The sequence below is a fragment of the Pelophylax lessonae genome, assembly GCF_965119305.1.
Source record: "Pelophylax lessonae genome assembly, chromosome: 7".
NCBI lineage: Eukaryota > Metazoa > Chordata > Amphibia > Anura > Ranidae > Pelophylax > Pelophylax lessonae.
In genome coordinates this window covers 87388199-87460287 of record NC_138774.1, presented here as the reverse complement: position 1 = coordinate 87460287, position 72089 = coordinate 87388199, and the positions used below count along the sequence as shown (strand labels likewise).

Sequence of the window (72089 nt, the reverse complement as noted above, 5' to 3'; positions counted from 1 at the left end):
GCCCCCCTGGAGTTTGCCAAAAGGCACCTGAAGGACTTTCAGACAATGAGAAACAGAATTCTCTAGTCTGATGAAACAAAGATTGAACTCTTTGGACTGAATGGCAAGCGCAAGCATCACATCTAGAGGAAACCAGGCACTGCTCATCACCTGGCCACTACCAGCCCTACAATGAAGCATGGTGGTTGCAGCATCATGCTGTGGGGATGTTTTTTCAGTGGCAGGAACTGGGAGACTAGTCAGGATTGAGGGAAAGATGAATGCAGCAATTCACAGAGACATCCTTTATGAAAACCTGCTCCAGAGCACTCTGGGCCTCAGAATGGGGCGAAGATTAATTTTCCAACAGGGCAAGGACCATAAGCACACAGCCAAGATAACAAAGATTGGCTACTGGACAACTCTGTAAATGTCCTTGAGTGGCCCAGTCAGAGCCCCGACTTGAACCTGATTGAACATCTCTGGAGAGATCTGAAAATGGCTGTGCACCAATGCTCCCCATCCAATCTGATGGAGCTTGAGAGGTCCTGCAAAGAAGAATGGGAGAAACTGCCCAAAATTGGTGTGCCAAGCTTGCAGCATCATACACAAAAATACTTTAGGCTGTAATTGGTGCCAACGGCGCTTCAACAAAGCATTGAGCAAAAGCTGTGAATACTTATGTACATGGGATTTTCTTTTTTTTGCATTTAATTTTTAACAAATTTGCAAAGATTTCACACAAACTTCTTTCACATTGTCATTATGGGATATTGTTTGTAGAATTGTTAGGGAAAAAATGTTTTTAATCCACTTTGGAATAAGGCTGTAATAAAACAAAATGTGGAAAAAAATTAAGCGCTGTGAATACTTTCAGGATGCACTGTATTCCAGATTACATTTGAGGTGTAACAGGATTTGAGAAAGGGGTATCACTCAAAAACATCATTATCTATTTCCACTTTCACCTAAATAAAATACAGCATTAAATCATAAGAAAAGAGCAAATTAGTGTTCTTTCTGCATGCCCTTTGATTCTATTGTATTGCATATGCATCTGTACTCTTTTTGATGCTTGTGCTATCCAGCATCCTTAAATTTGTAAGCTTTGCATATACCCAGATAACAAGCAATTGTGCTGCAAGTTTAAAAAAACTTGCTAAGCTATTGCTAGACTTGCCAGGCTTTACACGTTTGTTGCACAATTGCAGCAAGTCTGCATTGCATGACTCCAGATCAACTTTCTTTGCAAACATTCTGCAAGTCTGCTGCAAGTTCTGGTTCAGTTATGTTATGCAATAGTCATCCCACCACAGGGGTCACTGTGGCTGAATTTTCATGCTGTAGACTTGCATAGTTCTTGCTGTAGACTCACCACTGCTACTTTGCTCTTGCTAGAGGCTTGCCACACAAATTTGCTCACAAATTGGAAAAGTGTCAACTAGAACTTGTGCTTCAAGTGCTCTGCAAGTGTACAACTTGCCAGTGAGAATGTGTAGCAAGTTAACAGACTTAGGATTCAACATTGCCACAAATTTGTGGCAAGTAATCCTCGCTATCTGGGTAGCTATCCGGATGGAGCACTTGTTCTGTAGTTTAATAAAACACAGTATTCAACTACAGGAAAAGAGCATATTGGTCTGCTAGCCTGTTTATCTAATTCCTGATAGTGAGACTTCCATTAGTACTATTATTACCAAAAGTAATGGGATGCCTGCACATGAATGGGTTCAATATTGAGTTGGCCCACTCTTTGCAGCTATAACAGCTTCAACTCTTCTGGGTAGGCAGTCCACAAGGTTTAGGAGTGTTTCTATGGGAATGTTTGACCATTCTTCCAGAAGTGCATTTGTGAGGTCAGGCACTGATGTTGGACGAGAAGGCCTGGCTCACAGTCTCTGCTTTAATTCATCCCAAAAGTGTTCTATTGGGTTGAGGTCAGGACTGTGCAGGCCAGTCAAGTTCCTCAGACAAATATTTCAGCCAAGCGTTCACTCCAAAGGGGAAGACTGGCGTTCTGCTCTCCTCAGGCAGGGAACTCCAAAACGGGTGCATAAAAGAAAGGAAAAGGAGGCGCAAACACCTAGTGCATTACCCGTGGTACTGTATAAAATGTTTTAATAAAATGCTGAATGCATACTCACAAACATGAAGAATTGAAATCGCATTGCAAATTCCCATCACACGTGTGTTAGAACATGTCCTGGAAAATGCGACCGCTAACGCGTTTCGGGAGTCAAGCTCCCTTCTTCAGAGCTGGTCATGACATTACAGATTGAAATATATATATATAGAGAGTAGCTCAATGTTCCTCCACCTTTTCCCCTCCCTTTCCTCTCCCTCCCCCCAGAGGGAGGGGGCGGGACTGTTCAGTGTCAACAAACCCACTCCTAATCAGCCTATAAGCCTTAGCCCTCATTCTCTTTGTGGCCACTGGTTTTATGTTTCATGGAACAGCTCAAATAAAAACTGCCCTCAGATCTTGTATCAACAACCAGCAAAGGGGTCCGCAAAGTGGGGAATGTGAGCCAGAAACAACACCTGAGTGATTGTGCAGACAAATGATCTGTAATATCATATAATCGTGTGCTCATTCTGGGTATGCTTTTTCTGATGTACAGACTAAGCCTTGAGTGTTATTAATGACTTACCCCTCCCAGAACTCTCTTGCGACTGCTCATGTCCACTTGCATAAGAATTGTGACAGTGCCCCAGTGCTGGCCGCTCGTCTTCTCACTCTCAGGGCCCCTCGCATGCCGGAATGTAGCTGATTGAATGCATTCTAGCTGTACAGAATTCCTTTAGAGGAACGTAAAAGAAACATCCACAAAGGTTTTGACAAACATTCTCTCTCATGCCACTTTCGGGATGTGCATGATAAAAAAATCGGCAGGTCTGAAAGCCTTTGGACTTGAGGCCATTACAGGTTATACAGACGGTGGCCTCAGATTTTAAAGATTGTGCAATAGGGAAACGTATTGGATTCATCTTCTTGGCTCCTAGGGGATTTAATGAGAGTTTGGATATAACAGCTGTCATACGTTGAGTGTAGGGTCAGTCAGCACCATGGTCTTTGTTAGGGACACTTTTAGAGTTATGTGCTGTATGGACTACAAATTAGGGGGGGTTAAGTGTAGGGCAGGGAAGACAAGAAGGGTGAGGTTTTGGGGTCACCATCATAGGTAGGAGGTTTCATCTAACCAGATAGGCCTGTGGACACGAGGCTTAGGGATGAGGACATTGGGTAGACATGGTGCACCATTTTACCATTGTACTATTTGAGTATATTAACTATTGAACATGCCATTGTCAGCAGTTTTGTGAAATAAGCGTATAGCAGATTTATTATTTAATGTTTTTAAAGGATGTATTTTATCAGGATTTTAGCCATATACAGGCTATTTTAATCATTTTATATCATTGTATACTATCACTGTACATGTTTTTAGAGATGATCACAGTATTGATTAGCAACAGGTTCCTACACCATATGACACACTGGAAATTCCGCACTCCAGTTGGTCCAACAGGGAGGCAGGGGGTTATTGTCCAGCGTGCAACAGCACCCATTTAGGTGAGCAGTCTTATGTCCACTTTCTTAAAATCATTTAATTGTACATATACTGTATGCATATTTTGTATATGCATGCAATTTCAATGCATAAAGAGGCAATATGGGGGCCACCCGCCTACACAGGGTCCCCTTCTCAAACATTTGTTGCCTTTTTTGGCACCTTAGATAGTCATGTCAGGGGGGACACAATTGATCCTAGTGACAACGTTGCCTAAGTCTCATAGAGATCTTATGAGTAGTGCAGTTTTTTCTCCAACCACTAGGTGGCAGTGCACTCAACCAGGGATCTAGCTAAGCATAAGAATCAGGGTCATCATTTTCTGTGTAACCAACAACTGTTGGATGTTTATCCACTGTTTAATCACAATTACAAAAAGAAAGAAAATGGACAGGCAGTCCCGACTGAACTAAACGTGTGAAAGGATCCCAAGGCTGCTTTTACATTGATGCGATGCGGTTTACCCACACAGAGGGTGCAGCGCACTGCACCTGTGGCTTTCCCATGGGCTAGCTGCATGTTTCTATAGACTTCTATTATTTCTTACAGGATATAAAAGAAGTTTATGGCTCAGGGCAGCTAACTCGCAGGAAAGAGCAGTGCCACTTGAGAACAGTTTGAAGGCAGCATGATACCCTTTTTTTAAAAGTGGTCATAAATGCCCACTGCAAAACTATGATGCTAAATACATAATATGCCCATGGCTAAACTGCTGACATCAATGGCAGTTAAAAAGGTCCTGTCCCAGGCGGAGTGATACCAAATGCACTGTTCCTGGGACAGGAGCCAGTGCTATAGAGCAAGCATCGGCTTATGCAGCTCCTGCTCCCTCCCCAGCTGCTTGCTTCCTCTGGCACAGACTCCATCCACTCTGATGCTCTAGGATGGTGAGTCAGCAACATGTAATTGGGGATTTGCCTACTCTCCATCCTAGAGCAGTAGGTCACAGGACATATCAGATAGCTACTGGTTGAGCCCCTCTGTCCTAACCGCTCTAAATAGGGAATACCTCCCCCCACCATTTGATGCAGGGAGAATTACTATGCCCCTATAAATCAGGGAGACTTCCCACCACCACTAGTCAAAGGCAGAAGGACCACTACCTCTAGACAAAGATAGACAGACCAAATAAACACAGGGAAATTAATCACCAGTAGAAAAAGAAGATATTTATATTACATGTCTAAACCCTCACTATTTTTCAGTTTCCATTTCTCACTCATGATCCTTACACCAGCTTACTCTTGCAAAGAAAAACCTTTTAAGCCAAAGTATTTAAAGAACAAAAACATGATTCAATACACTAGGGATTTCACATACCAGCAAATCAAGGGATCCTGAGGTCACGGCAAAAAATATATTTAGAAACAATGAAACTAGCTCACCCAACTACTTCTTTCCGTTGACAATGTAAGGTGGGGCACAGGTAAAAAGTTTGCATCTTTACTAGATATGGCAGTATAGTACATACAGTGTGCAGCATAAATAAGTACATTCTTTTTGAAAAGTAAGATTTTAATCATAATCTCTATGAACAACTTTCACAATTTTGACAAAACTGAGTTTTAGCTCATTACATGAAAGTAAGGTTAATAATAAAACTTAGATTACAAATTCTTCAGTTTAAGTCAAATTAGTTGATGCAAAAATGAATACACCCCACAACAAAAACTATACATCTAGTATTTTGTATGACAGCACCAAGTCTTCTAAGCATGGAATGAACAAGTTGGCAACATATTGCAGCATCTATCTTTTTCAATTCTTCAAGAACGACCTCTTGGATCTCGTATTTAGGGATTTTTATCACCTCCAAAACCACAGACCTTGTCAAGAACAATCTAGGCCCCCTTAGACAAAAACTGACAACTGAATTAGAAAGGATAGCTTCCCTGAACCTATCATGGGCAGGCTAGAATCTCAGCGATTAAGATGAACATCTTACCGCAAATTCTCTACTTATTCAGAGCCCTCCCAGTCCCTTTTACCAAAGCACAATTACATACTCTAGTAACCACACTGAGGAAATTCCTGTGGATGGGTAAGAAAGCAAGGGTTGCATATAATATACTAACAAACCACAAATACCTAGGAGGATCGGGCCTACCCGATATCTCCGCCTATTACTGGGACACCAGACTAGATGAGCTTAAACATTGGACCCCCCATGACGAAACACCCCTCTGGTCACAAATTGAAAAACATCTAGTACCTACCTCTAACCTTAATCTAATTCTCCTGAGAGATCTTTGGATCCCATGGAACTTAGCTAAGCTCCCACCTACGGTCAAAGCTTCCCTCCAAGCCTGGAGAACGGTTAATAAAATGGAACCAAGAGTGATACCTTCCGACATTGACAAACTACCTTTATCCATCCTCACGACTATCTATACCAACCTAAACAACTCCAAATTGAAAGACCTGGGACTAACTCAAGTCTCGCAACTCCGGTCACCTTTAGGCCCCAAGAGTAAAGAAGAAGAATTAATGACAGAATTTAAACTACCGCCTGACACATCGCTGTTTCAAAAATACTCTTTCTTATGGGGAAACACTCCTTATCCTCTACCCATGTCAATTTACCTACATGGAACTTCCTGATAACAAACCCCCCAGTTAACAAAGGTATATCTACCTTCTATAATATCCTATCAGGGGATACCTCTTCCCAGAAGACGGTTAATATGCTTAAATGGGAGAAAGACCTGAAAATAACTTTCACTTTTAAACAGTGGCAGACAGCTCTGCGTTCTATATACAAATTTTCGAAGTGCACTAACCACTGGGAAACTACAGTTAAAATTGTTAATAGATGGTATTATACGCCCTACAGGCTGGCCAAGATGGCACCATCAATATCCTCTCTATGTTGGAGGGAATGTGGCAAAATGGGAACCTTACATCATATTCTGTGGGGATGTGCATCACTCACGAGCTTTTGGCACAATATCTTCCGGTGTATTTCCTCCTGCAGAGGAGTACTTTCACCCCCAAATCCAGAATTGGCTATAATGAATATCAACATCGATCTTTACCCTCATAACCAAAGACAAATGGTAACCCACATATTGTTAGCAGCCAAGACCCTCATTCTCCACAATTGGAGATCTATTACTACTCCTAATCGGTCTGAGGTGATTGTACTCGTGAACGATAACTATCTCTTAGAGAAATCTCTAGTAATTAACTCCATCATATATAAAAATTTCAAAAGTCCTGGGAATGCTGGCCTTATCTGAATCAGGCACTAAGGCTCTCTTGAAATAATTGTACCTTCCTAATGACCCGAATGGTGAGGGAGTAGCTCCCTCAAACCGGACCTGGCGACATTGTTCCTTAGGGTTCAAGGTCCGGGGTGGATGGGACTCTCGCTCCCATACTACATCCAAGCACGCATGTATACTTTATCTTTATTATACTACGTTGTGCCACCTTCCTACCATATGACATACCGTTGTATAACCTGTGATGCTTTGAATACTTTCTGATATTCCTGATTGTCTGTTATTGCACCATTCATCTGTTGCTCTTACTATATGAGTGTGTACATGCATTGGAACCTGTTGAATATTTCAATCTTTTGTTTTATCTGTTTTGTCTATATTTTCTTATGTAAAACTCAATAAAAATGTATTGAATGAAAAATAACGACCTCTTTTAGAGCCTGGATGCTGGATGGAGAATAATGAACTTTTCTCTTCAGAATTCCCCATAGGTGTTCGATTCGGTTCAGATCAGGAGACATACTTGGCCACTGAATCACTTTCACTCTGTTCTTCTTCAGGAGTGCAACAGTGGCCTTAGATGGGTGTTTTGGATCATTGTCATGTTGGAAATGTGTACGATGACCAAGAGCATGGAGTGATGGCAGCATCGTGTTTGAATATAAAGCAATCTGTGAATTCAGGATACCAGCAATGAAATTCAGCTCTGACACCAGCAGCATTCATGTTTTACTGTAGGCACCATGTATTTTTCCTTGTACCCCTCACCTTTGCGACATCATAGTGTTTTGAAGCCATCAGATCCAAAAACATTTATCTTGGTCTCATTCCTCCGGAGTACAGAGTCCCAGTAGTCTTCTTCTTTTTCAGCATAGGCCCTGGCAAATTCTAGGCAAGCTTTTTGCGCATTTACGAGAGGCTTCCTTTAATGGATGAGACCCATGGATGCCATTCCTCTGCAGTGTATGCCGAATTTTGTGTCACGGGAAACAATCACCTCAGTTTGGCTTTCCACTTCTTTAGCTAACTGCAGTAAACCGATTTTACAAAGTGATTCAGTGTTAAAAACACTTGCTAATGTCCCAGTCAAATCCAGTATCCTCTAATACACCTCTCTAGTACGTGAGTGCTGGTGTTCTTCAGTGTCAGTCACTTCTAGGTGTGCAAACCGCTCACCTTACTGCTGCAATTTGACTGGGACATTAGTACGTGTTTTTAACACTGAAGCACTTTGTAAAATCGATTTGTCTTAAATAAGAATATATGGACTATAGTTCACCTTGTAATAAATAACACTGTTTAAATTGATTTATTTATTGATCAGCACTAGCACTTTGATTCATTTATGCACTATTAATTTATTGATCGGCATTAGTGCACAGCACCATTTATGCACTTTATATTCATTTAATTACTTCTTTGAAGTTTTGATTATTGCACAGTACATCATTGATTAATTTAATGCACTACTAATTTATGCATTTTATATTAATTTATTAACCTCTTGGAAGTTTTGCATCATTTCACAGTACCACTATTTATGACTACTACATGCACCTTATATTTAATATCTACTTGTTATTGCTCTGACGTCACAGTACACCTTGTTTGTATATATTGAACTATTAATTTCCGGCATCATTTATTGATTTATGCATATACTGAAGGTTCATTTTTACACAGAGTGGTACTGAAAATTTATTTGATCGAATTAATTTATTTATCTATTTATCTTTTGTCTACACATTAGTACTAGTACATAGATCTAATTATATCTAACGAGCAGGGCCCTCTATTTCCTCCTGTTCTGAACTGTATTGTCTTCCCTCAAATTGTAAAGCGCTGCGCAAACTGTTGGCGCTATATAAATCCTGTATAATAATAATAATAATATTGAATATACGTAATATCCTTGAAGTGCAGTATTCCGCCAATTATTTGTTTTGCAAGGAAGAATGGGCAAACATGTCACTCGCTAGCTGTGCAAAGCTGGTAGAGACATTCCCCAAAAAACTTGCAGCTGTAATTGCAGCGAAAGATGGTTTTACAAAGTATTAACTCAAATATTTCTAAACAAATTTGAAAACCATTAACCATTTTTCTTCAACCGCAATTATGTGCCACTTTGTGTTGGTCTATCACATAATATCCCAATAAAATGCATTTACATTTTTGGTTGCAACATGACAAAATGTGGAAAATTTCAAGGGGTATGGACTCCACCATTGTCCGACATTTGTGTTGTATGTACATGCTTTGAAAAAACTAACAGGAAATCACTAATAGATCATCACAGGATAACTGCATATCAGGACAGTTGTACATGCTGATCCATCATATAAACAACGAACTGAAGACTGATACAATTGGCTCAGCTTAGGAGAGGGTCACATGGATGATTTTACCAGGTAGCTACTGACAGATTTAACCACTATTTGTCCACTACAATATTAGGAAGACCCTAATTCCTGTTTATATGTATACTGTGTTAAGGCTGCATTCACATGTCAGCTTATAATCGCGGGCAGAACCGCCGCGGTTCCGCCCGCGATTCGGAGATTTATTGCAAATCGCGGGACGCCTAGCGTTGCCCGTTGATTTGCAATAGCCCCCCAAACGCCGAGCGATGTTGCCGCGATTTACGCCCGCCGAATCGCGGCAACATCGCGCAAACAAAATCGCGGGACGCAATACGCTCCAAAGAAGCTCTTGTACTTTTTTGGAGCGTATTGCGTCCCGCGATTTTGTTTGCGCGATGTTGCCGCGATTCGGCGGGCGTAAATCGCGGCAACATCGCTCGGCGTTTGGGGGGCTATTGCAAATCAACGGGCAATGCTAGGCGTCCCGCGATTTGCAATAAATCTCCGAATCGCGGGCGGAACCGCGGCGGTTCTGCCTGCGATTATAAGCTGACATGTGAATGCAGCCTAAATCTCTCAGACGTAGGATACTAAAGTTTTCGTCCATAGAACTTTCATACGATTTCCGTATAGCGTGTACACAAGTTTCGACAGCCGATTCAGACTTTTTGTATAAAAATTCCCGTAGGGACAAACTCCAAAATTTCTCTCTTGCAGGAACAGAATAAACGTAATGCGTGTAAAATGGTAATGTCTACCGTTTTCGTACGATTTTCATACAAGAAAAATCAGAAAAAAAAAAAGACTGTGCATGATCAGAAATAAACAACAAAAAAGCGCCTTTGTTGTTGGAGAATTTTCGTACTAATTTTGGTTCATTGGTTTCGATTTGCTGTAAAACAATTAGGAAAATCGGATAATTGTTCGCCCGATTTTCTTATAGTGTGTACCCCACTTCAGGCCCCATTCACAATATGATGCACAATGCCAGTTGTTGCGCATATGTACATTTTTTATGCGCCTCGTCACACTACGCGCGTAGGGAAGCACATTCATTTCCATAGGCTGTCCTATGCATGAAAAATGCAGCAGAGTAGCTTGTGCACCTTTTTGAGCTTTCAGCTTCACACATTTTATGGCAGGGCCTTTTTTTTAAACGTTTGCACAGGTTTTTTTTTTATATGGAAAAAAAAAAAAAAAGCACACGCATGCGTGATTTGTGGTGCTGTTTGTTAAGACTCTGGGTTGCCCTGCTAGCACCCTCCAATCTAACACACTTTGACTGAAAAAATCAAAGGAAAAGAGCAGAGATCTAAAGATATAATGGCAAAGAAAGACCCTTATTGCTGAAATACAACATATGCACTGCTTCCCCATCTGTTTGGTGAGTGGGGATACAGGAGGGGAGCATGGAGTGATCTGCACATTACTTGATTAGCAGCACGGGCACTTTATTTAAAGGATTTATTTGTTGATTATCCTGATTTATGGCATGAGCACTTTAATATCACAAGGACTATTTATTTGCTGATTATCAGAGGACAGTTTTTATATACGGTATCTTTTTTATAGATCATCTTTCATTTTTTGTCACATTGCTAATTATGCACTTTTGTTGGTAATTATGTACTGCTAATTTTTGCACTTGGCACTTTATTCGCTATCTAGAGCAGCGCTGATACATCTATTGTTTATTAAAGGGACCACATTGCCTTGTATCAGCTCCAGCCTAGTATTAGGAATCACATATTTGTGCACAGTCACAAGTAGGAGCAGCGCTGATACACATTCCAATTTAGCTGTACAGTGCCTGCATCCAATCAGAAGCAAGCATTGTGCAGGCATTTTGACATCCTCAGTAGACAGTGGGTGGCTGACACCATCTTGACTTCAATTTAGATCTGCAACTGCCATGGTGCTGCACATGTGACCAGCTAGGACACCAGCCATTTGAGGACTTAAAAGTTTGGTTGAGAGCCAACAACATAAGCACATTGCCAATTATGATTGTTCTCTTCATAGGCGTGCCTTAAATGTAGTATGCACTGCACATATGCTAGAAGGTAAAATGAAAATAAAAACACTGCATAAAACACCGGTATATTTAATTAAGCATTACATTTACTGAACATTTCAAACAAGATTTCTTTAGGGAAACAGTTAAATCCGTGGAGTTTTTTTTTCCCACTTTAAGCTCCAGTCAAGTTACTTTGCCATAGGCTAAGATGCTGCGGTCACTCTGCTGCAGGCAGGAGTAACCACTTTCTACCCCGTCCACAGTGATCAGACTATAGTGTAATTCTGCAGGGAGCTACAAGTGAAAGGTTGCAGCAGGGGCTGGTCTGTGTCAGACATTTGTGAATACAACCAAGAACAGAACAGGATTTACATGTGTCATTTCTAAACTAGCATTAGCGGTCCAAGATGCTGGCTAAAACCTGTATACTTATGGCTCTGGCCTTCTAGTTGGAAAAGCAGATGAAGACATTGTTGGGGGAAGTATTGTTATCACTAAGGAGGTAAAAAATACCTGTAACGTCCCGATCAGATATCAAGTTGTGGAAATGAGTGTTTCCACATGTGATTTACAAGCATTTCCGCATGTCACACATAGGGCAACCCACTGGCTTAGGGGTTAGCACTTCTGCCTTGCAGCAATATTGTTGTAGGTTTGAATCCCAATTACGACACTACCTACCTGGATTTACATGTTCTCCAGGTATTCCGGGTTCCACCCACACTTCAAAGGCATGTTACTAGGTTTATTGGCTCTTGTCTAAATTAGCCCTAGTATGTGTATTAATATGAGTTTTCCATAGACCGTAGATTGTAAGCTCGTTGAGGGCAGGGACTGATGTGAATGCACAATTTATATGTAAAGAGCTGCGTAAATTGACGGCGCTATACAAGTACCTGTAATACATACATTTAAAAAAAATTCATTTCAATGGGTTGCCCCATGTGCGTTTGTCTCCCAAAAGAAGTTCCTGCTCCTTTTTGAGTGACAAGCTTAGTCTGTTTTGCCATGCGATTCTGCCACGTGACAATCTCGGCAGAATTGCACCACGCTTGGGTTGCTATTAAGAATAATTGCACCCAAATGTGCATTGCAAGTTTTGCCATGATTCCAAATCAGCTAACGTGAACAACTATTAGGCGATTTACACATTACTTTGCAATTGTGCATTTAAAGCGGAACTAAACCCTGCTATCTTTTCAGCCAAGGAAGCTGCCATCTTGGCCTCCGTTTGATCTGCAACTGCCATGATGCTGCATATGTGATCAGTTATGACACTGGCCATTTGATAGCTTGACAGTTTGGTTGAGAGCACAAGCAAATGTGACAGTATTCCCAGAATGCCCAGGAATGTAACTTTTTTAAAACTGTTAAATTGATGGGTTTAGTTCCACTTTACCATGAAAGCATATCTGATGCTGGGTTTACATTTACAGCTCTTTTTAAACTCTTATGGCCCCACTACTGCTCGATCATATCTCCATGATTATCCCTCCTCTATAACCTGCACATTGTTATCTTTCCTCTGTGTTTCAGTTTAAACTGGAAAAAGGCACAAAAACAATAACAAATGCACATAAAACATGACATAATATACCAATGATATACATTTACATGCCTTAGTGCAATATGACTGTTAATAAAACACAGACTATCAGGAATAGCTATTACATAGGAAAGACACCTTGTTGAATCTTGTAACAGAAAAGTATAGTATAATTTACACACTTACATTGGGAACGGGGAGAATTTTGGGACAAGATTATGTGACGCTTCTAAAGAAGATGTCCAAGAGGATCATTACTTTTTTTCTCTATATGCTTATCAGTACAGTTGTTCTGTGGAGTGCATCAGCAATATTGACTGTGTCTTATTTTCTAAAATGTGTCCTACTAAATTTCATTAATTTTACAGTCCAAGAGCGAGGCTGAGGACGATATATATGCTCGATAGCTGCAAGCAGACAAACACCAGCAGGAATGTAGAGGGGCGTCTGAAGAAGAAAAAAAAGCTGCCAGAAAAATCTTAGGTTAGCCTTTAACACAGCAGGGCTGAAAAAAAAAAGAAAAAAGGGAAGGATGTCCATCCTCCTAGGACACTAGCAAAAAAAACAGGAGTGTTGATATTATCCAGGGCTGGCCTACAGTTTTTCTGTCATTGTCCAATCCTCCTGTAGGTGGCAGTATAACAGGTTTAGACTTCTCATGTCCATCAATGGATGAGAATAAAAGGAAGACAGTACAGTTACAACACAGTTCAATACAAGAGGTTGAGGAGGGCCTTGTTTATGACAGCTTACAACCTTAAGGGAAGGGCAAGAGATACAAAAAGGTAGTAACTGTGTGGGAAAAGTTGTTTGCAAATGAAAATTTCAGTGCTTAGGTGATGGTGGGACAGGCTTCCACGAAGAGATGAGTATTCAGGAATTGCCTAAAGTTAGAAAGAGTAAGAGATAAAAGAGGTTGGTACCGGGGGACTTCACACTGAGTTTTTGGGGAGTGCCATTTTTACATAAAAAATTAGGAGATAGCCATACAGGTTGAGGTAGAGAGTTCCAGAGGATAGGAGAGGCTCTGCAGACGCCCTGAATGTAAGATGGGGTGGCAAGGAAGCTAGAGAGCAAAATGTCTTATTTGAGAAAGTAAATGACAATTGTTAGTCAAGGACGGGTTCACCTGAACAGAAGGGTCTTTAAGAAGGCAATCACCCAAAAAACCAAGGTAACAAATGACAAGGATAAAAAAAAAATAGTTAGAAAAATAACCCTCTCCACTATACCACATTGGTTTTACATGGTCACCTTTTGCATAATCAAGGTGAAGTAACGGTGCCTTTGTAATGGGCCTTCTTGAACCCCTGATGTCCACTCTTCCAGGTCTTCGTAAAGTAAAATGGGAGAGAACCTGGATAACCCACCTCATCCAAAGTACTATAACAATATCAAAATCTCAGGAAACCCATGATAATCACAGAAGTGGATTTTAAAAGGTAGTTCTCTCAGAAAAAGGTTACAAACCGCTTATAAAATAAATTATTTTTTTCCATAGAAATCTTAAAACAAAGGAGGCTATAGCTGCCCCTGTACTTAAAGCGGAGTTCCACCCTCCGAAAGTTTTTTTTAATAAAAATACCCCAGGGACAGTCAGGGCTCGTGCATTCCACAATGGATAGCCTCTGAACTGTCCCGGGTCGCACTTACCTTTAAGAAGAAATACTTACCTTGAAGATGTCTTGTCCAGCGCTGCCATCTCTGGTGTGGGCAGCTGAAGCCAGTGCGTCCTCTTCGTCCCAGAATGCCCTACACCGGCCCCGCTCGTCATGTCCGGTGCAGGCACGTCATTTCTCCACAGCTTCTGGGCATGCCCAGAAGCTGTTTAGCCGAGAATGGCATGCCTGCACCGGAACTGATGTGCGAGGCCGGTGCAGGAGCATTGATTCCTGGGAGTGATGACACTCAGCTCCCAGGAATCAATGCAAGCAGAAAGTGACGGCGTGGGCCACAACCGAAGAGAGAGGAAGAGGAAGTAAGGTGAGTATATTTTCTTCTAAAACAAGGTAAGTAAAGAAAAAAAATGTGTGATTATCCATTTATTTTTCAGGTGACAGAGAGGAAGAAGATGGCAAAAAGTTGTATATTAGGGTGGAACTCCACTTTAAAAACAAGACATACATTAGAGCAGGGCTCAAAATTTCAAGTCATGAGCTACTGGCCAGGCTTTAGAGTATACCATCAGCTATAGAGGCAAATCCCAGTAACCCATAAAGAATATTGACTTACAGTGCGCATTTCATCTGATTCACGTGCTCCCTTCCTCTCCTGGTGGTTGTAGTGGTGGTGCAACAATGTTCTTCCTACATCAGTGTCCTCTGCCCCCCCTGCATATCACATTGCCCCCTTCAATGCAGAGTGCCCACAGCGTTCCCCCTTTCAATGCAGAGTGCCCACAGCGTGCCCCCTTTCAATGCAGAGTGCCCACAGCATACCCCCTTTCAATGCAGAGTAACCACAGTGTGCCCCCTTTTAATGCAGAGTGCCCACAGCGTGCCCCCTTTCAATGCAGAGTGCCCACAGCATGCCCACTTAAATGCAGAGTGCCCACAGCGTGCCCCCTTTCAATGCCAGAGTGCCCACAGCGTGCCCCCTTTCAATGCCAGAGTGACCACTGCGTGCCCCCTTTCAATGCCAGTGCCCACAGCGTGCCCCCTTTAAATGCCAGAGTGACCACTGCGTGCCCCCTTTCAATGCCAGTGACCACAGCGTGCCCCCTTTCAATGCCAGAGTTCCCACAGCATGCCCCCTTTCAATGCCAGAGTGCCCACAGCGTGCCCCCTTTCAATGCCAGAGTGACCACAGCGTGCCCCCTTAAATGCAGAGTGCCCACAGCGTGCCCCCTTTCAATGCCAGAGTGACCACAGCGTGCCCCCTTTCAATGCCAGAGTGACCACAGCGTGCCCCCTTTCAATGCCAGAGTGACCACAGCGTGCCTCCTTTCAATGCCAGAGTGACCACAGCATGCCCCCTTTCAATGCCAGAGTACGCACAGCGTGCCCCCTTTCAATGCCAGAGTACGCACAACGTGCCCCCTTTCAATGCCAGAGTACGCACAGCATGCCCCCTTAAATGAAGAGATAGCACAGCATGCAGAGAGACCAGCGTGCACTTACCTGATGCAGCGGCGGCTTCTCCTCAATCCTCCGCGTCTCCCCAGTCCTCCTCCTTGGCCAATGGCAATTGTTAGCTTTTCGGCCAATGAGGAAACGGGTCTCGGACCCACTTCCTGATTGGCCAGGAGGAGGATCAGTATTCATTCACTACTGTCACACAATGGGTGGGCTCAGGGCACACTGCTCTGGGCCCCGGGTCCACCGTTTTCTGAAGAAGAATGTCAATGCAGGCTGCGCTGTGAGCAGCGGCGGCAGGGGCAGGCATAGGCACTAATACATTCCCTATCCCCATACAGCACAGCCCTTACTCGCCATTCTCATAATTTCACTCGCAAAATGCGAGCAGGCGAGTGGAATTTTTGAGGGCTGCATAAGAGTAGAATTCCATACAGGACATCAACCCATCAATATAAGGCAATATGTAAATCAACAATGCAACACAATTTGCTTGAAGGGGGCCTTTTGTTTTTTGATCTGTAGAGTGAAGACAAATACTATATAGTTGCTTTTACTCTATAGAACCAAAAAATCCCCATCCCCCTAAGGAAGCCTTCTTGGGTGAAACGTGTTGCATTGTTGATTTACACATGTCCTTCTAAATGAGGGGTTGAGGTCTTGTATGGAATTATACTCTAATGCAGGTCTTCTTTTTAAAGTGATACTAAAGTATCTTTTTTTTGGTAAAATTAACAAACATGTTATACCTACCTTCTCTGTGTAGTGGTCCTTCTTCAATGCGCCTTGTCCTTCCCTCCTGCCCCCACAGCAAGCAGCTTGCTATAGAAACACCCGAGCCAAGCCACAGCTCCGTGTGCCCATTCAGACATGGAGCCGCGGCCCGGCCCCATCTCTCTCCTCATTGTCTCACTGACTTTGTCTGACAGGAGCAGAAGCCAATGGCACGGTGCTGTTGTCTCAGTCAATGATGATAGAGTCCCGGACAGCCATGGCTCTCGTGCAACATCGTTGGATCGAGATGGGGCTCAGGTAAGTGTTAGGGGGCTGCTGTTGCACACAGAAGGTTTTTTATCTTAATGCATTAAGATAAAAAAAAAAAACCTTCTCCCCCTGTAGCCACTTTAGGTACAGGGGGAGGTATATCCTCTGTTTAAAGATTTCATGGAATAAAAATGATTTTATAAGTTGTTCGTGACCTTTTTCTGAGAGACCACCCACCTTTATAATACAGTTCTCAAAAATACAGTTACAGATTATCACAGGTTTCCTGAGATTTTAATGTCGGCCTTCCACACACCTCCTGCCTCCATTCCAGCAAATGACAATACCCTGAGCTTCCGAGTATGGGACAGCATGTGACCTCCTCCTATTGACCGTGTTGTAGTTTAGCAGCTAATACCTAGGTGTGAGCACTGTCACATGACCAGGGCAGTAACACCACCACCACTCAACAGTAGGAATTTTAGTGCTGGCTGCAACAAAGGCAGGAGCAGCAAGGATGTGCTGGAAGGTTAGTATCAAGGGTCAAGGGGTGGCTTTTTACAAAGAAATTGTCATTTTGTTCTGCATGGGCATGATAACAGTGTGTCTTTAAACATCTATTCTAAACGCCCCCAAAAAAAACTTTATTGAAACCTCGTTATGTATAGTCGACTATAAAGCCTGTGTGCATTTATGGCGCAGTCAAAGGCCAGGAAACTGCACTCAACTCTGCACATCATACACTATCCCTGGAAATAGGACACATATACTATCCATGGAAATAGGACATATCTCAAAGTTGTTGAGTACAGAAAAAAAGGGATGGCACAAGCACTACAGAGCAACTGCAATGAAAGCGTGTGGCTAAATATATAGTGTTTGCTATAGGGATACTAGAGAGTCCATGGATATCATCTAGTGCATGCAGTACGCTCCACCACAAATCCATAGTTGTACTGAAAGACAAAAAGCAACAGATTGGATGTTAGAACTTCACTCAGTTATAAGGTATGTATGAATAGATCATCTTGCAACCTTGGTTTTACAGGAGCATCAAAACAGCTAATCCTTATCTAGTGTATTTGTACTGATTAAGCTGATGGCCTGGTCATTCCTATTTTGATTTGGTTATAAACAAACAGCATTAAAGTGGAACTTAAGTCCCACAGTCACAAACAGCGAGCAGACAGGTTCTTTATTGCAGAAGAGAGATGCAGTAATAAAATACACCTACCCGTCTGGTCAGTCCTCTCTGGTGTGTAAACTAAGTTGTGCAAGTGCAGCTCAGCTTACATCACTGGCAGGGTCCCTGTGTGCCGGGGTGACTTCCTCCTGTACATGTGCAAGAGTGACATCATACCGTGCCAGCCAATGAATACAGCTGAAGATGCCAACAAGGCACAGGGACCATTGAAGCAAAGGTAAGTTTAGCTCTGCTGGAGCAGTTTAGTGTGTGAGCTGCGGTGTGTTTTAGGCTGCAGTGACTTGCAGCAGGAAGCGGTGTGTTGTGCGTTTTAAAACATCATTCAGGTTCCTTTTTTTTTTTTCTGGAAATTCTTTTGAAAAGTACAAAGGGACTCTTCATACATGTCACTGGCACAGCAGCATGGTGCATTACATTTGCTGTGCGGTGAAATGTGGTGCCATTCAGTAAGATGTGATATTAGGCAGCCTGTCCGTATTTTATCGCCTCTCACTGCATTGCACCTCTGGGCTGTGTTGTAGTAAGAAGAACAGGACACATAAAAAAATAATTGTTTTCTATGTGCTCTAGCTGATCTAGTATGAACAGGACTTAATAGGACACTTTCAAGGGAGGAGAGGAATATAATGTGAATGGAGGGAGGGGGAAGGGGGATGTGCCTGAGAATGGACTCTTCCCAGAGTAGTCAGTTCAAAGGTACATTGCAAGTGAATACAAAAATAATTCACAGAAATAAAAAAAATGCTGCAAGGTAGCATTTAAAATACTAAATTTTTCTGCTTTTTTTTTTTCTGCTGTGGCTGGACAGTGCATCGAGTGGTGCTAATATTTAGGGTACTTTTAGCTCAAGGACAAATAACTGTAATGCAGACTACCTGCATTCTAGGCATTTACCCCCGGGGCACATACGGCACTAAACATTAGTACCACTTGGTGTACTGTCCAGTCCTGTGCAGCTGCAGCAGGTTTTATAGAGTTTTTCAAGCTGCTAGCAGCGGAGCTGGATGGTACATCTATGTCTTCTGCTCGCACCTAAACACAAGAATATCATACACTGGGGCTAAATGCCTAATGTGCATAAGGCCTAAGCAGTTACCAAAACAAAAAGAAAAAAAAAAAAAAACCCTCACAAAACTGAGCCCTTATGCTCATTTTTAACTTGTCTCACCTCATTTTCAATGTCAGCCAAGGTTTTGATTCGAAGGTCATGGAAGCTTGATGACATTATCTAGTATGGGAGGCAATAAGAACACACTTTGGATATAAATTAAGGTAAATATTACACATTATATATGAATCCTACTTTTCAAGATAAAGAAATTGTTTAAAGTGGTTAGCCATTCCGCCTAGCAGCACTAGGGTCATCGGTTCAAATCTCAACTACGGCACTACCTGCTCAGAGTTTGCATGTTCTCCCTGTACCCGCGTAAGTTTCCTCCGGGACTAAATTCCTCCCACATGCCAAAGACCTGCTGATAATTTAATTGGTTCCTGTCTAAATTGGCCCTAGTATGTGTATGTATAAATGTCAGTTAGGAAGCTTAGATTGTAAGCTCCATAAGGGCAAGGAAGTTCCCAGCTGGAGGTTACTGGTAGATGGGTGGGCCTGACATTTTTTTTTTCCCACATTGGTGAAAGTCCACATGAATGTGACCACAACTATTTACAAGATTTGGGATTCTCAGCTTTTCCATTATCCTGTGATGAAGAGTAACAAATCTGTGATGTGTAAAAAAGGGAACATTTATGGTTTACAAAACATACATACAGAAAAGGGGAGAAAAATATATATAACCAACAAGATACTGGTGACAATTCAAAGTTGTTTGACAAGTAAGGTCCTCTTTATTTGAGTGTTGGGCTACTGGTGCCACCACTTAGATCCTTGCCCTACATGTTTCGCTATACAAAGCTTCTTCAGTAGCCCCATACTCAAATAAAGAGGACCTTACTTGTCAAACAACTTTGAATTGTCACCAGTAAATTGTTGGTTATATATATTTTTCTCCCCTTTTCTGTATGCCTGTATGTATGTTTTGTAAACCATAAATGTTCCCTTTTTTAGACTTTAATAAAATTTGAAAATTTTTACATATATGTAGCTATAAATCTTTGACTATGATACCAGGAAAAGTCCCCTTTAGCCCACTTTTTACCAATGTCCCTAGGAGGAGTTGGTTTTTCTAAAATCATACAATTTGGGATGTAGGTATCTATAAGAAACCATATTTAAAATAATAGAGCACAATCAAAACAAAAAATCTCCTCCCTTACCTCTTAGCCCTTTCTCTTTCCGCTCTCTTCTCCCCCCCCCCTCTTTTTTTTTTTTTTTCTTCCTTAGGGTTTTGGCTCCTGCCAGTTGCTAACATGCCACGTGCCCCTTCGTTGGGCCCCGACGCCCAAACATTGAAAATAGTTTCCTTTAACGCTAAGGGTCTTAACACCCCACAGAAGCGGTCAACGGTTCTGACGCACATGCGCAGACTCAGAGCGGACGTGGTCTTTCTTCAGGAGACGCACTTTCGCTCTGATGCTATTCCCCGCTGCCACAACAAGTATTATCCTACCGTTTTTCATGCTACGTCGGCTGACTCTAAGACTAAGGGGGTTTCGATTCTGATTGCCAAGTCTGTCCCTTTCACCATCTCGGCCTCTTTAGCGGACCCCTTGGGTCGCTACCTCTTTCTGACTGGATCTATTCGTGACCAGCCTCTCACTCTGGTGAATGTTTATAGTCCGAATTGCTCCCAAGTTTCTTTTTGCCGTGCTGTGGTTGCTGAACTGATTCCCTTCCAGAAGGGCACTCTCATTTTTGGGGGTGATTTCAATGTCCCTTTGGACCCTCTGTTGGACACTTCCACGGGTTCCTCTTGCCTTCCCTACAAGGCTCTGAAACAAATTAAACTGGGCCTTCAGGAATTGTCCCTGCACGATTCCTGGCGCACTATGCATGCACGTGATAGAGATTTTACTTTTTTCTCCCCGCTGCACCGGAAGTATTCCAGGATAGATTATATCTTTCTCTCCCAAAAGGATTTGATTTATCTTGTGGATGCTACAATTGAACCCTCTATTATCTCCGATCATAACCCGATTACGATGACACTGTCTCTGCCTATCTCTGTCCCACGGGACAGAATCTGGAGGCTGGATGCCTCCCTGCTGACGGACCCTACCCGACTGTCCGAAATCCGCTCCTGCCTAGTGGATTACTTTCGCTGTAATTCGACTCCCGATACGTCTCTGGTCACTCAGTGGGCTGCACACAAGTGTGTGGTCCGAGGTAAACTCTTGGCGCTAGCCTCTGCGCTGCGGAAGCAGAGGGAGGCGACCATCTCTGAGTACTTGTCTCAAATCTCTGCCCTGGAGAGGGCTCACAAGAAGACGCTGGCTCAGGCCACGCATGACACTCTCATGGACACTAGAGAAAAGCTTCAGTTGGAGTTAGACAGGAGGACACGCAGGAGCTTTTTGCTTTCCCAGAAGCTTTTTTATGAGCATGGCAATAAGAGTGGCCGCCTCCTTGCGAGAGCCTTGCATGCCCGGAAAGCCAAAACGGTCGTCCACCACCTTCGCTCGGATTCTGGCTCACGTATCTCTAACAATAGGGATATAGCTGGCGCATTTGAGAGGTTCTATTGTCAGCTATATAACTTACCACGTGAGAAATCTCCCTCCTCTACCCCTGAATCGAGAGTGCGTGCTCTCGACGACTTCCTCTCCAGGAATCTGACTCAGGGGATTTCGTCGGATTCCAGGGCTTCTCTTGACACCCCCATCACCCTTCTTGAATGGACGTCGGCACTCAAGCAGCTTAAGCCAAACAGGAGTCCGGGCCCGGATGGCCTGTCTGCGGCTTACTATAAATCTTTTGCCGATGTTCTATCCACCCCATTTCTGGCGGCGTTTAATTCTCTTTCGGCTGATCGGCCCCTGTCCCCATGTATGCTTGAAGCGCACATAGTTGTTATCCCGAAGGAGGGGAAGGACTCGACCGCTCCGTCCAATTATAGACCGATTTCGTTGTTGAACGTGGATATAAAAATCTTTGCTCGCATCATGGCTAACAGGTTGCTTCCTCTCCTCTCTAAAGGGATACATCTTGATCAAGTTGGCTTTATCCCTGGCCGGGAGGCCAGGGATAACACCATTAAAGCTATTAACCTTCACCACGTCCTTTCAATGTCTCGGCAGAGGGGGTTCCTCCTTTCCCTGGATGCCGAGAAGGCGTTTGACAGGGTGTCATGGGACTATATGGAGGCTGCCCTTCGCGCTTGGGGGTTGGGCCCGCGCATGTTGTGCTTCCTTATGTCTCTCTATGCTAATCCGAGTGCCCGGGTCCGGGTAAACGACACCCTGTCAAACGCCTTCCCTGTCCGCAATGGAACTAGACAGGGGTGCCCTTTGTCCCCCCTACTTTTCGTTATGACTTTGGAACCTTTCTTGAACAGTATTAGAAGTAATCCATCTATTCGCGGGGTCAAGTCTGCTTCCAAGGAATACAAGGTGGCTGCTTACGCAGACGATCTCTTGCTGTTTTTGACTGAACCTGTTACTACTCTGCCTTCGGTCATGCGGGAGTTTCGTCAATTTTCCTCTTTGTCTAACATGAAAATCAATTTTGCCAAATCTTTTGCACTGAATGTCTCCTTATCCCCCCAAGAGGTGCAAATGTGCAAGACCAACTTCCGCTTTGTTTGGAAGCAAGACTCCTTGACATATCTGGGCATACAGATTCCGGCTGATCTGCGTAATTTGTTCCTTCGGAACTTTCCCCCGATTCTCTCCAGAATTAAACAGGATCTCTTCGCTTGGACTCGTTTGCCTCTATCTTGGTTTGGGCGAGCTGCGGTCTTAAAAATGAATGCTCTACCCAGGCTGCTATATGTTCTCCAAACAGTTCCCGTGGCAATTCCGCGGTCCTTCTTTGGGGACTATAAACGTCTTGTGTCCGCGTTCTTATGGAATAATAAACATCCCCGTATACATTACAACCTCCTCTGCTTGCCCAAACACAAGGGAGGTATTGGTCTTCCTGACGCTCGGAATTATCACATGGCGTGTCACTTATCTAGAATCATTGATTGGAACGTTCATGAGCCGTATAAGGACTGGGTGTCCCTGGAAGGTGGCTTCACTACACTTGATTTGGCTACGTCCCCGTGGTTGAGTCCCACTCACTTGCCACCCTCTCTTCGGCTTCACCCTTTGATCGGCCCTACTCTCCTATCTTTCCGCACAACATGCAAAACGCATGGTGTTTCGAGGGCTCAGGGTCCGATGACCCCGCTCAAACTCAATCCTGACTTTCCCCCCGGCATGCACCAACATTACTTACTTGACCACTGGCCGCAGGCACGACTGCGCATTCACCATGTCAGCGACGGAGAGGAGGTCTTTTCGGCCTCTTCTATTGCTCAGAAAGCAAAGAAACCCCTTGTTCCACCTTGGTCCTATCTTTTGCTGGCCCACTATGTGCGAACATTCATTAGAAAGTTCCCCTGTCGGGATTCCCCGACCACGTTTGACGGGCTCTGTCAGCAGGAAGGCCCCCTCCGTAGGCTTATCTCTGTCACGCACTCTCTCCTGTTCGAGGACACGGGTCAGCTTGTTCGGACCCGCTGTGCTGCCTGGGAGAGGGAACTGGCCTGTTCGTTTTCTGAAGACGAATGGGAGCAGATCTTCTTGAAAAACCATAAATGTTCGCGGAACGTTACGACCCAAGAAAACGGTTATAAAATTGTTTCCCGGTGGTACCGCACCCCGACGCTCCTTCACAAGATTACACCTTCCATACCCTCCACTTGCTGGAGGTGTCTGGCGGACACTGGCTCTCTCCTCCATATTCTGTGGTCTTGCCCTCGATTGACGGCCTTTTGGGCGGAGGTCCACCGAATCATCAAACGGGTGACTACGGATGATCTGGACTTCTCACCGGCTCAATTCCTACTGCACCACTCCCCCTCCTCACATGCTTCCTACACAAAATCGCTTACTGTCCAGATGATCAACGCGGCGCGCCAATGCGTTCCTGTTCTGTGGAATTCAATGCAGGCACCTACGATTAAACAGTGGCTGCGTAGAATTGCTGTTATCGCGGAGATGGAGGAGCTCATCCATGTTGCCACTGACACCCCCACTAAACATCACAAGAGATGGGCATGCTGGGCTCACTTCACAACCACACCGGAATTTGCTACACTTAACGCTTAAGCTACGCTTATTTCTTTGGTTTTTTCTTTGGTGATACACCTTGGTTTGGTATCATATTTTTGGGGCTACTTAGATGGTACCTTGGTTTTCCGAATCGACACCCTCTTTCCCAATGTTTCTATTATTGTTGGCTATCATTACATACGAATTGGCATTAGCTCCCCCCCCCCCCTTTTTTTTTTTTTTTTTTTTTTTTTTTCTCTCTCTTTCTCCTGTCTCCCCCTTCCGTTCCCCGCCTTCCCCTTCCCCCTCCCTGCCCTGCCTCCCTCCTTCTTCCTCCCTGCCCCCGACCTCCTTTAGGTGCTCTGACCTGTCTGGCTGGTCCACGCGGCTCGCACCTTTCCTCAGCCCTTCCTGATGACCATTTTTTGTTCTTTCTTTTATTTTCTCCCTCTTTTTGATTCCCCCCTCCCTACCGTTGCTGTGCCTGGGCCGGTTGGGCCCGGAGCGCGCTCATGTGCAAGGTCATGACCCTTTTGGCTTGGAGTGCCTCACAGTGGTTCTCCTTTTCTTTTGTGTTCCTAAGCTGTACGGGTTTGTTACTGGTTTTCTGTACCCCCTCACATTGTTAGATATGGGGATTCTGGATCTGAACCTTCCCCTCTCGGGGTTTGGTATATCATTACAGGTTACACATTCTATGCCAGATTTGACAGATGCTCCTGGACCGTTGCGCATAGCTTTGAGCTTGCGACGCCTTACGTTGGTCCTGGGTCTTTTTGGCCTTTTTATGTCTGCAACTGTGGGTGGGAAACTCAATTGTTTTGATATATACTGTATATGTATATTTACTTGCATATGGTTGTCATTTTTGCTGTATTGTATTTTTATTATTCAATAAAACGTTTGGAAAAAAAAAAAAAAAAACAAAAAATCTGTGATGTGACTGTAATTCAGTATCTGAAGTAACTAGATTTGCTTTATATTGGAGATGTTTGTGTTTTCAATTAGTATATTATAACTAATATATAGGTAGTGGAAACCTCAATCTTGTCTTTAAAAACACCTTTTTGCTCCCAATTTAAAGGGCTGGCTTTAGAATTCTACATAAATCTGTTCACCTAATACTGGTGAAAAAGCAATATCGCCAAAGAAAGTACATGAAAGACTGAGCTAATGATTTCTGTGGCATTTCAGTGCAAAAGTTATTAGGCAATGCTCCTATTTTAATTAACTTGCACCTTTTTTTGGATCAAATATTTCTGACTGGATCAACTGCATAAAACAAAAAACAAAAACAACGATTGTAAGCTCTAGTGACCAGGAACCTCACACCTTTTCTTCCCCTTATTTTCTGTATTGTTAGGGTCTAAAGAGGTTGATTTACTAAAACTCGTGCGTGTAAAATCCGGTGCAGCTCTGCATAGAAACCAATCAGCTTCCAGGTTTTACTGTCAAAACTTAATTGAACAAGCTGAAGTTAGAAGCCAATTGGCTACCATGCACAGCTGCACCAAATTTTACACTCTCCAGTTTTAGTAAATCAACCTCTAGATCCCGGCAAAACAAAATGTATTCAGTATATGAACATTTCCCCAAGGCTTTTCTTTTTTTTCACCTAATGCAAGTACAGAAAAATACCTCTGAATCCTGCCAAAAACCCAGCGAGCTCCTCACTTTCTGTAAGTGAGCTGTGACATGGCTGCCTCCCCTGCCCTTAAATCTCAAGCAGTGTTATCAGCCCTGCATGAGCTCTCCAATGATAGACTAAAGAACACCGCCCCTTCTTCATAACATGGGGGAATACTGAATTTTCACTATTTATCTATGCCTGCTTTACGCTCTACTGCAAAGTACTGTGGTGTGTCATGACACCATATGACGACAGTAACAAAAACCAGGAGGTGCACCGAATGGAAATTTTGATGCCAAAACCGAAAATTCAGGATGCACTTGACCGAAACTGAAAATTACAGTTTTTTTTTTTTTTTTAAATATAGGTTTAGATATAACTGTTTTTTATTTGACTTTTTAATTAGTACCATCAATTTAAATGAATATGAATTCCGTTTGGCAATTATCAGCATTTTTAATGCAAGAAAAGCTCAAGAAAAATGCATAAATTATATTTATGTCTTCACACTGCTCCGTTGCTCTTCCATTGTGGTGTTAAAAATCCTGCTTGCTGCATTTTTAGTCTGAAAAAAAAAAAAAAAAAAAAAACGCACCTCCCTGTTGATATGCATTGAAAAACGCAGCAATAATGCATCCCTGTTATATTTTTGATGCGGTTTTTGAATCACATGACCTATTAAAAAAAACACATCATAAGCACAGTAAAATTGTGGTAAAAGCACGGTAAAATCGTGGCAAAATTTTGTGAGTTTTCGGCCATTATTGGCACCTTTTACTCTATCAGCAAAATGGCGAAAAAAACACCATTTTCGGTTGATATGCTTTGACCGCTGAAATTTCAGTGCATGTCTTAAATACCACATGAAAATGTAAGCTAGGTCTTCAAGATGCTACATACTATATAGTAAAAACTGCCCAAAAATGAATGGAGCACTGTTGAATCTGGTTATCATTTGGAATTGAAGGGATGCTATTAAATAATTTGTGGGGTATTTTACAGTGATTTACATAATACTCACCGAAGGCTCTGCAATTCTGCTTTCAAACATTGGGTGGATTGTAAATGGAATTCCATCAATAGCTGGAAAAGAGCAATGGGATTAAAAACAAAACAACCCCACAATATTCACAGTATTATTTTTCAAGAACATATAATAATAGATAATATACATTTTTGCCCTAGGCATTAATGCCCTCTAGTTACAAAAGGTTTAAAAGACATAAGACTTAAGCTGACCATACACTAGCAGAATTTTGTTGGGAAATTTTTTATGTTGGGAACATTTGATGTTCTAATCCAGGGGTCTTCAAACTATGGCCCTCCAGTTGTTCAGGAACTACAATTCCCATCATGCCTAGTCATGTTTGTGAATGTCAAGAGTTTTACAATGCCTCATGGGACATGTAGTTCCGCAACAGCTGGAGGGCCGTAGTTTGAGGATCCCTGTTCTAATCGCTGGGGTCAAGACTGGTATTAGTTTTCAACAGTAGCGATGAGGGAATTCGAATGGGGGAGAAAAATGTATCTCAATCGAATTGCTAACAGTGGGTTGATTTACTAAAACTCAAGTACGAAATCTGGTACAGCTCTGCATAGAAACCAATCATCTTCCAGTTTTTTTGGCAAAGCCTAATTGAACAAGCTGAAGTTAGAATTTGTTTGACTATCATGCACAGCTGCACCGAATTTTGCACTTTCTAGTTTTAGTAGTTCGTTTTTTGTTTAGGTAGTTACAATAATTTCAAAATTATTGTAGTGTTTAAAGCAAACCAAATTTTGAAGGACTTTGGAACGTCAATTCGCCCAGTCATCGAATGTACTGCAAATTTTCTTAGGAAGGTTTGCCAGCGTTTGGCCAGCTTAACAGCCAATTCTCATCCCGACTATTTAACCCTTCATACTACACTATATTCATGTTTGTATCTTCTCTTCTTAGGAAATATTTTTAATTTCCCAAAAAATAAAAGGCATTTCGCAGCCACATGTGACCCCCCCCCCCCCCCCCCGCTATTGGATAAAGGCTATTATTTTACATCACCTATACTGACAACTCACCGGAAATTCCATAGACATTGGACTCATATATGGGATGTTCAGTGATGGAAGGTCCTCGAATCAGTTTTGGAACAGGAGCTTCATTTGTGCTGCAGTTGAAAAAAAAATAGACAATTTGCAAACAGTAATGTTAACCACTTCGATACAGGGCACTTTCACCCCCTTCCTGCCCAGACCAAATTTCAGCTTTTAGCGCTGTCACATTCTGAATGACAATTGCGCAGTCATGCAACACTGTACTCAAATTTAACATTTTTATAATTTTTTTCCCACAAATAGAGCTTTTTTGGTGGTATTTGATCCCCACTGGGTTTTTTCGTTTTTTGCTAAGCAAATAAAGAAAAAAAAAAGAAAGTAAAATTTTGAAAAAAAAAAAAATAAGTTTTTCTTTGTTTACGTTAAACAATTTTGAAAATAAAGTATGTTTTCTAATACACTGATGAGGCGGCACTGATTAGCACTGATGGAGGCAGCACTAATATGCAACACTGATGGGCAGCACTGATAGCACTAACGAGGAGACACAAAAAAGGCATTATTGGCATCTTTGATGAGCACTGGTTGGCATCCCTGATGGGTCAGAACTGATAATCAATGTGCTTAATATCAGTGCAGACCCCCCGCTTGTCAGGAGAGCCGCAGATCGGCTCTCATCTACTCGCGCTCATGATCGGCACGAACTGAGGAAAGCCGATAAATGGCACTTCCAGGTTACGATGTGACCAGCTGTGATTGGAAACAGCTGATCACATGGTAAAGAGCCTACGTCATAGGCTCTTTACAGGGATCAGAGATCACTCTGACACACCGCACCACCGATCGCCGCTTTGCGTGCCCTCGCAGGCGCACGAATAGCTTATCCTGCTGGAAAGCATATGATGCCCAGTCAGGATAACTTAACAACTTTGTGGCCGTCATTCTGTTATATGGCAGGCAGGAAGTGTTTAAAGTAGATCAATGGCCTCCTATTGAAAATATGTGCTGCAGCACTTCATTATAAGTATATCTGCCCTCACAATTTCCTCTTAGGCTGGCCATACACTATACAATTTTCCTGTTCAATTTTCTTTAGATTTACCTTCAACTATGTAATGCAAGGGCCAGCCTGATTGAATACACATTGAAAGTGTTTATGTTTGACCTCATATTATAAGGTTTTGGTAAATCTTATTGAAAATTTAATAAGAAAATTGTATAATGTATGGCCAGCCTTAGTCGTCCTGCAGAGTCCAAAAAAATACCTGTTGATCCTGCAAATGAAGTCCTTTTTTGCAGCTTTCTGTGTTCGGTGTGGAAATGTTGCTGCACTGCTCCTAAATTCAGAGCAGAGTTGCCGCTCTCATTTAAGGTGTGCCTGCTTTCACTATAGGGATGAAAACATTTTGCCAGGGGAATGGCTATGTAGCCGGTAGCTTGTCAATCAGAAACTGGCGACACCTCCTCGTGCCACTGCTTTCTGGACAGACAGCACTACCTCTGCTACTGAAAAACACCCCTAGTGTTCTGAAAGGGGAAACGCGTGAGACACAAATGAAGGAGGATTTAGATTAGTCAGGGATTGTAAAGGAAATTTTTTGTTAACTTTACGAGGCTTGTGCATAGCATAGTAACTGGGCTGGTACTTCTTTAGATTATCATACAGAAGCCTTTAGTTGTACTTTAGGACAGAATATTGGAAAGATATGTATAGAAATGATATGTAAACTGCTTTGGGAGCTTCTATTTACAGGCTGCTAAACTTAAAGTGAAGCTTTAGTTTCCTTAGCAATTTTTTTTAAAAAAAGCACCCCATTATAATCTTTACTTGTACAATAACATTAGGATATTCTAGTGCAGTGATGGTGAACCTTGGCACCCCAGATGTTTTTGAACTACGTTTCCCATGATGCTCATGCACTCTACAGTGTAGTTGAGCATCATGGGAAATGCACGTCCAAATCATCTGGGGTGCCAAGGTTCGCCATCACTGCTCTAGTGTAATCATTCATTTTGCTTATAACTCTGATTGCTCACAGGATCCTGGCAGGCAGGCAGCGGCCATTTATGACAAAGGCATCTGAAGTCCTCTTGCACCTGTGCAGGAATGACACTGTGGGGCGCATGGTGTTTAGAGTTTGCCATAGCAATGACGGTGGCTGCAGTTCCTGCCCCATTGTAATGTGCATGAGTACTGCAAGATTATGGTATTCGAAGGGTCCTGGGATACATGCTGCTGATATTTCAGTAGTTCTAGGGAATTGCCTAATGATGTAATCACCTAACCGACTGGGACAGGAAGTGCCTGCAAACTGCATTTCAAAAAAGGTATGTGTAAATGATAAAAAAATGGACAACATCCATTTTGCACTGCACTGCTGATGGCCATTATTAAGCGGGATCAAATTCTTGATTTAAGTAAGTACGGTTCTACAAAGTTCTATATCCAATGATCTCAAAGAAGCAAATATGCATAATCTGATTTCATTCAGTTAAAGTGCATGTATAGACAAAACATTTTTGTTACTTTTGAATAAAGTAGGAAAGGGTTGGAACCTCTGTAAAGTGTTTATTTGTTTCTGTGTCCCTGCAGGGGGGATTCACAAGCTCTTTGTTTTTGTACACATTGGGGTTGATTTACTAAAATGGAGAGTGCAAGATCTGGTACAGCTCTGTATAGAAACCAATCAGCTTCCAAGTTAGAGGAACAAGCTGAAGTGAAAAGCTGATTGGCCAGATTTTGTACTCTCCAGTTTTAGTAAATCAACCCTATTGTCTTTGGGAAAGTGAAGGAATTCCCAAATTTTACAAGCAAATTATCCAAGACCCTCTGCTACCTCTCTGATCAGGACTATGGAAACATTCAGCAGACTATAGTCTTCTCCTAATGGCTCTCAGATCAGAATAGGTGCCATAGCACAGGTCTTGTAGTGCATTCCATCGTGATTCTAATAACACCTACTGGTGTGGGGGGGGGGCTTTTTTTCTCTGAAACACGCTGGCTGTATTTGAGGATATTAACCAATAAATGATTTAAAGAACCCTTTAAAGGATAAGTCCACCCTAACACTAAAATCTCTGCATTTATAGATCTCCACGATCTAACACTAACCTATCTAGCCCTGTAAAGAAGAAATCCGTATACATACCTTTTTTTAAGCCAATCTGACTTGATCCCACGCTGAACTGTCAGCCGTGGCTTCGCTGAGGAGGCAGGTGCAGAGGACACAGCCAACAACAGGAGCCCCATAGAAACTCTATGGAAAAGTCACCTCCCATTAATTTCACGGCCATTGTCGGCCGTGTCCTCTGCGGAGTTTCTGCCACTGGAGACCAGGTCCGATCGGCTTAAAAAAAGGTAAGTATAGAAACAATTTTATTCCCATATTCATTTCCTTTTCTTTCGAGCTGTTTACAATCCAGTCTGGATCAGTTGCTTCTGAACCAGTCCAGGCTTTCTGACCGGGGCTGCGATGGGCGGCCAGCCACCTCCCCCTCCGCCTGTCTCTGCTTCACACCCGGGCCGGGGGCGGGGTGTCATGCCTTCCATCGGCGCCATGCAAGGCTGCATGGTGCGTGACGACTCATGCCGTCACGTTACCAGGGCAACCTTTCGATCTTGCGGGACGTCACAGGCGGTCTGTTCCCACCAATGTCCGGTCTGCTAGACCGGATGTAGGAGGCACCTCAGCCGCATATATATAGTGACGCCAGCATGGCGTTGGCGTGGTATCACCCCGGCACATCGGACACCTGTTTAGGATGGACCCTCGATCATTCCTATTGGGACCCTTCACCTCCTGGTAATTCTGATCACATTCTTACCTTAGCTTATTTGGTCTCACTTTGTGCACTACCGTTACTTTGTTCTAGCATTTAATCTTTGGCAAACCTCCCCCCCCCCCCCCCAACAGGGGTGTCTTTTCCAATACAAAATCCCCTTTTCACTTTTTTGTTCACCTTTCTCTTGGTGGTTTTGCACACATCACCTTTGCCCATCTATTTCAAGACTTCTTATAGGATTTTGCTTGGACTATATGCACCTTATCTTCCAATTTCTTTTGGATACACGTCCCATTACGGGCAATCCCTTCATGCACCCTATCACTTTCCTTACACACTCATCGGGTCTCATCTATAGACACCCTCCTTTAGGCTTTTACATTGACTCTGTGTATAGATCACTTTCTCTAGCTACTAAATCCTTGGTGGTCTGCATAGGCACCTTTTCCTTTTCTTTCTTGGGCTCATTCGTCTGACCCAATACTATTGACTATTTATAGATACTTTTGGAAACAATTGTTCCGTTAGAATCTTTTATAGATTCATTGTAATTTTTATATTTTCAGACGGTATATGCTCCCTAAGGTGCCTCCACCATTACCTCTCGGGTTTATATCCTTGAAGTCCTTCAAATGGTTCGTTATTCATCCCACCCTTGGTCCATCCCCCCCTGTTGTCCCTGTGTTGCTGGATGTGATCCATGCCTCACCCCCGGGTCAGACACTCCCTGGATTGGTTTTGGTCTTCCCATCTCAGACTGGATGGCTCTTGGATACATGACACTGCTCCAAGGTAGTGTTTCATCCATTATATTCCTCATTATTATCCATAATTTACACTAGTACATTAATATAACCTATATCTTCAATTTTAGACAAAATATCAAAGCTCCTGATGAGTGGACGGAGGTCCATGAAATGCGTCGAGCCTGCAATTACTCATATTTTTCAACTAACTGTGATATAACAATATTGTGAGCACACAGAGCATTGTGTCATATTTTATCCATTATATTCCTGAGTGATCCAATTCTGGTCCAGGAGATATTGTATGTATTTATTTTGGATTCAATTATGTATTGCTGTACTTATTGTGTGCATTATCTCTGTATCTTTATGTAACAGTGTCATTGTTGTTGTTTTTTATCACACATTATTCATGGCATTTAAATAAAGACTATTTTTATGTCCAAACGGCCTCATTTAAAGTCCCACAATTTCTCTTGTTTTTATATATGTATACAAAGGGATGGAGGCAATCGGACATCAGTGGCAAACCATACATACTATTGCTCTTTTAAAAGGTAAGTATACTCATATCGTCTTTACAGAGTTAAATAGGTTATCGTTAGATTGTGGAGATCTATAGATGCAGGGGTTTTAGTTTTAGGTTGGACTTATCATTTAAGTGATACAAAAACTGGTACTAGGCACTCCTCAGAACACATCCAAGAGTTTATGGTACACTGCTTTAATGACTTTAGTTTAATACAGGAGTTAAAGGGAAGCTGGTTGGAGACCCAGCCAGAGCATTGGGAGATCAGGGGTCTTACTAAGTCTAGGACACTTACACTGGCTGAGCTGGACTGTTGCTTTCTAAAGAAAGTCCTCTGACACCTGTTGTAATATTTCGAGGTTTTGGTGTTGGTTTGGGGGCAGTTACTGGAACCTTCTTGCACCATAAAGCCAGCCCGCTCATGTCACTGTAGGTATAAAAACACAGAAAATTGAATTGATATAACACTGAAAAAAAATCCATATACAGTATTTCACAAAAGTGAGTACACCCCTCACATTTTTGTAAATATATCTTTTCATGTGATAACACTGAAGAAATGACACTTTGCTACAATGTAAAGTAGTGAGTGTACAGCTTGTATAAACAGTGTAAATTTACTGTCCCCTCAAAATAACTTATCACACAGCCATTAATGTCTAAACCTCTGGCAACAAAAGGGAGTACACCCTTAAGTAAAATAAAATGTCCAAATTGGACCCAATTAACCATTTTCCCTCCCCGGTGTCATGTGACTTGTTAGTGTTACAAGGTCTCAGGTGTAAATGGGGAGCGGGTGTGTTAAATTTGGTGCGATCGCTCTCACTCCATCATACTGGTCACCGAAAGTTCAACATGGCACCTCATGGCAAAGAACTGAAAATCTGAAAAAAATAAATTGTTGCTCTACATAAAGATGGCCTAGGATATAAGATTGCCAAGACCCTGAAACTGAGCTGCAGCACGGTGGCCAAGTCCATACAGTGGTTTAATGGGACAGGTTCCACTCAGAACAGGCCTCGCCATGGTCGACTAAAGAAGTTGAGTACAAGTGCTCAGCGTCATATCCAGAGCTTGTCTTTGGGAAATAAGACGTACGAGTGCTGCCAGCATTGCTGTAGAGGTTGAAGGGATGCAGACCATACGCCGCTCACTGCATCAAATTGGTGTGCATGGCTGTCGTTCCAGAAGGAAGCCCCTTCTAAAGATGATGCACACAGGGGCTCGGGAGCGAGCATGCACGAGTGCCCCCATAACAAGTGGCTTGCTATGGGGGCACTCAGAGAAGAGGAGCAACAAGGAGCAGTGGCAGGGGGCCCCGAGAAGAGAAGGATCGGGGCTGCTCTGTGCAAAACCATTACACAGAGGAGGGGGGAGTATGATGTGTATTTATTTTTTAATTACATACAAGATCACTTAAAGGAATAAAACATTGATAAACCTCTATGTACTGCAGAGCACTATACAGTTTAATAGTATTCAACCAGGGTAACTTTTCCTTTTAACAAAAGTGTCAGTGAAAGATGAGGAAATACTAGAATGTACATTTTGTTAGCCTGTCACATACCCAAGTCGTGTATATGGTGCACCAAGGGACTTATTCTTCACAGTCAGTTTAAGATCAGCGATGGCAGATTCCGAAGTATGTATAGGAGTCAGCTTCATGCAAAGCCTTTTCTTTTTTGGCACAGTGATCTCTGAAGAGGTAAGAGATAGTGAGTGTAACAGAACCAAACCCAACAAGACCTGGTAACATCTACAATGGTTCTTGGACGTGGTAGATGCTCAAATAGTCCTTAAAGCGTTTGTTACCCAAAAAAAAATGGATCCTGTTCTTTAACCAGTTCTGGACCGGAAGGATTAATGACCAGGCCATTTTTTGCGATTCGACACTGCGTTATTTCAAGGGAAAATTGCGCGGTCGTGTGACACTGTATCGAAATAAAATTGTTGTCCCTTTTTTTTCCCCCCCACAAATAGAGCTTTCTTTTGGTGGCATTTGATCATCTCTCTTATTTTTTGTGCTATAAACAAAAAGAGCAACAATTCTGGAAAAAAAACTATATTTTTCACATTCTGCTATATAACATTACCAAAAAAAAAAAAAAATTAAAAATCAAAATTTTTCATTCTTTTAGGCCAATTTGTATTCTGCTACATATTTTTGGTAGAAAAAAAAAACCCCTGCAATTAGCGTATTTTGATTGGTTTGCGCAAAAGTTATCGCGTCTACAAACTAGGGGAAAGATTTATGTCATTTTTATTTATTTATTTTTACTATTTATGGTGGCGATCTGCAATTTTTACTGCGACATTGTGGCAAACAGATCAGACCCCTAACTGATATTTTGGGGGGGGGGGGGGGGACCAGTGACATTATTACAGTAATCAGCACTAAAAATATGCACGGTTACTGTAATAATGACACTGGTAGGGAAGGGGTTAACGCAGTGGTGATCAAAGGCTTAAATGTGAGCCTAGGGGAGTGTTTTCTAACTGTGGGGGGGGGGCTTGTGAAATGACCACAGAGATCTGTGATCCTATATAGAAGGATCACAGGCGCTCTGTGATCATTTCAGAGAGAACGGTCAGCTGTGTTTACAACAGCTGACAGTCCTCTCTCAGCGGGGAGCGATCGCCCAAGCACCACGCACGCGACCGACGTAGGGCTACTTTGTTTCGCACAGCCGAGGCAGCCTGCCACAGTAAATCTGCGGCGGGTGGTCGGCAAGTGGTTAAAGTATGAATAATGGCACAGTGCTTGAGCTGTGTAATTTGCCCCCTTGTATCATATAAAATACCTGGATGATCCTGCCTGGTTCTGCCCCCCCTCGTCCTTGTAAACTGAACACGGTTTATGGCTGCTGAGCTCTGACACCATGGTCAGTTCACATGCCTCCCGCCATCCGTCATCTGCCCTGTGTCATCCACTCCCTCACCTACCTACCTAGCTGTCAGCTGCGTCAGAGCCCGCCTCTCCCCTCCTGCTGAAAGAACTGTAATTTTCAGGCAATCCCCTGTCTTCCATAATGCTTTATGCCCCCGTGTATGTGCTTTATTAAAAAAATGCAGTTCTATACTAGATTTCCTCTCCTGGACTGATGTCAGTGGAGGATTGCCAGCCTTCCTGATTCAAGAACCTTCGGAGGTTTGTGCGGCAAATCGTGATTCCTGTGTGCATGTGTGGGAGTGACATCATCGCTGCTAGGCCAGTTAGACCCACGCAGCCCGAAAGACCAGGGGGAAGATGGAAGCCCTGTCAGCGGTAAAAGCGCAGAGCTGGAGGGCTTTGTTTTAAGACAAGTCTTCTATAATATGCACATCATGGCTTTGCCTTGCAGAGTAAATTTTTTTTTTTTTTTTAATTTTAATCAAGCTTTACTACGGCTTTAAATCCTTTAGGACTGGTTTACCCTATATGCAGTGATCTTCATTTTCTGTAAAGAATGCAGGTCCTTGCTAGGGCACATAGAAAACAACTGTTTCTTTGTGCCCTGTTCACAATACAATGTTGCGTTGATGTGTGGTAGAGAAAAATGCAGATTTTTTGCATTTTGCTGCAGCCCATTAGGTGGCATACCCCGGTGGACCTTAAAATTATTGGGAAAGTATAATAACTCCAACTGGCTAAATATAGCAAAAACAGTACTGCTTCAATAACCACATCCACAGATTGTCAGATCTGTCCCTGTGAAAATAATCCCAGAACAACAGAACTATTATGGACATTGTAAAAACTTCATTAAAAAAGACAAATATTCAACTGGACATGTGGCGCACGTGGTGGTTAACCAAGCTCCGTGGTGCAGGGAATGATGTCAGATTCGAATAAACCATTTGGACCTGGGAGCAAACACCGTTCTCCCTCACAAGTGACTTCCCTCCAAGGGTTGGCCACCCCAAAGGGCAAATTTAATGTTCCTTTGTAGTCATTTCTCTTCTTTCTGTCATTAGGACCTAGCTGTCTCTCCCTGCTTCTTCAGCCATAGCTGCCCCACTCTCTGACAACATGACGGCAGACTTTGCAAGTGCACAGAGAGAGGTTTGGGACCGAGACCATTTACAGACAGTTTTATGAACAGAGAATAGTAATGCCTCCTAGGATATTGACAGCACATATGCTAGGAGGCATGATGCGTTTCCTCTATTCACAGAACTGTAATGTATGTAAACATTTACAAAGCTAGATCTCTTACTGTGCATGCGCGAGGTCTGCGCCGGGCCTCTTAATGTTAATGGAAAGGATCATCCACCTACAACACAGTCCCTAAGTGCGCCCAAAGACATATATATATATATATATATATATATATATATTACACACACACACACAGTATTTATCGGCGTATAACACCCACAAGCATATAACATGCACCTTCATTTTAGGAGGCAGGTTTCAGAAAAAAAAAAAAAAACATTTTAAATATTTAAAAAAATAAAACAACAGTACACAGCCCCTTTCATTATACAGTCCCCCTTTACACTGCAAAGTCCCCCTTTACATTACAGTTCCCCTCCTGCACAGTACATAATACCTTTTATTTTAAAGCCCCCTTTACCTACCTACCTAGCTGTCAGCTGCGTCAGAGCCCGCCTCTCCCCTCCTGCTGAAAGAACTGTAATTCTTTGAAAGCACAGCCCCCCTGCACTCCCAGGAGACCCCCAGTCTCCTGAGACAGCCCTGCCAGCATACTCTACAGTAAAAAAAAAAATAAAAAAACCCAATGCCAGCCCCTTTTCATAGATGCTTCATACAATGTGTCACTGTCATTGTAAACCAATGACTCTAAATACCTTATTAGCTCCGCATTTTCATGGCCGGTCGCGTGACTGCTCTCTCCGCTGACATTTAATGGCCGGTCATGTGATCGTTCTCCTCTACCAATCTGAAGCTACACTCAGAGGAGGCACGTGATTTTTTCTTAACTGCAGGATACACTGACATGGTTGTCCCAGGGCCACCAGGGTCTGACCGCCCGATGAACCGCCCCCCCCCCCCCCCCCCCGTTGGGAAAAAAAAAATATTGGTGATTGGTGTATAACATGCACTCATTGTTTGCACTATATTTTAAGGGGAAAAAAGGGCATGTTATACGCCAATAAATATGGTATATATTATACACACACACACACACACGTTGTATAGATGTCACTATGTTTGCCATGGTCTGAGTGAAGTTTAGGGGGTTAAACGCAGAAGTTCAGATGGTCCCAAGGAGTGATTAGTTGGGAGGAGTACAATTTCTAGCTGATCAATAAAGCACAATTGTCAGGCTCCTGCTAACAAATCGCTTCAGACACAATACATATCTGGTGTAAAAATCCTGTGTGGAAATTATGAAATGAGTCAGCTTGCCAGGATGACTCCAGCACTATGTAGTCTTGGGTTATTAATCATTAACAGGTTATTCAGAAATCATACCAGTATTAGTCAGCTAAATAGGCACTATACACACACTATATATATAATGTATACAGTGAATACAGAAAATCATACTCAAAAAGACTTGAGCCTGTAATGGGTGCCAGAGGTGCTTCAACAAAAGTACTGAGCAAAGGCTGTGGATACTTCTGTACAGATCATTTATTTCCTTTTTTTTTTTTTTTAGCTTTAGTAAATTTGCAAAGATTTCAAACAAACTTCTTTCACATTGTCATTATGGGGTATTGTTTGTAGAATTTTGAGAAAAATAATAAATTGAATCCATTTGGAATAAGGCTGTAAAATAACAAAATATGGAAAACAAGCGCTGTGAATACTTTCCGGATGCACTGTATATGAATGTGTGGTGTTATAACACATGTTCTAGCGAAATACTTACTTGGATCTATATATTCCCCAATAAAAGCATATCCGATCGGTAAAGGAGACTTTTCGTTCAACATAATAAGATCTGTGATCACTTGTTCTATATTCTGGAAAAAAAAAACAAAAACACACAATATGAAGATTATAAATACAATCTCTACAAATAGTAATATAGTATACAACTCTGGGCACAAGAACAAAAAAAATAAAATAAAAAAATAAACCTTCCAGTGTAGTGTATGCCACCAGTTAATTTCTCACTAAAGCATCACCAAAAAAAAAAAAAAAAAACATTTTGCCTTAAAGGGTAATTCCACTTTTGAGGGGGAAAAAATAGCAAATAAAACAAAAAAAACAATATAGCGTATACAATTGCGACACAAATCATATTGTAATTTTATTAAAAATGACCTTTCCTTTTCAATCTGCAGCTGTTGGAATTTTCTGGAAATGCAATGCAATATGGCTACCTGGAGCTGTTCTGTACACAGAATGTATACTGACCACACCCCAGAAACATCATTTCCTGCTTGTGTGATTGGCTCACCAATTTTCCCAGAAGTCTGCCTAAGATACAAGTCAGATCTCTGGCATCCCCTGCAACAAAAATTTCATTTTTGTTGAGATACTTTCAATAGGAACACGTCTAAAGGGATGCAGGCCCAGCAGCTTTCCTCAGAGCCCTGCAGCTGCAAAGCTGATCGATAATTATGAAACCACACCAATTAGACCCACTCAGCACAGAGGTACAGAGGAACAAACAATGATTTCTTCAGAATGACAGGAATCTGCAACAGTTTGTTAAAATCCTTGTAATGTCCATAGATCATCCCGAGGGGAATGTTTTTTTCTCTCAACATTAAGTTTTGGATAGAGATTAGAACACCTGGCAGTTTTTTTTATTATTATTACTGTCTGTGCCTCCATTGGGGAGATTTACTCTATTTGTCCTGTTTCCAATTATCATTGAACGTAAAAGTAAAAGAAACACCAAAACAGGAAAAGAGTGGAAACCTTCAACTGGGGACACTAGTTCTGGCGACACCCCTGGATCACTTTGGAGGAATTTCCTCTCATTTCTTGTTTTGGCTATTGAACAGGAAGTGGAGGGTAATCTCTTCTATGGGACACAGATAGCAAAAAAATAGAAAACAACCTTACAGGGATTATTTTAACCTTCCTTATGCTATTCAAACTGAAAAAAAAAAAAAAAAATATATTATATATAATAGTTTTGGCTTTAGTTTTACATTAGCCAGTTCCCACCCAGGACAATTCTGATATTTCTCTCCTACGTGTAAAAATCAGTCTTTTGCTAGAAAATTAGAGACTCTAAAGTATAAGACCCCTTTCACGCAGGGAATCCGTCAAAGTAGATCAGAGGGGGATCTCTCCAAAGAGCCATGCCGAGCAGGCAGATGACAGGTCCATGTCCACTCTGCTATGTAGAACGGACACAGCCCGCTGTTCTCTATGGGGCGGTCGGATGAAAACGGACTGCATGTCCATTTCCATCCCATTGTCACCCTTTCCGATCTGCCGGATGGCAAAAAAAAAAAAAAAAAATTGGATTGATACTTTCCAGGAAAAACAAAAAGTGGCAGTGTTTACATCTGCTAGAGCCAGAAGTGACATTATGACTTTGCTTCTGGCCTCCCAGAATCATAGAGATGGAGAGGGACCATCCAATCCACCAATCCACGGCCAGCTCCATGATAACCCAGCACCTCAGCCAGATCAGATCCCAGATCAGATCGTCTCTGATCACACGGGAGAGCCCAGAGAGGAGTCAGTGGGTGGCAGGAGGGGGAGGCGAAGTCCCACCATGCTGTCTGTAAAAGCAATTCAGCAGCTAATCAGCAGCTACGATGGCTTTTAAATGGTAGGCAATCCCTGGCTGAAAACAAAGATATCTGGATAATGACTGTAGCTGCATCTTCTAGCGATGCCTATGTCTCTCCTTCAAGTCCAGAACATAATAGGACGTCATACGGACGGAAAGTGGTTAAGTCTAGGGGTAAAAGAATAAGGAATAATAAACAGTTCCCTCTCTCTATGTGACTTTTCCTCCGCAGCCTTCCTTCAAGGTGCTCCAGGCCACAGTCCCATGCTTACATCCTCGCATAAAATTGGAGGGCTAATAGCCTTGCAATGTACGCGATGCCACTGAACCCATGCCCCGGAGAAGAAGAGGGAAAATTAGAGCGCCAAGGGGAGGAATGCTGTAACACAGTCTCCTCAACTACCCCCCAACATTATCAAGCACATAACCCTTGCAGTGCTGTGGGCTTTTTTTTCCCCCAAAATAGGCCCAAAGACCAGGGCCTATTTTGCGATTCGGCACTGCGTGAATTTAACGGACAATTGCGCGGTCGTGCGACGCTGTACCTAAACTAAATTGACGTCCTTTTTTTTTCCCCACAAACAGAGCTTTCTTTTGGTGGTATTTGATCACCTGTGCGATTTTTATTTTTTGTGCTATAAACAAAAAAAGAGCTACAATTTTGAAAAAATAACAATATTTTTCACATTTTTTTATATGAAAACCTCAAAAAAAAAAAAAAAAAAAAGATCGCAATAAGCGTATTTGGATTGGTTTGGGCAAAAGTTTTTGCGTTTAATAACTACGGGGTAGATTTATGTCATTTTTAGTGTTTTTTTTTTTTAACGAGTAATGGCGGCGATCTGCGATTTTTTTGTGGGACTGCGACATTGTGGTTGGCAGATCGGACCCCTGACTGACATTTGACACTTTTGGGGTTACCAGTGACATTACTACAGTAATCAGTGCTATACATATGCACTGTTACTGTAAAAATGACACTGGCAGGGAAGGGGTTAACTTTATTAGAGATCCAGGGGTTAAGTGTGTCCCCAGGGGCCTGCTTCTGTCAAGGGACGTGGCTTTTGATGTAACCACAGAGACATATGATCCTACATAGCAGGATCGTATGATCTCTGCAGTTACACCAGGGAGAATGACAGGCGGCTTTGTTTACATTAGCCGTCTGCCTTTCTCCCTCTCCAGCGGGAGATCGCGAGTGGCCGGCGGACATCGGAGCCGCCAGTCACTCGCGCGGGGATGACTGTGAACGAGCGACGTAGTACTACGTCACTTTGCCCAGGAGGGGCTGACCGCCGCAGTAAATGTACTTGCGGCGGTTGGCAAGTGGTTAAAGTGGTTGTTAACCCACACTGCCAAGTTGATATAATCCTTGTTCTTTCCCGATGCTAGGTGCTCCTGTCACTGTCTTTCATTTAAAAAATGCAGTTTCTGTTTTCAGAGCGCCAATTGGCTGTCACGTGACCCGCTGCCTCTGACAGCTGCAGTGGGTGGGGCTGAGATTCCCCTGCTGACGTCAGTCAGAAGGGGAGGAGGAGAGGAGAAGAGAGCCGGCCTGTCACGCAAACGGCCGAGCAGCGCTCTAAAAACAGGTAGAAACTGCATTTTTTTTTAATAAAAACACAGTGACAGGAGCACCTAGCATTGGGAAAGAAAGAGGACTATATAAGATATTGAAAGATTTTTCAGCAGCAGGAGAGGAGGGGGTGGGATTGCGGCTGACAGAGACACGTAAACTGACCACGGTGTCAGGGCTCAGCAGCCATGATACACCGTGGTCAGTTTACAGAGGGAGGGCAGAAACTGGCAGGTATTTTAGGTGATACGCTTTAAAATGTTTTTTTCATCATCGAATTCTAAAAATTTTAGTAAAAGTGGTATGAAACCCAAATACAAACATTATATTACAGCTTACCAATGCTTAGATGTGATGACAAAATTGGTTTTCTTTTTAGATTTTTTTCCCCCATTTATTTTCATCTGATGATTTAGATGAAGCAGGTTGAGACAAATCACTTAACACTGGCCAGGGTGACTAAAACGATCAGCTTTTTTTTTATTATTCATGTAAAACCTTTATCCCAAAAGGAAAAAAAACTGTTGCTGTAACTGCTAACTGCAGTGTGAGCTTGAGTTTGGCTTCAATTTTTTAGTGTATCTAAATCTGCTAATTCATCCAACACTCCCCTCCCCCCAAAACACTGCTGTTCAGCGGTGCCCCTGTGTGCCTTTATCCAGAGTTGGGGCACTCGAATACAGAAGATTTGTTACTGGCCAGATCTCCAGGTGAAAACAGAGGGGAAAAAAAAGAAAATTAGTGCAGCCACCACATCTAATGATTGGTAAGCTGCAATATTTAAAATTTTTGGTTTTGGGTTTAATAGCGCTTTAAAAGGAGAAGTACAGCCAAAGCTAGTTTTGGCTGCAATTCTCCTGTGGATCACAGGCGTGCAGTTCATTCTGCACTCCTGTGACCTGTTTTCAGCAGAGAGCTCACTAAAGCCTGCTGTCGGCTGATGTCACAGAGCCCATCCAGGCTGGGACAAGATTGCGACAATAAAGTCAGGATCCCCCCACATACCTGGACCAGCACCCAACTTAGCCTCGCAGTGAGCCGCTCTCACAGAACAGAGGTCTGCCTTGATTACATAGGCAGACCTTCGTTCTGCCTCTCTCACAAACGATCACAGGTGGCGCACATCAGGTCCGCCGGACCCACTGATTGGCTCCCGCTGTGTCCAATCAGAGTGGAAGCGGGTCAGCGGCAGCACCCCAGACCCAGTACACAAAATGACGTACAGGTGCGCTGCCCTGCAGCAGGATATCTGACCTATCCGTTTCTCAGGTGGACCTGATCTGTCCGATCATGTGAAAGGGGCCTTATACGAAAAATTGTGCTAACTATACCCACTTGCCTGTACTGCGGCCCACTGGGACTGTACTGCGGCAAAGTGGCTCTATTCCGTCCAGCGACGTAGACGTACGTCGCTGGACTCCTCCCTTTGTGGGCGGCGCTCGCGCGCCGCCGGAGGCTCGCTCCCGCTGTTTTCAGTCACAGCGGGAGTCGGGCCAGGGAAGGAGCAGCGGCGATCGCAGCCGCTCTTCCCTGATCATCGGGGAATCGAATCTGGAGATCCGCCCGCTTGTGGAAAAAGAGGGCGGATCTCCTAAGTGACAAACAGTGACAGATTGCAGGGTTCAGCATAGCTGAACCTGCGATCTGTCCCTGTGTCACACAGTCACCTCCCCCCACACACTTCAGTAAGCACCAGGCATACATTAACCCCTCCCTCTCCAATAAAATTAACCCCTTCCCTGCCAGTGTCATTTTTACAGTAACAGTGCATATTTATAGCACTGATTACTGTAGAAATGTCACTGGTACCCCCAAAAGTGTCAAAAATGTCAGTCAAGGGTCCGATCTGTCCACCGCAATGTCGCAGTCCCGCAAAAATCGCAGATCGCCGCCATTACGCGTTAAAAAAAAAAAAACACCAAAAATGACAGAAATCTTTCCCTTAGTTAGTAAACGCAATAACTTTTGTGCAAACCAATCAAAATACGCTTATTGTGATTTTTTTTACCAAACATAGGTAGCAGAAAACAAATTGGCCAAAAAAATTTTGATTTTTACTACATTTTTTTGGGGGGAATTTCATATAAAAAAATGTGAAAAATATTGTTATTTTTTCAAAATTTACGCTCTTTTTTTGTTTATAGCGCAAAAAGTAAAAAAATCTCACAGGTGATCAAATACCACCAAAAGAAAGCTCTGTTTGTGGGAAAAAAAGGACGTAAATTTCGTTTGGGTACGGCGTCGCACGACCGCGCAATTGTCAGTTAAAGTCGCACAGTGCCAAATCGCAAAAAGTGGCCTGGACGGAAGACAGCAAAATCCTCCGGTGGTAAAGTGGATACAGTTTTTTTTTAAAAAAATCCTAAATGTGTATTTTTTCCCAAAAAAATGTAGTTAGAAACACCACTGCACAAATACAATGTGACATAAAAGATTGCAACGACCGCCATTTTATTCTCTATGGCCTCTGCTTAAAAAATATAATGTTTGGGGGGTTCTAACAAAAAAAATACTATTTCAAACTTGTAAACAGCAAATGTCAGAAAAAGGCCTGGTTCTTAAGTGGTTAAAGAGTTTAACAATACCTCTGATGTGGACTCTGTGCTGCAAGTCAGATAAAGAGCAGATTTCTGATTAAATCCTTTCAGAAAATTGGCGGATGCTCCTTCCACGGTGGCTACAATCTGCGGGAAATACAAATCAAAGTAAGCAAGCAGAAATAAAAGGACAAACCAAGACAGTCTCAATAAATGTAGCTCAGCAACTTGGTAGATAAAGTATTGTTGTGTGTTATTATTAAATGACGAAAGTTTGGCGTTCAAAAGTTACTCTCTTGGCCAATTTAAACAGGAACTGCACTTACTAAAGGAAGTTCCGCTGTTTGTCCTTCTCTTGCCCCTCTTTCACTGTATTGGATTTTTTTTCCTCTTTTCTCAGGGAGCAGGTACCTATTCCTGGCAGGTATCCGCTACCAATTCCATTCAGCTCACCTAGAGATTAAAGTTGCACCCAACCTCCTGGAACACGTCACAGGTCCCAGGAGGCTGTGGGCCAGTCAGAAAGCGCAGCAGGAAGCCGCTGAGAATCTGTAGGGAGTTGCAGCCGGCTTTCCACAGTCAACATGGTGGCAACAAGGACCGGAAGACCAGCAAAGAACCGGCCCGGGTGAGGACAGCGCTGGATCCCTAGGCTAGTAAATGTGTTTTTTTTTTTTTTAATAAACACCTACAGTATTTGTAGTTACTTAATTTTATTTATTTTTAACCAATAAAAGGGCTTGTTTACACTTGTGATGCCCTCTGAAGAGCGATCTACACTTATTTTAAACTGTGTACAAATCCACCCCACCGCGCTACATCCACATGCACTGGGTGATTGCAATGAGGCTTGGTTTAACTGAATGGGTAGTGTTCGGAGGGAGGTACTGGCGCGAAATGAGCTTCCTTTTGTTGGCTGAGACGAAACGCCGGGCTGAATGAAGTCACAATTAGGGATGTGCCGATATCAATGATTTGCCCAAGTATCAGTACTCGCCCAAATGCTCTCAAAACTATTACTTTGCGGTGCGATTTACGTCAATACAAAATGAATGGGCGCAAATCACACTCCAAAGAATCGCATGTGATTAGAACAGGAATGCCGTGCGATTCCTGTCTTAACTGCATGTGATTTCCCCCACTGCGCGTGTATGTATGTGTATTGAAAGGGAAAACGCCATTTAGTGGGCATTTTTAAAAAACGTTAGAATGCATATCTGGCCACATGCAAAATAATCCGGTGACCCGGTCTGCCAATTATAGCAAATCACACCCGCTTGAGGAGATGTAGAGGCAGTCTGTCCTCTGATGCCCCGATATCACTTCCGCCCTATACCCACGGGGCCCTGGAACTTCTACTACAGGCCTGAGAGCACCTCCAGTGCTCTGATTTGCTATCATCAGAGGACCGGGACACCTATGTAGATTATTTTGAATGTGGTCATATATGTACTGTGATTTCTAAAAATTTTTCCACACACACACACACACACACACACACACACACTGGAAAATTGCATGCAATCTCAACGCATTCCTGTTCAAATCGCATGTGATTCTTTGCAGTGTGATTTGCGCCAATTTTTTTTTAGTATTGACACAGATCGCACCGCAAAGTATCGGTACTCGGTATCAGGAAGTACTTGACCGAAAGTATTGGTACTCATTCTCGCTGATAAAAAAAAAAAAAAAAAAAAAAAAACACCTGTATCTTGCAACCCTAGTAACGATGTCCACTTCAGCCAATCAGAGGAAGCCATGTATTCATTTATTGAATACAAGGCTCCATGTGAAAGGCTGAGCAGTGTTCAGTCCGATTCCATTTTGTTGCGGGAGTGGGATGGGAATTTCCCATCCCGCTGCCGAGCTTATTGCTGCTACATACAATTTACACAGTAATTACAGCGGGCACATGTATTAGTAAAGGAAATCATTTGTTTGAGCTAGCTTGGCTGTTTAGCCCCGGTTCACATTTGTGCGATTGCGGAGATCGCATGTAATTCGGAGCGCACTGCTCCTAAATTACATGCGATGTCATGTGCGGTGCGAATTTCAGCCATACACTCTGTATGGCTGAATTCGCACCGCATCCGCACTAAACTCGCACATGAGGCTTTATTTTATTCGCAGCAGAATTGGTTCTGTGCGAACTTGCAGATCGCACTGCGATATGCGATCGCAACTGGGGGGTGTTAACTGTTAATTGACACCCCCTGCGTATCGCATATGGCAGTGTGAACTGTCAGAGGTGCGGATGCGATGCGGGAACACGCTGTATATTCGCAGCGTTCCTGCTACGCACAAATGTGAATGGCCACTTAAAGTAAAAATAAACCTGGAGTTAGGCCTTAGATTAATAGAACTGTAAAGGCTTTCTTATGAAATAATTATTTTAGCCTCCTTTTTAGTTTAAAGGCCAGTCCCAGCATCCCCCCTCCTCCTTGCCCTACATTCCTTCCTCACCTGTCAAAAAAAAAAAAAAAAAACCCTTGTAGTGTCCAACCCCCACCCCTGCATGGGTCAAATGCTTGTTAAGTCCAGGGGTGAGAAGAGAGGGCATTACCTGGCTTGACCTGTGTAACCAATCTGCTGCAGCCTCCTCTGTAAGCTGCTCCCAGCCTCCTCCACATACAGTACAATACAGGGATAACAGCCCTGCACTGTATGTGATGACATAGAGGCACCTGCTACACACCGGAGAAGAGGAAGAGCGCCAGAGTCGGCTGGAGCAAGGAGTCAGATAAATAAATACAGCTTCTTCTGCAACCACCTACACTTAACAAGCATTTACCCTTGCAATATAGGGGATGGACTCACTGCAAGGGTATTTCTTTGTGCCCAGAGTTGGGCTTTAAATCAAGGTTTCTCCCACCCCAGCCATCTGATGATGAAGATCCTCCTTTTTTTTCCCAGTGGTCCTAACTGTGCCGGCATACAGTGCATCCAGAAAGTATTCGCAGGGCTTCACTTTTTCCACATTTCATTATTTTAAAGCCTTATTCCAAAATTATATTCATTATTTTCCTCAAAATTCTACAAACAATACCCCATTAGGACAACGTGAAAGAAGTTTGAAATCTTTGCAAATTTATTAAAAAAAATATATATATCACATGTACATTAGGTAGTCACAGCCTTTGCCATGACACTTTGGCTCAGGTGCATCCTGTTTCCACTGATCATCCTTGAGATGTTTCTACAACTTGATTGGAGTCCACCTGTGGTAAATTCAGTTGATTGGACATGATTTGGAAAGGCACACACCTGTCTATATAAGGTCCCACAGTTAACAGTGCATGTCAGAGCACAAACCAAGCCACGAAGTCCAAGGAAATATCTGTAGACCTCCGAGACAGGATTGTATTGAGGCACAGATATGGAGATGGGTACAGAAGAATTTCTGCAGCATTGAAGGTCCAAATGAGCACAGTGGCCTCAATTATCCATAAATGGAAAAAGTTTGGAACCACCAGGACTCTTCCTAGAGCAGTGATGGCGAACCTTGGCACCCCAAATGTTTTGGAACTACATTTCCCATGATGCTCATGTACTCTGCAGTGTAGTTTAGCATCATGGGAAATGTAGTTTCAAAATATCTGGGGTGCCAAGGTTCACCATCACTGTCCTAGAGTGAGCCGCCTGGTCAAACTGGGTGATCGGGGAGAAGGGCCTTAGTCAAGGAGATGACAAAGAACCCGATGCTCACTCTGACAGAGCTCCAGCGTTTCTCTGTAAAGAGGAGAACCTTCCAGAACAGGGTTTCTCAACTAGGGTTCCTTCTGAGGTTGCTAGGGGTTCCTTGAGCAATGGGCAATGTCTGCCTCTCAGATAAGTTCCCAATGACACCATTGTTCCTTTTAGCTATCTGTAAGGGGGTAATTCTTCCCAATGATGACAAGAGTAAGGAGCATTCTTCCCACTGACTAATGTGTCATGAGTTGTAGATTTTTAATTTTTAGCAGGGGTTCCCTGAGACCAGAGATTTATTTCTAGGGTTCCTCTGTGTTGAAAATGTTGAAAAAGGCTGTTCCAGAAGAACAACCATCTCTGTAGCACTCCACCAATCAGGCCTGTATGGTAGAGTGGCCAGATGGAAGCCACTCGTAAAAAGGCACATGACAGCCCACCTGAAGTTTTCCAAAAAACACCTGAAGGAGACCATGGGAAACAAAATTCTCTGGTCTGATGAAACAAAGATTGAATTCTTTGACCTGAATGGAAAGCGTCATGTCTGGAGGAAATCAGGCACCGCTCATCACCTGGCCAATACTATCCCTACAGTGAAGTGTGGTGGTAGCAGCATCATGCTGTGGGATGTTTTTCAGCATTAGAAACTGGGAGACTAGTCAGGATTGAGGGAAAGATGAATGCAGCAACGTACAGAGACATCCTCATTGAAAACCTGCTCCAGAGCGCTCTGGACCTCAGACTGGGGCAAAGTTTCATCTTCCAACTGAACAATGACCCTAAGCACACAGCCAAGATAACAAAAGAGTGGCTATGGGACAACTCTGTGAATGCCCTGGAGTGGCTCAGCCAGAGCCCAGACTTGAACATCTCTGGCTGTGCACCGACGCTCCTCATCCAACCTGATGGAGCTTGAGAGCTCCCGCAAAGAACAATGGTAGAAACTGCCCAAAAATAGTTGTACCAAGCTTGTAGCATCATACTCAAAAAGACTTGAGGCTGTAATTGGTGCCAAAGGTGCTTCAACAAAGTATTAAGCAAAGGCTGTGAATACCCACGTATATGTGATTTTTTTATTCTTAATAAATTTGCAAAGATTTCAAACAAACTCCTTTCATGCTGTCATTATGGGGCATTGTTTGTAGAATTTTGAGGAAAATAACTAAATTTAATTTGTTTTGGAATAAGGCTGTAACAACAAAATGTGGAAAAAGTAAAGTGCTGTGAATACCTTCCAGATGCACTGAATATGTAGCATTCGACTGTGAGCCCAGGTTGCACAAGGAAGCGAGAACAAGGGACATGTCTAACTGCCTGGGCTAAAAGGAAGTGGGTGGAATGACACTGGGGGGTTAATTAACTAAAACTGGAGAGCTCGAAATCTGGTGCAGCTCCAGTGTTTTATGTCAAAGCTTAAAGAGGAAGTAAACCCTCCTCTACAACTTGTACCTAAACCTATATTAAGGCTTACCTATAGGTACTGTAAATATTAACTAAACATGTACCGTTTAGGAGATATCTACTTTGCATGCAGCCAGTGACATCACTGGCGCATGCGCTCTGAAGGAACGGCCGCTCGTGCCGTTCCTTCAGAGCGCATGCGCCAGTGATGTCACTGGCTGCATGCAAAGTAAATGTGCGGGAGTGATGTCATCGCGGCTCCAGCCAATCAGATGGTCGGATGCCGCAAACCTGGAAGAAGGGCGACAGAACATATTGCCCATGGACAGGTCAGCGGTCGGCACTGAGGGGGCTTCGTTCTTAGGTAAGTATTTCATAATGAGCTAGTATGCGATGCATACTAGCTCATTATGTGTTTTTCTTTCAGGTGTTCGTTAAAAAAAAAAAAAAAAAAAAAAATCGGAGGTTTACAACCTCTTTAATTGAACAAGCTGAAGTTAGAAGCTAATTGGCTACCATGCAGAGCTGCATCAGGTTTTGCACTCCCCAATTTTAGTATATCAACCCAGGGGTATCACTTATGGGGCAGCCATCGGTGGTGGAGGAAGTAATGGTGGATAGAGCAGTGTGTGGACAATGAGCATTACTCCAGTAACCCATTTAGTTAGAACTTACTTTGAGGAAGACTCTGGGGCTGAGAGTCAGAGGCTTCTCATATAAACAGTTGGCAAAAAAGGTAAGGCGGGTTTTAGTTGAAACAAAGCATTATCAATTAGGGTTCTTGCACACAGGTGCCAAAAACTTCACTTTTAAGATGTTGATTTTTTTTTACTTTCAGTGAATGGCCTTGTAAACACAGCAGAGGTAATATCGGTAAACTGGCACCACATTTAAATCAGTTAAAAAAAAAAAATAAATGTACATGGGTAAATCATACCTCCCCTATAGTATTTGAATATTTGGCATTTTTAGGGATAGAGGGAGCATATATGTGTGCATTTAGTAAATGGTGTATAAAAGTTATCTTCTGTATTTAAGGGGTGCGGCATAGACATACTCTAAAATAATAATAGTCAAGGATCCCGCGGGATGGTCACATTGGTGATTTGTGATATAAGAATTTTAATTTCCTCCAGTAGGGTTGAGCATGACCACTAGATGTGAGATAAGGTTCCTGGAGCGAGTCCACACCTCCCCATCATAGAGGTTAGATCGAGAGGTTCCAACAACTCAGGCACAAGAACAAGCCCCAGAGTTCTGATTTACTGCCCTGTGTAAACCTTAGCATTCCATTTATCAAGAAGAGAACCCGGTAGACAGAATATTCTTGTTTTTGAATAAGCCCAGCCCTGACAAGTTCTCTTCAAAGTGGCCATATATGGTAAGAGCTCATCACACTACACAAAACAGTAATTTACATGCGTATCAGCTGTGCAATTCATTGTTTCAGCTGGAGATACCCTTATATATAAAAAAGAAAGATAAAAAAAAAAAAAAAAAAAAAAAAACTTACTATGTTGTGGCCTTTGGGGCACAGTGACTGGCCAGATGTCCATGCAAGGCCTGTAAGAGGCTTGGAATTGCCCTCCATTTTATGGAATGGTCTATGAAGTCACTGCAATAAAATTATGAAATTAATAAAAGTTATCATCAAAACATATATATTAAATGTATCTGAGTCCAGCTAATAAGCCTGACATATTTATCTGCCTATGGGGAGTGTTTCATAACTGCACAGAAACTGTGGGGTTGGTTGGCTACTATGCACAGCTGCAATCAGCTTCTAGTTTTAGCATGTTCAATTAACCACTTTACCACCGCCCACAGTAATATTACTGCGGCAGAGTGGCTCGTTATCGTCCGACGACGTAGTACTACGTCGTCAGACACTCCCCCTTCTGGGCGGCGCTTGCGCGCCGCCGGAGGCTCGCTCCCGCTGTTTTCGGTCACAGCGGGAGTTGGGCCAGGGGAGGAGCAGCGGCGATCGCCGCAGCTCTTCCCCGATCGTTCGGGGATCTAGTGTGGAGATCCGCCCGCCTGTGTAAACACAAGCGGGCGGATCTCCTAAGTGACAGGGAGTGACAGATCGGAGTGTTCAGCATAGCTGGACATCCGATCTGTCCCTGTCTCACAAAGTCACCTCCCCCCCCCACACGTCAGTAAGCACCAGGCATACATTAACCCCTCCCTCTCCATTAAAATTAACCCCTTCCCTGCCAGTGTCATTTTTACAGTAACAGTGCATATTTATAGCACTGATTACTGCAGTAATGTCACTGGTACCCCCAAAAGTGTCAAAAATGTCAGTCAAGGGTCCGATCTGTCCGCCGCAATGTGGCAGTACCGCAAAAAAAAAAAAAAAAAATCGCAGATCGCCGCCATTACGCGTTAAAAAAAAAAAACACCAAAAATGACAGAAATCTTTCCCTTTGTTAGTAAACGCAATAACTTTTGCGCAAACCAATCAAAATACGCTTATTGTGATTTTTTTTACCAAACATAGGTAGCAGAAAACAAATTGGCCAAAAATTTTAAAAAAAATTGGTTTTTACATCTTTTTTGGGGGGAATTTCATATAAAAAAAAATGTTAAAAATATTGTTATTTTTTCAAAATAAACGCTCTTTTTTTGTTTATAGCGCAAAACGTAAAAATCGCACAGGTGATCAAATACCACCAAAAGAAAGCTCTGTTTGTGGGAAAAAAAGGACGTAAATTTCGTTTGGGTACGGCGTCGCACGACCGCGCAATTGTCAGTTAAAGTCGCACAGCGCCGAATCGCAAAAAGTGGCCCGGACGTAAGACAGCAAAATCCTCCGGTGGTAAAGTGATTAAGCTTTGACAAAAACAAAAAAAAAAACTGGAAGCTGATTGGTTTCTATGTAGAGCTGCACCAGATTTCACACTCTCCAGTTTTAGTAAATCAACCCCACTGTGTACTTTGCAATCCACTATGACTCAGGTGACCAAGACCATTCCTAGAGTTTGTCCACGCGTGACCCAGGCCATCCCTAGAGCCTGACCACGAGTGACACAGGCCATCCCTAGAGCCTGACCACGAGTGACACAGGCCATCCCTAGAGCCTGACCACGAGTGACACAGGCCATCCCTAGAGCCTGACCACCAGTGACCCAGGCCATCCCTAGAGCCTGACCACCAGTGACCCAGGCCATCCCTAGAGCCTGACCACCAGTGACCCAGGCCATCCCTAGAGCCTGACCACCAGTGACCCAGGCCATACCTAGAGCCTGACCACCAGTGACCCAGGCCATCCCTAGAGCCTGACCACGAATGACCCAGGCCATCCCTAGAGCCTGACCACGAATGACCCAGGCCATCCCTAGAGCCTGACCACGAATGACCCAGGCCATCCCTAGAGCCTGACCACCAGTGACCCAGGCCATCCCTAGAGCCTGACCACCAGTGACCCAGGCCATCCCTAGAGCCTGACCACCAGTGACCCAGGCCATACCTAGAGCCTGACCACCAGTGACCCAGGCCATCCCTAGAGCCTGACCACGAATGACCCAGGCCATCCCTAGAGCCTGACCACGAATGACCCAGGCCATCCCTAGAGCCTGACCACGAATGACCCAGGCCATCCCTAGAGCCTGACCACGAATGACCCAGGCCATCCCTAGAGCCTGACCACAAATGACCCAGGCCATCCCTAGAGCCTGACCACCAGTGACCCAGGCCATCCCTAGAGCCTGACCACCAGTGACCCAGGCCATCCCTAGAGCCTGACCACCAGTGACCCAGGCCATTCTTACAGGCTGACCACGAATGACCCAGACCATTCTTACAGCCTGACCACGAATGACCCAAACCATTCCTAGAGCTTGACCACGAGTGACCCAGACTATTAATAGAGCCTGACCATGAGTGACCCTGACCAGTGATGGGCTCAGGCGTGTTGGGGAGCATAGCCCCAAAGCACCTGAGCAATCCCACCAGAAAGCTGACATTGCACACAGCCAATCATAGGCAGTAAAGCTTTTTGCAGTCTGCAGCTGCACATATACATGCGGCCTATGATTGGCGGTGTGAAGTGACGGCTTCCTGGCGGGATTGCTCATGTGGGTTGGGACTATGATCCAGAACACGCCTAAGCCCATCACTAACCCATATTACCAATAGAGCAGACCCTGCACTATGCAGGTTACCCACCCCAGCACTGTGTACATTACATACTACTGACTCCTGTACACTCTATGAAGGCTCAAGTTCTAAGCCCCTCCCACTATTACCTAAATGTTGCCACACCCACTATTTGCCATGGCACTCTGGGTGTGCTGCTAATACTTCCACCACGCCCCCATTCCCAGGTATGGTGATTACATTTCCAGAGTCACCAGCTTCCTCCACATCACACAGCCAGTATAGAGAGGAGAAGTCCCTATAGAATAGATCGTCCTGTATAGAGCTCACTGCCAGTACACTATAATACACACTATGGCGATATCATGTACACCCAGCCCCCTCAGTGCCCGGACAATCCCTTTACCTTCTATAGGACGAAGTTCTGTCCAAGTCCAACAAGTTCTCCTCTTCCTGGATGGGAGTCACCTAGGGACAGGTAGACCCTCCCCCTGAAGCACGGAGAGTCGTACTACGCATGCGCGCCGCCAGGGGATGACTGACCGCTGTGGGCGGGGTACATCTTGGTAAACTCTGAGTGAAGTGTGCGGAGGTTTGATGAAGAGAAGGCGGAGCCAATCGGGGAATCCCCCCAATTACACTCATTCATAATGTGTAGCTGGAGAGATCGCGTCTGCAAGCTCCTCCCCGAGCCGGCCGCGTCTGCTGGCTCCTCCCCGAGCCGGCCGTAGCTGGCCCCTCCCCGAGCGAAACAATCGGCAGTACACCGGCCGGGCGGGGTATTGGAAGGAGAGTTCACACAAGTCTTTCAGTTTTCCAGCACTGCTTCCTTAGAAAACACAATGATAATAATTCCAACAATTGAAGACTTGTCCCCAGCGGATGGATTAGCCTGTATGGTACAGCACAGATACACTCCATACATATCTGTGCAGCCATTGCTTTCTTTTTTTTATAATAGTTTTTATTGCAATTTAAAAACAAGTACAGAAAGATATATATGATAACAAATTAAAATAAAAGTGCATATGACCCCAATAATAATCAAGAATCATATACACAAGCAGCGCTAAACACATGACATGGTTTATCATGAAATAGAGTCCAATAATGATAACCATGTCATGTGTTTAGCGCTGCTTGTGTATATGATTCTTGATTATTATTGGGGTCATATGCACTTTTATTTTAACCACTTTACCACCGGAGGATTTTGCTGTCTTACATCTGGGCCACTTTTTGCGATTCGGCACTGTGCGACTTTAACGGACAATTGCGCGGTCATGCAACGCCGTACCCAAACGAAATTTACGTCCTTTTTTCCCACAAACAGAGCTTTCTTTTGGTGGTATTTGATCACCTGTGCAATTTTTACTTTTTGCGCTATAAACAAAAAAAGAGCGGCAATTTTGAAAAAATAACTATATTTTTCACATTTTTTTTTATATGAAATCCCCCCCCCCCCCCAAAATGTAAAAATCAAATTTTTTTATCCTTTTAGGCCAATTTGTTTTCTGCTACATATGTTTGGTAAAAAAAAGCACAATAAGCGTATTTTGATTGGTTTGCGCAAAAGTTATTGCGTTTACTAACTAAGGGAAAGACTTTTGTCATTTTTGTTGTTTTTTTTTTAACGAGTAATGGAGGCGATCTGCAATTTTTTTTGCGGGACTGCGACATTGCGGCGGACAGATCGGACCCTTGACTGATATTTTTGACACTTTTGGGGGTACCATTGACATTACTACAGTAATCAGTGCTATAAATATGCACTGTTACTGTAAAAATGACACTGGCAGGGAAGGGGTTAACTTTATTGGGGAAGGAGGGGTTAAGTGTGTCCCTAGGGGCGTGCTTCTAACTGTGATTGGACATGGCTACTGGTGTAAGAACAGAGATCAACGGTCCTACATAGTAGAACCGTGTGATCTCCATTTTTACACAGTGGAGAATGACAGACGGCTTTGTTTACATTAGCCGCCTGCCTTTCTCCCTTCACGGTGAACTATCGCGAGTGACCGGCGGACATCGGGTCCGCCGGTCACACGCACTGACTTGTAAGGGAATGAGCCAGGGCGGGCGCGCTATTGGCTCACAAGCTAGTGACAGGCTAGTGATGTACCGGTACGTCACTTTGCCTGGCTGGGGCTGACCGCCGCAGTATATGTACTTGCGGCGGTCGGCAACCGGTTAAAGATTGCTTCAAGAACCATTTTGAGGCGCTTTTTAAGCACCTCTGAGCCGAGGTGCTTACCATTAATTTCAATGGAGAGGGGCGTTTTGAAGTGCTTTTTTTAGCATTACTAAATGCTCATGAAAACCTATTCCCATTAAAATGAATATAAAATAAACAAATATTCTAAAATGAATAAAATGTTGGACCAGCAGCTGAACACTCAAGGGCAACCTAGAAAAACCTCCTGTAAGCATACAAAAAATAGTACAGCGCAATCCTAAGAGTGATAGATAACAACCACCAATATGATGATCTTCAATAGGAAAATATATGAATAAATAGAGTCCAAATAACAACAATAAAGTGCCAGAAAATGGTCAAAGGATGGTGAAGGAGATAGTCCTTTTGTTAAGGTGATGAGAAAAGGCCCAAAGGAGACTGGTGAACAAATCCAATGTTATATGTGCCTTCCTCGGTGCTCACAAGTTCCCACCACCAAGCATTCTCTGCCTCTCAGCTTATGGCTTACACCACAGGGTCAAAACGCTTAACCATCTACTATCTGGGGACACAGCTTCCGACATAATCTGTAGACAAACCCTGCGGGATCACTCAGCAAGATACCTCCACTGCCAGGTAAACGCTTCCGGAATGCCTGCCGCAATTTGCAAAATAAATTATAACAGGATCTAATGCTCTCTGTTTGTAAACCGCTTTTCTTTTGGTGGTTGGAACTTGTGAGCACTGAGGAAGGCACTGGGTAGTTTTCAAGCGCCTCATAGTGAAAGGGCTCTATAGTCAATGAATGCTTTCACGCTGGGGCGGGGTGGTGAAAAAAATCCTGCAAGCAGCATATTTGGTGCATATTTGGTGCATATTTGGTGTATGTTTGGAGCACTAAAAAAGCGCCTCAAAAATGCCCCTCTCCATTGAAATGAATAGGAAGCGCATGAAAAGCTCTTTAAAAGCACCTGAAAAGCACTCAGGGTTTTACTGGCAGTTCAGAAGCGCCTCAGTTTGAAAGGGCTCTCAGTCATATACTACAAAAATGGCTGCCAGATTGCTGCATGATCATAGTCTGTGCTTTCAAAGGAATTAACTAGAGTTGGGCGAACGGTTCAGACTGAATGATTTGCATACTGAGCACAATGAGCAGACCTCACTAACAGATCCTGCTCTCTGGTAGGGAGAAAGCAATATAGATTTACCTACAGTGCCTCTAGTAAACAGACAGAGCTCAAAACTATACTCTCTCTCTCTCTCTAGTACCTACCTAGGAAGGTGCTACACTCACCATTTCCTCACTGGCACTGGTCAGCCTCCCCTACAAAAATTATTTGCACCAAAAATTTCACGGAGTATGCCACAAACTTGGAAAAAGGGAAGCATCAAATGTACAGGCCCAGGCGGCATACCCCATATGTGGCCAGTAGATACAATAAATTAAGTGGGAAAAATATATGACTCTGCTGTACAAATATTCACACATTTATGTACACATACCAGGTGCATTTAGACCAATGCACCCCTTGCCAAACAAAAATCTACTTGACAGGTAACCGACATTACCCTATCTAGCTAACTAAATACAATATCTACATTGCATAGAATTTTGCATTGAATAGTGGAGGGTCTATCCAGACCCGGAAGTCCTAAGCAAGCCTGCAAAGGAAATAGGGTTAAGCACAAATGGATACATTGTTACCTACTCACGGTGAGACTGCCCTCTCCTCAGAGGCCACCTTCTCACCACCATTATCTCTAACTGCTACATTCTCGTAGAGATCTTCATCACCCCAGGCCCCCTAAGGGCAGGGTTGACTTGACATCCGGTTGTTATACCTGAAATAGACAACAAACAAACCCTGCCAAGCTGACCATCTAACATTTCACCATTGTTTCCTACTGAGAACAATTTTGTTGACTAAATAATAGGCACAATCCGTCTCAGACACCAGGGCACTGAATCTCTCTCCTATTATAGTCAGACCCACAAGTTCAGAATGAAGAAGTGTGGAGTCCACTCGACTAGTGTTCACAGTGTCCTCTCCTTCTGTAACATCGAGGTAGCACATCTTCTTCTGCGACAACCCTTTTTGCTGGAGCCTGAGCAAACTTGTCCAACTTGTGAGTTTTACAAGTCTCTTCAAGGGGTCCTTCACTCTGGCATCCCCTTCTCTGAAGAGACAATGAGCTACTACCTCCTTTCCCAAGGTAGTAACCCACACAAAGTTCTTTCACCCAGCCCACTGGCCTAACAGGTTCTTCATAAAGTGTCCTTTGAGCAAAGTATCTTTGTAAAGTGTCCTCTTCTTCTGTACTAAAACTATTCGGGCCCATTGACTTAAATTTCTTCGCAAAGTGTTTTTAATTGCATATAGTGATCCTGGCCCATTGGCCAAAAGGATCTTGACGGAACATCCAATAAATATGGCTTCTTGTAGCAAACTGAGGCACAGAACTAAGCGCCTACTAAAGTCCTCTGAACAGGAAGTCTTTGTGGGTTAGAGAGTCGGCCCTCTTCTGAAGATACTACACAGTGATAGTTGTTCTGCTGATTCCCAATCCTTCTTGCAAGGATAGAAGGGAAAGGGGATTTGAAAATAGGGCTTCTGGCCCTAACAGCAACTTTTTCTGGTAACTTCTCTCCAGGCTCTCCAGCCCCTTTTCAATGAACTTTCAGGCTAGCCAGGCTTGTAACAGCAAATCCTACATGGGTGGGAACTCTGCATCCTCAGCAGTAGTAGTCACGATGAGGTAACCGAATAGTCTTCCCTGTAGAGTCCTGAACCCGAACAGCCCAAGCCTGGCCTTTCCGCCTGGACGGGGAACTTCCACGCGGTCTATGTGGATGGCCCGCCCCAGCTTCCAGTTAGCCTTCACAGAAAGAAAGGTGTCACACAGCTCAGTCTTCTTCCAGTTGCGATATGGCTTGTGGATGTACAGAAATTCCCAAATCGCTTTGTTACACCATCCTTCTCTTCTGGCCTCGATCTATTCCATGATCTCCAAAGCATAGCATAGGGGAGCATAGGGGTAGTCATACCCATACTCCTGGGCCACCTTCTTTTGTATCAGGCGCTGGCATCTGGAGAACCTGGGAAGCTTCTGTCTGTCTCCTCTCCCAGGTGGGGTGTATAGGGTCTCCTCCTTCTTGATGAGATCATCGTAGACCTCATTAGGTGCAAGATGGGGACAAATCTGGGACCCTCGTGGTATAGAACCCCAAGTTCCTGGCACACTGCATATGCACCCTTGTAGTGCAGTTGTACATCTCTCCCAGCAAGGAGTGTTATCTCCAAGGGTTAGAGAGGCTGGATTCATCCTTTTTTATGGATAGTGTAGGACCCACTGACAATGGGGTACTTTGACGTAGTGGTAGGCTTGAGCACGATATGGCCATATGGTGGGACCAAATCCCCATTTTTATTTATGGATTGTCTCCATATTTGATAGTCATTTCTTTAGCATGTGTGCGCTATTCTTTTTTAATATACATGTCGCTTGGTTCATTGTTGCACCGGCTTTAGATATACATGTTCAGGGTTTGCTCCCCCAATTTTTTGCTTGTTTAATATGCACCAGAGCCTCCTTTGTCTCATCATCGAGTGAACTGGAACTTGCAGAGCTGCTTCTCTTCTCTGTTCCCCAGTCGCATTCAGTCTCTTCTTCAGATTTCCATACATCAATACCCTCTTCCAGGGATCTGAACCGATGTTTGAAACGGGGTGACCGTATATCAATGGCTCCAACCTCTTCTTCACTGGACGCACAAGAGGCCTTCCACTCAGGAGACCCGTGATTCCCTTCTGCCATGTTGAGAGCAACTGGTTCTGCCTTTGGGCCTCAACTTGGCCTGCACCGTCCATATGCATCTCGCCTCCGAAGTGTGATTCTCCCTGGCCTGGCATACAGTAGCGTAAAGCCTCGTACACACGCATCGATAGTTGGCCGTGAATTTTCGGCCAACGTCCGATCGACCGATTTTCGGCTTGTTAGTATGATGCTTTCGACAACCGACTCCGACTTTTCAGCCGAATAAAATCTGGTGTGCAGGCTATAAAATTTTTGTTGGCCGTCAACAGAACGGCCGATTTTCCGTCAGTCAGTGCAGATTTCGGCAGACAAAAATCTGATGAGCAAGACTGGGCATGCTCAGAGAAGAAAAAACACACGGAAAGTACACAAGCACATGACATCACTTCTGAAGTTGGTTTTTGTTGGCCGAGAAAATTCGTGTGCAGTCTAGAGCGCATTTTAACCAACACAACAACACTGGACAAAAGTCGACCGATCGGTCGGCCGATAATGGTCTGCACCACTGGTCCCAGCCCCAGCAGTGCTCTTGACACTCCTCTTCCTCTGCCCACAGGGATTGTTATCATAGGCGCCAGCAATTCTTGAGTGAATCCTGTCTCCCAGCTCACACTCAGCTTCCTGGGCCAACAATTACTCCGCAACCCCTGCACTAGCATGTCTACGCAGTGCCCACACTGACTCCATGCTCGCAGCTGCATGGACACATTCAATTTTTGGCTACATACCAGCCCGGGATGCTTCTTGTCCCCTCAGCTGCATAGCGCCAGTCTCCCAATGGGCACCAATCGCACTCCTGTATCTCACAGGATGAAATCTGGTAATTCCGTTTGCTCTCTAGGTACTCTGCCAACATGTGGCATAGCCCCTGAGTCCTGGCTCACTCCGGCATCCGCCATCTTGCTCCTCCACACACGTGTCTGCTCCTCAGCTACTCCCGATGGCGGAAGTGATGTCTCAGCTCTCTTCCTCCACTCGGATTGGCAGCTCGCGGGCGGCGACTCCGCCCATGACTTCAGACTAGCTGACTCTCTGGTGTTGGCTCCTCCTGTAAGTCAGATCTCTTTAGTGCGCGGTGCAAAAACCCTTTTGCTGCTGCCATAACTCTGCTCAGTCAGCATGAATGGCACTGCATTGCAGACTGTGCTCTCCAACACACACACTTCTGCCTCCTCCATCTGCACTTGGGCCTCAGTTGCACTTCTTTCTTCACAAGCCAACTGATCTCCCATACTGCCAGTGCAAATTGTTCCGCTGTCATTAACTGCATGGCCAACACTTTTCTAGACAGTACATGTACAGACATGACCCCTGAACGCACCGATCCCTGCATCCCAGGTCACTACTTTCTCCGTCAACACTTGAAAGCATACTTGCACCGATTACTGTAAAGCAGACACAATTCTCTTGTACAATACAGTGCCTTTCTTCTCCATCAACTCTACAGCACTTTTCTTGGGAAAACATACTGTTTCTTTGGTAAATGTCTGTTCGTTGCCCATAGCAACCGCTGCTGCAATCATGACTCATCAACACACATTCACTGATCACTGTAGAGCAGACATTACTTGGAAAGACATGGCATTACTTGATGCGACTGTTCGGCCGTTGCAGTCAGCAACCGTTGCTGTAACCCAGGGGTACATACCAGACGACACCCCCACATGTAGCACTGCCCCCGTAAGGACTGCCAGATATTCACTTTATGGGTCCCCCTGAGTTACCAGCACACAGTCCTAGCAAACAAAGTTCTCAAGTTTTTCCCCCTTCAGCTCGCTGCAATAATCAGCCAAGGGGTATGTGGTTGTTTTTGTTTATTTGATAATTTGTAGATAGGAGAAGGAAATAGTGGGATACTCCATTTTAACTATGCACAATGTTGAGGACTCCTATCTTCTGGTACAGCCAGGCTGTTGATTCACCCTACCACTTTGGATGAATTTGTAGTTGAGTCTCTTCTCCCAAGACAGCTTGGTGAATAGACATTTATCTTCAGGACACTCTCCCTAGCATCCTCTTTCTCTTGAGCTGCTGACACCCGTCCACTGACTATGCCAGATGCAGGGGTGGCCCTCCTCAGGCTAGGCCCCTCGTCACGAGTCCCTGTACTCACGATACTGTGGTCCCACGGTCTCCAGTGTCTCCCCTCTCAGTGAGCTTTCCTGGACCTCTGGGTTCAGCTCCTCTCAACTGTTCCTCAGGCCCACAGGATGACCTCCTGTGACTGCATGGCACCTCTACAGAGGAGGAGGCAGCTGCCCCCTCCCTCCAGGACTCTGCTCTCCAGCCAAAGACCCCACAGCACATGTGCTCATGGCTTTTATACAGTATCCCAGAATGCACTGAGGCGACCTGCCCTCTGCCAATTACCAGGACTGTATCAAAGCCTATGCTCCCATTCGTCAGGTTTCCTCCCACTGTCCAATATGCCTCCCTATTGGACCAGCGTGAAACACTCTTCATAAAACGAAAAGAAGAAGAAGGCGCCTCTGAGTGCAATATCAACCATTTATTATATAAAATCAAGGATCACTTACATGATGGTAAAGAAAAGCAGGCATGATAAGACATCACTAGGATACGTTTACACGGCTCCTACGAAGCTGTCTCACCGAAAGCCGTCCAGCAGCGTGGGGAGATGGAAGAAGAAACGGCATGGAGCTCAACAGGGGAGGTCCCAAACAGAGCTGAGGTCGCGTTGGAACACACGACTCACTCGTGGACCGCAGGTTTGTAGTGACGTCACAGGGGCGGTAACACGTTTCGGAGCATGTGCAGTAACGCTCCTTCGTCAGACCAATGCTTCCTATTGACTCTTCTCTCTGTTGTCCAGAACTCTGCCCAGCTGACTACTATATACTACGGACCTCTGGACACTATACTATGGACCTCTAATACTTTACTCATTATATATTTTTTGGTATGCTTTTTTTACTTTATATACTTAAAAAAATCTAGTGTTTCAAAAATACCACCAATATATATATATATATATATATATATATATATATATATATATATATATACACATACAGAACCCCCGAATTACTACATACATTTTCAGTTACCAACTCTCCTACCTGTTGGAGATGTTGCCAACACAAAAGATCCCTGCTACATATCTGGTGGGAATGCCCTGTCATCTAACCATTCTGGAGAGAGGTCTACTCCCTGATTCCCCGTATTACCACTTATACGCCTGATTTCACTCCGGCACAATACCTCCTTGTCTTTCTCCAGTTACAAAAAATCCCTCACCCTACATCTTATTAATGCGGCCAGAATGTGTGTACCATGCCATTGGCTGTCTACCTCCCCTCCCACGGTCGCTGAGTGGTTGCAGTGGGTAAAAAGAGTAGCAGAGATGGAGGACATTGTAACCCAAGCCAAGGACTCCAACCGCAAATACTATACGACCTGGGCACCCTGGATACACTTCACGTCTCTACCTGATTTTCAGAGGTTAAGCACTACTCCATAGATCCTCTCCCTGGCTTCTCACGCTCTACATGAGGTGATCTTTCTACCCCTTTCAACTACCCCCGCGGAAGCTTTCTGAATCCCCTACATCTTCCCCGTTAACTCATGCATTCTCCTCAGTCTCTTTCCCCCCCTCCTCTTCTCCCCTCTTGTTCTTACCCATACCCCCCCTTCCCTCCCCCCTCTTCCGCCCTTCCCTTCCCTCCCCTTCCCTTCCCTCCACAATAGCAAACCCCTGATGACCTCTGGGCAAGCCCCCCCCTCCATTGACCGTCCATGTGGATACCCCCTATATTTACCTACTCCTGATTGGGTGTCGCGCACATTTGGTGATTGCCTCCTGCCTTCTGACACAGTGAGTTCCCCACTGGGGGTGTCGGGTTGTGGGAGGCACCACTGAGGCGTGCGTCCGGCTCCTCTCCCAAGTACCCTGTGATCGATCGGAGATCCTCAAAGTTACTGACTATATGGTTCCCCTACGGCCCTAACTCATAGTACAGATAATTGTGCCTTTTAAACTCTGCTTATAGATACAGTTCGATAATCCTCTGCTATCCTGTATGTTCCAATGTTTCAAACTGTACGATTATGCTTTGGTCTGCATATCCCATGGTTCTTGTTTTTGTTCTTTTTGCCTCTGTTTTGTAACACATGACTTGTGGTATGTGTACTTCGGTTTCTTTTCAATGAAATGTTTTGGAAAAAAAAAAAATATATATATATATATATATATATATATATATATATATATATATAACATTTCTGCTAAACAGACACCTAAGATGCTCTAAGGTTTTTGTTTTTTTTTTAAATTTTGAAACAGGCTGCTACTGAGCGGGTTAAACAATAGTGCATTGGATATAGTACATGCAGGTCATTCAAAAAGGGAGGGGGAGGTGAGGGGGTTAATGTACAGGTTGCATACAGTGGGAGACTATAGATGAAGGGGTTACCGTGCAGGATAAGGGCTATTTCTGGGGTGATGTTTATAAATTGCACCTCCCAGAAATAAAATGTCTACCTCCCTGCTGTTTTTTTACAAATACAGCAGTAGGAAGGTGATTAAAATAGTTATAAACTACTTAGCAACCAGCAACTGTTGGGGAAATACACACTTTGGTCAAGAGTATGTAATGTTCAGTGGTTGACAATATTATAATGCACAACCCAATTTAAGGAGCAGAGCGAGCAGCACAATTTAATGTATAACAACCATCTGTAAGGTTTTTATGGTTATGATGTCTCCACTGGGAAGATTTCCCATTGCTTCCTGTCTCAGTGACTCCTGTTACTATGAAAGTAGGAGCGCGTTCATTCATGATAAAGTGTTAGATCACATCAGGGTCTTCAGGTTTTTCTAATGCCTGGGATTTCATAAAACATATGAACACAGAGCAATTTTACAGATTGCAGTTCTACCCAAACTGAGCTGATTGGTTAAAAATGTGATTAATCCAGAAGCGATATTGTAAGGTTAGTATGGTTGAAGTTTGGTGAGCAGTGGGAAAAAATCTTATATATATGATAACTTAAAATTAACAGCAAAGCAGTATGTCGGATAAAGGGGTGTTTTGTAAAAGCAATGGACCTATGTGCAATTTAGGCCCCCTTTCTCAAGAAAATAAACATGTGGTGCATTATGGGTTTGTAAAAACTGCTCTAAAACTTAAATGGGCTTAAAACGTAGGCCTACTGTATGTACAGAGTGCATGTGTCAGAAGTATGTACTGTACAGAGTGCGGGGGTCAGAAGTGTGCACTGTACTGGGTGCAGGGGTCAGAAGCGTGTAATGTACAGAGTGCAGGGGTCAGAAGTATGTATTGTACAGATTGCAGGGGTCAGAAGTGTTTACTGTACAGGGTGATGGGCTCAGAAGTATGCACTGTACAGAGTGGGGGGGGGGGGGGTATGCACATACAGTGCTTCAACCTGGGTACACCACTTCCTTGTTAGGGACAAAGTGCCGCACGCACATGCGACAATAAAGGCTGATGCAGGAGCGATCAACATTTACCTGTGCACGGCTGCATACAGCCATTCACTTGCATTGGCAGCTGTACGTGGCACATGCAGCTCCCCAGGTGCCGGAAAGTGGATTTTACCTTCCATAATTTTTTTTTGAAGAAATGACAAAATAACAATAAAATACTGAAATTAGCAATGTATATGTATATGTAGCAAGGTTTCCAGGCCTGTGGCCTGATGTGGGTCTGCCATTAGTACCGGAATCCTCTCCTGCCCATGTGAGCTGAGTCCCTGGGTGTGACAACTGAAGCAACGACAACTCCAGCATCTTTGTTTGTGGTTTTTATTATAAGTTAAAGGGGATGGGAGAAGGGAATTAGTGGAATACTCCTTAAGGCTCGAACTAATTACAATTGGGACTTTGATCCTGAAAATGCTCGTTGACACTTCCTTGACGCCAGCCGGCGTCAGCCAACGCTCACTAACACTGAGCACACACTGCAATTTGATAGAAGTGCTGAATCCTCGACTGAAAGTCCAGAAGATCCAAAACTGTGAAACCGTAGAACTCCTGACACTGTTATGCTGTACAATTCAGTGAATACTGTTCCCCGCTTTGGCCAGCTCTAGGTAGCATGGAGTAGAACTCTGCAAATCTGTACTTGCAACTGACACACTCTATACAATTCAGGGCCCAGATGCAGATGCCCCTTGACTGTAACTCTTCAGGGTCCACTGACTATGTACCCCCTTTGTAACTTCAGGGTCCTCAACCTAGGTACCCCCTTTGCAGCTAGCTGACACTGGATCCCAGAACCTCTTCCAGAGTGGTCCCCTCTGACTCTAGGCAGACCCTCAGGGGCAATCCTCAGTACTCACGACCTGTGTAGGCTTTCCTGGGACTGATAAAGGAGTAGTGAGGAGAATGGCGCTGCCTTTCAATAGATAAATAAGGGCACTAATACAAACGTAATAGGCAGGGTATCCCAAAATGCATGTGATCATACTGCTGTCTCTAACACCACAATAAATTTAATAAATACATATCAATAAATAAATAAATTGAAAAGTGCGAACAGTGCAATAAAGTGATGATACTTGGTGTGAGCAATAAATAAATATTAGTTATAACGCAGTCAAAAGGGAATATATATATATATATATATATATATATATATATATATATATATATATATATATATAGATATAGATATAGTATAAATATAAAGTGCTCAGTGGAAGGTGACAAGCATAATTATTCAATAATATCCAAAGTGCATCAGCAGGGGGTCAATAAATATACCAACTGATATGTGAATGAGCACTAAAACTTGTGAATAAAACAAAATTGATGTGTCCAATAAATATGTAGTAACGTGACGCAGTGTTAGTTGGTCCAATATATGACTTAATATGGATTACAAAAATGAAAAATAAATATAAAATTAAAAAAAAAATTGTAATGTTGATTGATTTAAAGTGACTTATGCCCCATACACACGTGCAGATTATCTGCAGACTTTTGTCTGCAGACTTACCAAAACCATATAATATGAGGTCAAACCTAAACACTTTCAATTTGTATGCAATCCGGCAGGCCCTTGCACTACATAGAAAAGGTAAGTCTGCAGACAAAAGTCTGCAGATAATCTGCACGTGTGTATGGGGCATTAGTGCAGCCTAACCCAATATATCTGCAAAGATCTTGCAATATGGGGCGGCCAACAGAGTGAGATAAGGTGACTAAAACAATATAAATGGTTAACAATATACAGTCAGGTCCATAAATATTGGGACATCGACACAATTCTAACCTTTTTGGCTCTATACACCATCACAATGGTTTTGAAATGAAACAAACAAGTTGTGCTTTAACTGCAGACTTTCAGCTTTAATTTGAGGGTATTTACATCCAAATCAGGTGAACAGTGTAGGAATTACAACAGTTTGTATATGTGCCTCCCACTTTTTAAGGGACCAAAAGTAATGGGACAATTGGCTTCTCAGCTGTTCCATGGCCAGGTGTGTGTGTTATTCCCTCATTATCCCATTTAGAAGGAGCAGATAAAAGGTCCAGAGTTAATTTCAAGTGTGCTATTTGCATTTGGAATCTGTTGCTGTCAACTCTCAATATGAGATCCAAAGAGCTGTCACTATCAGTGAAGCAAGCCATCATTAGGCTGAAAAAACAAAACAAACCCATCAGAGAGATAGCAAAAACATTAGGTGTGGCCAAATCAACTGTTTGGAACATCCTTAAAAAGAAAGAACGCACCGGTGAGCTCAGCAACACCAAAAGACCCGGAAGACCACGGAAAACAACTGTGGTGGATGACCGAAGAATTCTTTCCCAGGTGAAGAAAACACCCTTCACAACAGTTGGCCAGATCAAGAACACTCTCCAGGAGGTAGGTGTATGCCTGTCAAAGTCAACAATCAAGAGAAGACTTCACCAGAGAGAATACAGAGGGTTCACCACAAGATTTAAACCATTGGTGAGCCTCAAAAACAGGAAGGCCAGATTAGAGTTTGCCAAACAACATCTAAAGGAACTTCACAGTTCTGGAACAACATCCTATGGACAAATGAGACCAAGATCAACTTGTACCAGAATGATGGGAAGAGAAGTGTATGGAGAAGGAAAGGAACTGCTCATAATCCAAAGCATACCACCTCATCAGTGAAGCATGGTGGTGGTAGTGCCATGGCGTGGGCATGTATGGCTGCCAATGGAACTGGGTTTCTTGTATTTATTGATGATGTGACTGCTGACAAAAGCAGCAGGATGAATTCTGAAGTGTTTCGGGCAATATTATCTGCTCATATTCAGCCAAATGCTTCAGAACTCATTGGACGGCGCTTCACAGTGCAGATGGACAATGACCCGAAGCATACTACGAAAGCAACCAAAGAGTTTTTTAAGGGAAAGAAGTGGAATGTTATGCAATGGCCAAGTCAATCACCTGACCTGAATCCGATTGAGAATGCATTTCACTTGCTGAAGACAAAACTGAAGGGAAAATGCCCCAAGAACAAGCAGGAACTGAAGACAGTTGAAGTAGAGGCCTGGCAGAGCATCACCAGGGATGAAACCCAGCGTCTGCTGATGTCTATGCTTTCCAGACTTCAGGCTGTAATTGACTGCAAAGGATTTGCAACCAAGTATTAAAAAGTGAAAGTTTGATTTATGATTGCTAATCTGTCCCATTACTTTTGGTCCCTTAAAAAGTGGGAGGCACATATACAAACTGTTGTAATTCCTACACCGTTCACCTGATTTGGATCTAAATACCCTCAAATTAAAGCTGAAAGTCTGCAGTTAAAGCACATCTTGTTTGTTTCATTTCAAATCCATTGTGGTGGTGTATAGAGCCAAAAAGATTAGAATTATGTCGATGTCCCAATATTTATGGACCTGACTGTAAGTCCATAAGGTGATTGTTTGGTGAGTTAAATTCCAAAATAAGTTGATGGGTGAATCTCGGGGTGATCCAAAAGGAGCGTTCTGGTTGAGGAAACTAGTGCTCCCCTCTCAATTCTGCCCGCACTCACCAGAGCTCAATACCCCTACAGGGGTAACCAGCGTGATGTTATAAAGGGTTCCCTCTGCCAGGCAGGGCCCGAATGCTGGTATCCTCAGTGGTTCTATTGGATCATCTCTCCCATGTATATGGTATATTCAATATAATCGATACAGCCTCATGTATTATCTGCATCTCATCATTTATTTACGGCAAGTTCCAGATCATGTGCAAGAAGAAGAGCCTCATATAGTGAAGTATTGTAACAAGTTCTTGTTTATTAAGATTGGTTGGGAATAATGGGTTGGTATGGTTGGAAATAATGGGTTGATTTCTCTCCACACATCCACCAACCCTTGTTGATATATTAGCTTAGTGATACGTAGGCTCTGTTTAGAGAGGCTTTTTTCTTGTCTAAGCCTTGATCGAAGGGGACATTAGAGCCCCCCCAATAAATTGCTGTGCCTTCCAATAAGGTATTTAGAGTACCAAACATGACTTGAAAAAACTGAGCCTGACATCGATTTGGGACATAGTAGGAAATGAACAAATAAGTTTGGCCATCAATAGTCCCTTTAACCAACAGGATTGAATTCTAATGAATTTGCATTGACATGCTAAGAGTATTGCTACCACCTTCGTTTTGTCATCAGCATTTGCTAGAAAAAAAGTGGGGAATTTAGTGTGGATGAAGGAAGGGCTGTAGGAAAATTGGTCTCTTGGAGCAGAACCACATCTATTTTTTGAGTGTTGTAATATTGTAATATTTTTTCCACTTGACTGGTGAGTTTAACCCTTGAGTGTTGTGGGACACTATCTGTAAAGGGGTCAAAGAGTGGTTGGTGTTAGCCATTGAGCCTGAGGGGAATAAAAATCAAGATAAAGCAGCAACTCACCAAAGTTCATGTGAAGTTATGCTCAGGAATATCAGGGACCTGATTGGGTGTCAGGAATCCGAGGTCATGTACAGCTTTCAAATCAAAACTGGTCTCTGGGGAAAAGAAAAAGTTAGGAAAGCAAGGGGGAGGTAAAAACAATCATATAAGGAAAGAGGAACAATGAGATCTGTGGTGGACCCTAAGGTGGGGGGTAAGTCATTTCCCACACTTTTGTAATGCACAGAAAATACCTTCTCTACTGTAGATACAAAATGAGTGAGACACACACTCTCTATAGCATGCTATTGCCACATCCCTATTATGCACGAAAAAGGGGGGGGGGGAGGGAAAAAAAAAGAGAAAACCACACAAATGAGTGGGGTCTCTCACCCCCTCAAATGTTTTGGGACTTTATAGGCGACTAGCACTTGCTGATCTTAGTGAGAAAAAATGTAACAATCATTTGATAAAAAATATCATTTTAATTAACACAAACATACAAAGATACTATCTTTGTATGTTTGTGTTAATTAAAATGATATTTTTTATCAAATGATTGTTACATTTTTTCTCACTGAGATCAGCAAGTGCTAGTCGCCTATAAAGTCCCAAAACATTTGAGGGGGTGAGAGACCCCACTTAGTTGTGTGGTTTTCTCTTCCCCCCCCCCCCCCACCTTCTCTACTGTAGAAGAGGAAATCCTGCCCCGAAGATTTAAAAAATGCAGATCTCCCAACCAGGGGGAGTTTCAAGAGTACCGCCCCTACCGCCGAGCCCCTACAAAATTTAAACCAACTAATATAGGGCTTAAGGCCCAACTGGAAGTATGAACACCCAAGCATCAGTAACCTTGAATCAGAGCCTAAATATTGGAGAGGGGAGAGAAGTAAGGTAAAAAGGAGGGGGGTGAGTAGGAAACTGAGGGGAATGAGTGGGAGAAATAGGGTAGAAGGAGTAAGGGGAGGAGACAGGGGAGGGCATAGACAGTACAACTATTTAGGCAAATATTGATGAAGTCATCTCCAGCCCCGGAAAAGGCACTAAAGCAAGAGCATTTAAAAGCAGTGTCATAATAGCATAGTAAAATCCTTATGTCACAAGGCACACTGTTACTTCAAGCTTAATGACAGGGTACAAAAATTGCAGGTCTAGTCATTTTAGAGACAAATTGTCTAGTTCCCTCTATTCAACCATTAACAATCATTTAGGGGAAACAAGTAATGTGAAGGAAGAGAGGTCTAGAACTGCTCTTGATGTAGTAGAGCCTTCAAAAAATGATCTAAGTAAAACAAGCAAACAAAACTCAGAAACTGTGGTTCAAAACATAATTGTTTGAGATTTGGGCCTATGGCCATGAGTAACTTCTGCATAGGAAGGGCATAACAGACCAACATAGCTATATGGGGATTCAACCATGGAGAGTGACCGTCTATAGATTTCTCGGTCTTGGATTTTGCCACAGAGGAGAAAGAAGACTGGTAGGAAGGTGTCTTTGGAGGTCCCTGATGCTGAGGTAGGAGGGGCAAATGCAGGTTCCTGGGAAATCTGCTTAATTTTCAGGAGCAAATGTTCTCCTTCTTTGAATGAGGCAAAGGTGTAGGTTTTACGCCTGTATTCAAATTTCAGACTGAACGGGAAAAGCCACCAATATTTGATGTCCTTCTGAGTAAGTGCGGCAAGCAATGGCCTAAGGGACCTCCTGGATTGTAGAAGGGGAGAGGTCAAGGAAAATTTGAATAGGCTGTCCTTGAAAGGATATTTGGTGTAGAGATCGGGCTTTCTTCATGACTTCTTCTTTAACGGCATAGAAGTGTGGTTTAACAATCACATCTCTTGGCAGGCCATCAGGACATGGAGGTTTCAGGGCTCTGTGTGCCCGATCAAGCTCCAGTCTATGTGGTTGAATATCAGGAATAGGTTCCTTTATAAATGAGCGTACAGCCTCAGGGATGTCTTCAATTGATTCAGGTTTGCCTCTGATTCTAAAGTTATACCTTCTGCTTCTGTTTTCAAGATAATCAGTTTTCAGAAGGACTGAGTCCAACTGATTGTGGAGATCCTGTATGCGTTCTAAGTTTTGGTTGGTTCTGGCCACTGTGTGGTCTAGTTTATGCTCCATAGTTTCTATGCAGGATCCCAATTTCTGTAGGTTCGCGTTAATGTCTCCCGTGATTTGGGATGCAGTATTTTTAAGGCCACGATCGAGTAAGTCCGCAAATTTTGCAAACATGGCTGACATGTAGTCTTGATTACCCAGGAGAAGTCCGGCAGTCTGGGCTACACAATCAGTCTGATCAGGGCCTACTTCCATAGGTGAATATGTGAAGTCTGGCAGTGTGTGTTCCATAAGTGACCCTGTTGAGGCTGGGAACACTGGTCCTATCAGAGGAGTATTCATGATTGAGGCCAGGCCAAGATATATCTCAGGGGATGTTATGTGAGTGAGCGGGAATCAGGCTGT

General features: G+C 43.4%; 1 protein-coding gene across 1 annotated transcript; it reads right to left on the bottom strand.

Moving 5' to 3' along the window:
- Positions 1-17667: 17667 nt before the first annotated feature.
- MVB12A (multivesicular body subunit 12A) lies at positions 17668-54343 on the bottom strand (the record flags this gene model as incomplete). The annotated part of the gene is made up of 10 exons (XM_082262646.1): positions 54199-54343; positions 51205-51306; positions 44652-44750; positions 38661-38754; positions 34406-34535; positions 33134-33265; positions 27805-27893; positions 26768-26829; positions 19129-19188; positions 17668-17712 (listed from the first exon to the last, which is right to left on the bottom strand). Exons 2-10 carry the CDS (start codon positions 51280-51282, stop codon positions 17668-17670), a joined length of 789 nt encoding a protein of 262 aa, XP_082118772.1. The 5' UTR covers positions 51283-51306; positions 54199-54343.
- Positions 54344-72089: the final 17746 nt, after the last annotated feature.